This window comes from Vulpes lagopus, chromosome X (assembly GCF_018345385.1).
Source record: "Vulpes lagopus strain Blue_001 chromosome X, ASM1834538v1, whole genome shotgun sequence".
Lineage (NCBI taxonomy): Eukaryota > Metazoa > Chordata > Mammalia > Carnivora > Canidae > Vulpes > Vulpes lagopus.
In genome coordinates, this window is record NC_054848.1 from 29,165,562 (window position 1) to 29,237,650 (window position 72,089).

At 36.4% G+C, this 72,089-nt stretch overlaps 1 pseudogene; it reads right to left on the bottom strand.

Annotated features, from left to right (window-relative positions):
• Nucleotides 1-3,337: 3,337 nt before the first annotated feature.
• Nucleotides 3,338-48,562, bottom strand: LOC121482463 (annotated as a pseudogene).
• Nucleotides 48,563-72,089: the final 23,527 nt, after the last annotated feature.

Sequence of the window (72,089 nt, forward strand, 5' to 3'; positions counted from 1 at the left end):
TGTGTGTATAATGGAATATTACTCAGCCATCAGAAAGGATGAACACCCACCATTTACATCAATGTGGATGGAACTGTAGTGTATTATACTAAGTGAAATAAGTTGATTGGAGAAAGACAATTATCATATGGTTTCACTCATGTGTGGAATGTAAGAAATAGTACAGAAGACCATAGGGAAGGGAGGGAAAACTGAATAGAAAGAAATCAGAGAGGGAAACTAACTATGAGAGACTCTTAACTCTGGGAAACAAATTGAAGGTTTACTATAGGAGAGGTAGGTTGGAAAATGGGGTAACTGGGTGATTAGCCTTAAGGAGGACACATGATATGATGATATGATGAACACTGGTTGTTATATGCAACTGATAAATTATTTAAAAATACATCTGAAACTAATGATGTACTATATGTTGGCTAATTGAATTTAAATTTAAAAATCCAGCTATTAATCTATTATAATACTCCAGATATAGGCAAATATAATTCAGAACAAAGACAATGGCAAGGAAAAATAGAAAAAAAGGATACATAATTAAGAATTTCAAGGAAGGAATTTTTCAACTTTTAATAGCTTGCATATAGAGAAGGAACACATTAAATACATCAAAAAATGACTTCAGGATATCCAGCTTTGATTGCCTGAAAAAAAGTCACACTCTTGAGCAAAAATATACCAGTATTTATATTTGCAATTTTCTTCAGAAAGTTCTCTCTTGACTCCTAACTCTGGAAAACGAACAAGGGGTGGTAGAAAGGGAGGTGGGCGGGGGGTGGGAGTGACTGGGTGATGGGCACTGAGGGGGGCACTTGATGGGATGAGCACTGGCTGTTATTCTATATGTTGGCAAATTGAACACCAATAAAAAATAAAATTTATTAAAAAAAGAAAGTTCTCTTAAATGTAAAGGATTAGTAGGCATTAATTGAATAAGTGGCCTTACAGATTATACATTTAATTCATTTTATATTTAAAGTAATGCTCAACCCTTTATTAAAAATCAATGAATCTCTGCTCGTTTTTATTGCTTTCAGCTTTCTCTAGATGTTTACACATGCCTTGCCAACTATTTTATTCTTTGTTGTTAAAATAAGACAACCACAATTGGAAGTCTCAAAACACCAGGCAAGTAGGTTTTAAGACATTCAGGTTTTCTATATTAAGGCCATTGTTCCTAGTTTCTTTACCAAAAATAGCATCATGGTGAATAATTTCAAACCACTAATTGATGATTTTCCCTGTTTGTACAAGAATGTTTTCTACAGTAAGTGAATTCCTCTAAAAGCCCATAGGAGAAGCAATCCTGCTTTGACACTTGCATTTTACTCCATAAGATGAGTGATTTGTGAGTGAATTGAAAGAATTCTACAAAACCATTTTTTAAAACTGTTGTGTAAAAATGTCTCAATTGTGTAGATCATCACATAACTTCCAACAGTTATTGGATACTAGGGAAATGGGAGATAAAGCTATTTTATTATTATTTCAGTCTCTTTTAAGTTAAAAACATGGTTGGTTACTTCGCAATTAATAATTAGTTTTTGACAAAAAAAATCTCATCCTTAAAAATTACAAGAAATTCCAAATTTATCTAAAAATTTCTGCTTTTTATTTAAACTTTTTATAGATTTTGATTTTTCAAAAAATGAAATTTTCTCTCTTGAAGTGATCATTTTTAAGCTGTAACCACTAAACAGTGTTTTATGTAATGCCTTCCTTATACAAATAAGGTTATCAGAAATTGATTAGATGGAAATTTCCCGGGCCATGTAAAAAAAAGTTATTAATACTCATCTTAAAGAAGCAAGGACTATTCAATAAAATGAGAATAGCAAGAACCCTGAAAGGACAGGAGTAACCACACATGAACTATACAGTTATGTAATTGAAATATGCAGACTTAAAAAAAACAAATAGAATTCCATTTAAACAATGCATTTTTATATTATACTATTTGCTTTCAAAATCTATATATTTTCTCTTTAATCCATAAGATACTCTGGTGACTATTCATTATTCTCCAGTAGAGAAATATTGTTTTCAGAGGATCATGTCCTTTTTTTGGATTCTTTGCTTTTGACATTTGATTTTTTTATGGTTTGAGAATATGGCCTATAAAAATTTGTTTCGGAGAATATATTCATTTTTTGTTTGCAGCCAAGCTTGAAATTGATATTTTTAAGCTTTATACAAATGAATTAATATATACTCTCTTATATAGGGAAAAACTTAGCTTCTAACAGAGGATAATCCCTCCCCCTCACTCTCTCTACTCATGAAATTATTGTATTGCTTAAATCCCAAGCAACCATACTTTACTTTTTTGGCTTAAACAAACATATTAAAACATTTTACTAGGATGTTTCTGGAATTTGGGTATTGTCTAGGAGTTTTTGCTTTATATATTTTATTGCTATTTTTGTTTGGTACATAAAAATTGTGGCAGTTTTATATTCTCTGTTGATTATTAATTGTGTTATTATAAAAACCTGTATAAGCTTTATATTTCTATTGTAACAAATTACTACAACTCAGTGGCTTAAAATGATGCACATTTATTATCTTACAGTTCTGTAGATTATAAATTCCACATGGGTTTCATTGGATTTAAATCAACTGCATTCCTTCCTGAAGGCTTTAAGGGAAAATCAGTGTCTTTGGCACTTTCAGATTCCAGTGGCCACCCACATTACTTGATTCGTGGCCCCCTTCCTTTATCTTCAAAGTCAGTAATGTTATAACTCTGATCCTTTTTGTAGTCACTTCTCCCTCTGACCACATAGAGAACAGGTTCTCTGCTCTTAAGGATTTATGTGATTAGGTTGGGTCATCCCAGATAATCCAAAATAATCTCCCCTTTTCCAGATCCTTAACTCAGTTGTGTTTTCAAGGTCTCTCTTTTAGTTTAAGTTAACATATTCACAAATTACAGGGACTGGAGCATCCACATCTTGGGGGTGATGGAATACTGTCTCTTTTGTCATAATTAATGATTTTAGCTCTGATATTGAATGCTGCCTTTTATGATATAAATATTGCCTCTTATGATTGATTTTTATTCATATTTGTCTGGTGAATTGTTTCTCATTCTTTTCTCAACATATCTGTGTTATCTTTCAAAAGTGATGTTTGAGGGTTAATATTTGCCCAAATATTTATCACTTTAATTTCTGGCATGTAGGAAGAATTAGTCTATTCTAATTTATTATGATGACTGATATAATTGATTTTCTTTCTTTCATCTTATTTTAGATAAACTAATATTTTTTAAATTTTATTAGTAAAACAGAAAGGCAGTCAACTCTTTAAGTGTCCTGACTAGTATCAATTTAGTTTGTTAGGACAAATAGCTTTGGAGGCTGCCTGTATTTCCATGATGAAGTAGCTTCTTCAAGGATTGCATGTAGCAATTTACACTGCCTCCAGGTCCTATAAGCTGTAACTTTGGGTCACTGGAATAGCTGGGAAGCTGTACTTTTGACCCCAGGCTCTAAAGGAGAAATAGGAATTGTTACAAACAATGAACTTTAAGACCTATTCTCTTTTGTAGAAAACTTTCCACAAGGGAACTGAGTGGGAAAAATTAGAGAGAGAGACAAACCATGAGGTCCTCCTAGCTCTGGGAAACAAACAAATGGTTGCAGAAAGGAAGGTGAGTGGAGGGATGGGGTAACTGTGTGACAGGCAATGAGGAGGGCACTTGATGGGATGAGCACTGGGTGTTATACTGTAGGTTAGCAAATTGGATTTAAATTAAAAAAAAAAATTAAAAAAAAAACCCTCTGTAAATACATCTAAAATTTCCAACAAGTATTACCATGAAGCACATTTTAGTTAAAATGTTCCAACCAAGAAGCTGAGTGGAAGAACAGATGAAGAAGAACACATATTCAAAAAAATTTTTTTAATTAAAAAATGAGAAAAATAACATGTATTCAAATTACCATATCCTCAAATTTCCTTTCTGCATCCAGTCTTTGGCCAACCAAAATCAGGTTTCCGTTCCTTTTTTTTTTTTTGCTAAATACAAGGGGTACTTTGCTGTACTTAAATTATTTTGCTTTTTTTTAAAATGATTATTTCTATACTTTTTTTTTCAGAACAATAAACACAGGCAGCCCTGGTGGCGCTACAGTTTAGCGCCGTCTGCAGCCCAGGGTGTGATCCTGGAGACCCTGGATCGAGTCCCACGTCAGGCTCCCTGCATGGCGCCTGCTTCTCCCTCTGCCTGTGTCTCTGCCTCTCTCTCTTTGTGTCTCTATGAATGGATAAATAAAATCTTTCTTTTAAAAGAACAATAAACACTTATATGACATGACCAAAGATAGGAGGAAGATTTATTTGCCTTTCCAAGCTTTGATTTTCGACAGAACTCTAGCATTTTGCCCAGCAGCACCTAGCCATCTGCTTGGCCACACTGGACTAGTCTTAAAGTGATGCATGCAAGAAGCCTGTGCTGATAGAACTCCTCCTCCAGAAGGCTGCTGATTTTGGTGTTCTTTTTCCTTTCATCATATTTCTTCTGAATTTTCTTTGGTCATTTTTTTTTAAAATCTCTTCCTCCTCCGGAGTCAACTTGGCCTCCTTCTTGAGGCCCAAGAATAGTGCATAATGAGACTGCTACCACTGTTGGTAGGGTGTGCTGTCAGTCACAATACAGTTCTTCACAAGGGTCTTAGTGCAGACCAGTTCATTGTTGGATACACTGTAACCAATGCCAATAATCCTTATTTTGCACATAAAACATTCAGAGCCCCAGAAGTTCCCCATGTCTAGCTCCAAGGCATAGTACTTCTTATTGACTCCCCAAATACGGACAGTATGTGTGCGGTGGGGGCCAATCTTTGTGTTGGCAGCAAGTCACTACAACCTATATTTCCACTTCTTGTGGTAGTTTTTATCTCACTCCTGGTCTTGCAGTGTGTGCACCACTTGTCCTGAGAGATGCCCACCCCTATTGGCTCTGGCTGCAAGAGTTATTTCTACCTTCTTGAAGGTCCTTTTTCATTTTCTTCCAGAACATCATATTTTTCTCTTTATATCTGTTTTTTGTCACTTAGGTATATTCTTCATTTTTTTTTAGTTTTATTGGATAAGTTTGACAAAAATGTTAATATACTTAAAGCGCACAATATGGTGTTTTGAAGTAAATATACATTGTGTAATAATTACCATAATCAATTAATATATCCATCACCTCACATAGTTCCATTTTATGTGTGTGAGGAGAGCACTTAAGATCTATTCTCCTAGCAAATTTCAATTATACAGTACATTATTAGTTATAATTACAATGCATTCTTTTGTAGTTCATCTCCATGGCTATTCTTTAGATATTAACATTTCTTAGACTTATTACTAGATCTATTTCTTACTCTATAACTTCTCTCACCTTTTTAAAACTAGATTTATCCTGACTTGGTAATTATCTCAATGTAGAGACTGAGGAAAGATAGGAATGTAAAATGACACTTATGGTTCTTTATTGGACAGTTTAATGAATTGCTATTAGAATGACAAGAGAAGAAATAGGTTTTGTAAGAAAATAGTTGTTAGTTTTGGTCCTCATGAGTTTGAGATGCCTATTATTCAGTTAGAGATATTCAGTAGCGAGCTGAGTCCTAATAGTAAAATATATATATATATATATAGCAATTGTACTTATGAGGCAACTGAAAACATGAGACTAGATGAGGATATTGTAGAATAGTCTATAGAATAGGAAAATGGAGATAAAAAGCAAAAGTCAGTGTAAGAGCTAAATAGCAGCATTTAAGAGTTTAAGAGTTAAGCAGAAGCAAGACTCATAAAATAAGTATGAGCAGTTAGAGAAATGGGAGAAAACTCAGGAGACTGTGATCTAAAGAAATCAAAGGAAATATATGCTTGATGTAGAGTTGGTTGCTTACCTAGTGGCCATTCCCTCATTCAACATGATTTTATAGAAGCTAAATTGTGTTAAGTCAGCAAATATGCCCAGGGAAGGGAGGAGATGTATACAGCCACAGAGGATGAATCATGATTGATCTCAATAATGTGTGCCATTCTCATAGTCCTTTGCTGGTGATTATTTTATAGATTTATTTGTGACAAAATGCTAGTCAATGAGAAGTCAGGGGAAAATTTCTGGAGGGTTCTAAAAAGAATTACAGTTTTCTGATTGTATATAGAGGTCTTTATTATTTAAGCCACTAATAGTAGTATTTGCTATTAATTTTAGATAAACATTTCATATTTGGTAAATACCTTGATTACTAAAAATTAGGTGGTATAAATAACAGTCCCTAAACTGTGGAGTATAGATAAAGGAAAGCAAGTGGTGACCCAGTCGTATCAGGATGAGAAACCTGTTACTCTTTTTATATGGAGTAAAACATGTGGTCAAATTTTCTCCTGTTATATCCTGTGATTCAACCTACATGCCAGATGATGACATATAATAAGAAGTCAGAGGAAATTTCAGGGTATTGTCATGTGTTGTCTCTTTCTTGAAACATCCATAAGAGAGAGGGGTGCTTTGGTTAAATGTGGATAGTCTGATAGAACTAAAAAATTAAGAACAAATGAAACCAAAGCTAGAAGAAGGAAATAAATAATAAAGATTAGAAAATAGATAAATCAAATAGAGAGCAGAAAAACAATAGAGAAAATCAATAAAAATCAAATTGGAGAACTTGGATGAAATAGACAAATTCTTAGAAACAGAAACCTACCATTAATAAAATACAAAGAAATGGAAAATCAGAATAGACTTATAACTAGTAGGGAGGTTAAATCAGTAATCAGAAATTTACCAGTAACAAAAAGCCTTGGATCTGACAGATTCACTGGCAAATTCTACCAAACATTTAAAGAAGAATTAATAATAATATTTTGCAAGTCTTTCAAAAAACTTGAAGAGAACATGTGCTAACTCATTCTATAAAGCCAGCATTCCCGTGATACCAAAGCCAGGCAAAAATACTAGAAGAAAAGTAAATTATAAACCAATATTGTTTATGAACATTGATGCAAAAACCCTCCAAAAGTACTAGCAAACAGAACTCAGCAGCATATTAAAAGGATTATACACCAGAACTAAGTGGGACTTATTCCTAAAATGCAAGGATGGTTCAACATACAAAAATTAATCAATGGAATATGCCACATCAACAGAATGAAGGGAAAAAAAAAACATCTCAACTGGTACATAAAAAGCATTTGATCCAATTCAGTATTCTTTTATGATAAAAACATGAAATAAAGTAGGAATATAAGGAAACTAATCAACATAATAAAAGCCCTATATAAACACTCGATAGCAAACATCATACTCAAAGGCTGAAAGATTTTCCAATAAAATCCAGAACAAGGCAAGGATGCCTGCTCTCTTTTCAACATAGTACTGGAAGTTCCAGACAGAGTAATTAGGCCAGAAAAAGAAAGAAAAAGCATCCAAAATGGAAGCGAAGTAAAATTATCTCTGTTTGTAGATGATATAACCTTATATATAGAAAACCCAAAAAGTCTTCAAAAAATTGTTAGAACTAACAAATGAATTCAGCAAAGCAGTAGGGTACCAATTCAACACAATAGAATGTATGAACCTTAAAAACATTATGCTAAATGAAAGAATGAAGACCAAAATCAAGATATATAATTTGCTTTCATTATAGAAAATTTCCAGTGTAGGTAACTCTATAGACAAAAAAAGCAGATTAGTGACTGTCAGGGGCCAGGGATTGGGGAGCGGGATAAAGACTGACTATTTTAAGGGTATGGAAATTCCCTTTCAGGTGATGCACTGAATTGTAGTTTAAAATTGTTCCATGTTATGTGAATTTCAACTAGACTTTTTAAAAATTAAAAAGTGAAGGAGAATTAAAGGCTTCCTCACACAAACAAAAACAGAAATTTTGTCCAGTAGACCTGCCTTGTAACAAAGGTTAAAATATATTCTTCGAAGAGAAGGAATAAGACATAGGTGAAAAACTAAAAACCACGTGAAAAAGGAAACCACAGGGATGCCTGGGTGGCTCAGCAGTTAAGCGTCTTCCTTCAGCTCAGGTCGTGATCCTGGAGTCCCAGGATCAAGTTCCACATCGAGCTCCCTGCATGGAACCTGCTTCTCCCTCTGCCTATGTCTCTGCCATTCTCGCTCTCTCTCTCTCTCTTTCTCTCTCTGTGTGTGTGTGTGTGTGTGTGTGTCTCATGAATAAATAAATAAAGTCTTTTTCTTAAAAAAAGAGAAACACATTAGAGAAGGACTCATGAGAATAAATTAAAGTTTTATTTTTTCTTGCCTTTATTTGATTTAACAGAATTAACTCTTCATAATCACTATCTCAACAATGTATTGAATAATTATAGCTTGTGGATAATTTAAATTAATGACAGCAATGTTTTAAGAGATAAGAGGGACAAATTGGAAATACCCTGCTATAAAGTACCTGCATTAGCCATTAAGCGGTGGAGTGTCATATGAAAGTGAACTTAAATTATTCATAAATGTACATGTATTATAAATTCTAGAGCAACCACAAAAAAATCTTCAAAAGAACTGTAATTGACAAGCTTATAGAAGAGAAAAAATGGAATTATATAAAACACTCAAAACAAAAGAAACAAAAAAGTGGACAAAAATAAGGAAAATAGTAAATATTTACAAATATGGTACAAATTAATTCAACTAAATCAATAATCATTTTAGACAGTGATATTCTACATATGCCAAAAAAAGAGACTTAAAGAATGGATTAAAAAGACAAGACCCAACTACATGTTGTCTACAAGAAATCCACTTTAAATGTAAGATATAACTATATTAAAAGTGAAGGATGGAGAAAGATACATAATGCTAACACTAACCAAAAAAAAAAAAAAACTTGCATAGCTATAAAAATGTCAAATAAAGCATACTTTAGAACAAGGGAAATTATCAGGAATAAAAAGAGATATTTTATCATGATAAACTGGTCATTTCCCCAAAATGATATAACATAACAATCTTAATGTGCATGTGCTTAATGGGAGAATGTCAAAATGAGTAAGGCAAAACTGATAGAACTGCAAGGAAAAATAGATGAATCTGCTATTATAGTTGGAGACTTCAACACCTCTCTATCAGTAATTGACAGACCAGCAGGCAGAAAATCAGTGAGGTTACAGTTGAACAGAGCAGCACCATCAATCAACTGTATCTAATTGACATTTATAAAACACTTCATCCAACAACAGGAAAATACACATTTTTCTCAAGCTCACATTGAACGTTCAACAAAATAGACCACCTTCTGGTTATAAAACACACTTTAAGAAACTTTTTAAATAGAAAAATCATACTCTCAGACCACAATGGAATTAAGCTACAAAATAACAGAAAGGTAGCTGGAAAAGTCCCAAAATAATTGGAGAGTAAACAACACACTTCTAAGTAGCAAATGGGTCAAAGAAGTCCTAAGAGAAATTTAAAATTATTTTGAACTAAATGAAGGTGAAATAGCTACTCATCGAAATGTGTGTGATTGATAAACAGTGTGTTTAAGGTGAAATTTATAATATCAAATGCATATATTATTAAAGAACAAGTATCTAAAATTAACGGTCCAAGCTTTCTCCTTAAGAAACTAGAGGAAGAAGAGACATATAAATATAAAGCAAAGAGTAAATATAGCAAAAATAAATGAAATTGATAACAGGAAATCAATAGAAAATTAGTAAAACCAAAAATTTGTGCTTTGAGGAGATTCAGTGATAAAAATTCCAGCCAGGCTAATCCAGAGTAAAAAAACAAAAAGACACAAATTCCTAATTTCAGAAAAAAAGGAAGATATTACTACTGATCCCAAATTATTAAAAGGAAATAGAATATTCTGAACAACTCTAGTCCCACAAATTTGATAATCTAGATAAAATGGACAAATTATTTGAAAAAGATAGCTACCACAATTCAAACAAGCAGAAATATCTACTCCGAATAAGCCTATATCTATGAAAGAAATTGACTTAATAATTAATTACCTTCCAAAACAAAGTACCAGGCCCAGATGGTTTCACCATAAATTCCACCATAATTTAAGAAATCATACCAATTCTTCACAATCTCTCCCAGCTAATGGAAGCAGAGGGAATACTTTCTAACTAATTCTACAAGGCCAGCATTTCTCTAATACCAAAACTTCGTAAAAACATTACAAGAAGGGAAAAGAGCAGACCAATATCTGCAGTGAACATAGATGCAGGAACCCTCAACACAATATTAGCAAATTGACTTCAACAATGTATAAAATAAATAATACAGGATGATCAAGTAGGATTTATTCCAGTTATAAAAGGCTAACTCAATATTCAAAAATCAATTAATATAATTAATCCATCACATCAGCAAATAGCTTATCCTACTGAAGAGAGGAAATCAATACTAATCCTTTCCAGTAAGTTATGATACATACTGTGGACCAACAATAACTGTGAGTCCCTTCCCCTTCCACTTCAAATGAAGCTGCTTTATTCCTTCTCCATCATTGTATAATGAGTAAGTTGGGGGTGGGAAATTTATCTTTTTTATTTTATTTAAGATTTTATTTATTTAAGAGAGAGTGTGAACAGGGGGGAGGGACAGGGGATAGGGAGAAGCAGACTCCCCACTGAGCAGAGAGCCCAAGGTTTCATCTCTATCCCAGGACCCTGAGATCATGACCTGAAAGAAAGGCAGAAGCCTAACTGACTGAGCTACCCAGGCACCCTGAAATTTATCTTCTTTAGGTAAAGAAGCCACATCTGAACTTAACAATTAAATGCAAAAACCAAACATCATTTGTTTCAAGCTAGATTTGGTAACTAGATGAGCCTGTGGGCATTTCTCACTTTGAAAGGGTATACATGCATTGAAAAAGAAAAGAAAAAAATTAACGTGTATATACTGGGGGAAAGCACATGTATATTTAAATAGTATAGGATTTATGACATAAATCCATTTATACTTTTTGTGTCAATAACATCTGTATGACGTGTAGTATTACTCCCGTTCTTATTCCTGATATCGGAAGTCCGTGCCTCTTTTGTTGTTTCTTGGTCAGTTGTGACAAGCTGTTATAAATTGTATTAGAAATTTCCAAAAACCAACTCTTAGCTTTGCTAATTTCATGTATTTTATATTGTTTTCTATTTTATTAATTTTTGCTCATGTCTCTAATTTTGCTTTCGTCCTCTTTCATCCTCTTCTATGAAGATGTTGTGCCTAATTTTTAAAGCACTGGAGGTTTTGTTATTATTTTTAAGTTTTTTTATTAATTCAGTTAAGTATAGATAATATACTCAGTATGATGTCACTCCTATAAAATTTATTGGAAACTGTTTCATAACTGAGCATATAATGAATTTTAGAAAATTTATAAGTGTTATAATCTCAGAAAAACATGCTTTGCTAAGATGTTTTTCTTACAGGTGCTCTGGCAAATTAAATAAAATTTGATAATTGTCCCCTGAGTTTTTTTATCCTTACTGATTTTTTGCCTAACAGGTATTGAGAGACATCTGCTAACATCCCCCATTCTGATTCTGAAGTTTGTCTTTTTAATTTTGTCATTTTCTTTCTCTCTGTTTTTAAAATATGTAATTAAAATCATAAAAATTCTGAATAGTTATATGTTCTTAGTTGATTGACCATTTTATCATTATGATATCTTTCTTTATACTTAATAACAATTCTTAACTTTAAGACAATTTTATTTGAAATTTTTGTAGCTCTACAAGTTTATTGTTGAATATTTTCATCACATACTTTTATTATTTTATTTAAAACTTGTTTCTTGGAATACCTGGGTGGCTCAGTGGTTAAGTGCTTGCTTTCAGCCCAGGGCATGATCCTGGAATCCCGGGATCAAGTCCCACATCAGGCTCCCTGCATGGAGGCTGCTTCTCTCTCTGCCTGTGTCTATGCCTCTGTGTGTGTGTGGTTCTCATGAATAAACAAATAAAATCTTTAAGAAAATAAAATAAAACTTATTTCTTACTTACATTTAATGGTTGTCTCTTTTGAGCAACACACAGCTAGGATTTTTTCCAGTTTGATAATCGTTCAAGTTAGAGGAGTAAGACTTTAATTTTTTTGATATAATTATAGATTTACTTGTGTTCACTGTTTCTTCCATTATTTCCATTCTGTTATTTTTTTTCTATCAGGTAAATTTTGGTTTTTTTTTTTTGTTTTCATCTTTTCTATATTTTCTTTTTTTCTTACTTTTTTCTTTTCTTCCATTCCTTCTTTTCCTTCCTTCCTTCCTTCCTTCCTTCATTTCTTTTCTTTTCTTTTCTTTTCTTTTCTTTTCTTTTCTTTCTTTTTTTTCCTTCTCTTTTCTTTTTTTCCTTCCTTCCTTCTTTCCTTAAAGCACTTCTAGTTCTTTTTTTTTTTATTTTTATTTTTTTTTATTTTTTATTTTTTTTAATTTTTATTTATTTATGATAGTCACAGAGAGAGAGAGAGAGGCAGAGACACAGGCAGAGGGAGAAGCAGGCTCCATGCACCGGGAGCCTGACGTGGGACTCGATCCCGGGTCTCCAGGATCGCGCCCTGGGCCAAAGGCAGGCGCCAAACCGCTGCGCCACCCAGGGGTCCCAGCACTTCTAGTTCTAAACTTTCCATTTGATTCCTTTTTAGATTTGAATTTTTCTGAAATATCCCTAGTTTTAAGAGAGTTTGTGATTGCCTCCTATGTCATTTTTGTAATAGCTATTTTAAATCTTTGTCAGATTATTCCAAATCTGTGTCATTTTGGCATTTGCTTCTGTTCCCTGTGCATTGATATTGAACTCACTTATGTATCCTAGATATTTTGAACATATTATGAAACACTGAGTCTTATTTAAATCCCAAGAATAACACTGATATTTTTGTTTTAGAACCTAGCCAACCTTTTTTTTCAATCTCATCTTTCCTTCTCACATTCTGTTCAAATGACAATGGTTCCAATATGGTTCCAATGACAATACAGTTTTCAAAGTATTTACGGTACTGTTCTGATTCATCTACCATGTGCCATCAATCTGGAATCTGAGCTTTGGTCTATTAGTTTAGTGTTCAAAGTTTTTGCTGTGTTGAATAGGAACAGATCCACTGCATGAGCCATTTAAGGGTGAACCTAGAATTTCATAAACAATGTTATGAGTTCACTGTCCCAGCTCCTCCCTCTCAGTGATTCCTCCTCTTTTCCCCAAGGCTCCTCTTTTCACTCCTCTGTCCAGAAAGTTGGGCTTCGATTTCCTGACTCTACTATACACTTATGCAGTTGTCCCTATCTGAGAGGGCCCAAGTTATAGGAAGAACGAGAAAATGGGGAACAAATTTTGTCCTCATACTCTTGGAACCACAAATCCACTGAATAGAAATGAAGGTTCCCCTTAATCAGAGTTTTGGCTCCTGCTGCCACAACCACCATAGAATTACTTGGGGATTGGAGAGAGAAAGAAGAGAGAAAATAAAATATTTATTTATGAGGAATTTTTCCCCTCTCTCTGAACTTTAGGAGTTTCCCTTCATTCTCCTTTAGCTAGAATTAGAAGGCTTCTCAGGTCTCTTTTTTCTGCATTTTGGTGCCACTTGGATTCATTAATTTCAGACTGGGAGATACTGGTAAAGAGAAAACGGTAAATTCACCACCAGTTTGGGGGCATTTCAGATTCCAGTCATTTTCCCTAACCTGACTGTTAATATTTACTTTTTAGAAAGCTCAAATACCTGCCTTATGCATTCTATCCAGGTTTCATAGCTGTATACAGTGAGAGAAATGCAATGGAATGAGTTTACTCCATCTTAAGGCAAAATTGAAAGTTCTAAGGCTCTCTTTTACTTCAAGCATTCTATGAATCTCCCTCTGTTTTTGCCATCTTCTTTGCTTTCCATTTTCTGGGTAAGTTTGGGGGACCAGATGGAACGAGGATCCCTACTCTTCCACCACCTTGCCTCTTCCCGCCCCCCTCCATTTTCTTCTTCATAAATTTTGTTTTACTATTTCTCCAGTCTTTGAAAGAATGAGAGCTAAGATAGGCTAGTGATGAAACTGGACATGGAATGCAAATTTAGGAAATGATGGAGACTTCCAATATGAAGATTAATAAGGAATGGGAAACAAACTATATTATGCAGTGCCTTATAGAAGCCCAAACAGAAGGGGAAGGGACAGAGTAAAATTTTTTAAATTTCAAAACACCAGATTAAGGCAGAACTTTTGTTCTAACTGAAATTTTTATTAGTGTTTTGGTCTACCTACATAGCTAATTAAAAGTTACCAGCAAGTAAGAATTCACATAGTGAAAATCTGAGCCTCATACAACAAGCCAAAGTACAATCTTATGGATGCTCACAGCTATAAAGAGAATAGTATTTTAAAGCAATATGAAAGTATATATTCTCTGAAGAGATACATTTCAGACATTATGATGAAATAAAGGTTTTGCTTGGAACAGTAAGAGACAGGAGTGAGTAATAATCTTTAAAAAGTTCCAATAATTGTAAAATGTTTAGTTATATGTTAATTTTCCCGTCTGATATTTTGCAGTAAATATAAAAATAATATTATTTACAAAATATTTTAAGGCATTTTATTTTCATCATAAAATCAATAAATGGAGGAAATGTTAAGTTGAATTGTATTCTAAAAATGCACATAAAAATAAAAAGCCAGCAATGCTTAGCCCCATAGGACTTTGCATTTAAATAGAAATTGTTATAAAAAAGCATTATAATAGCAGTTTAAAAGCATTGGGTGTGAAGGCAGGCTTGAAAGAACACCATTAGTAATATAGCAATAATACTGCATATGTCTGAAAGCATATTAAAATGATAATGAAAATGAGGCCCATTTTTTATGAAGTGTTTACATTTAAACATCCTGGTCATCACTAGAAAACAATAAAATTAATTTTATACTTTTCCCATTTTTCTCTTTTAAATTTGAAGATTTCACAGTGGTATTTTCAAATACCTTTGGCAAATTTCCCTGCAGCTTCCTCTTGAAATCTTGAAATAAAAACCTTGAAAACCTTGAGTTTTTTCTGTGTGTGTGTATAATAAATATATCGGTAAAAGTATCTGGCATATTAATGTTAATTGAGGAGTAATGATTTGGAGCTACTCTGGTCCTATTTGTAAAATAGACTGACATGATTTTAGAAAGTGGAATATATGTCAAAAAAACGGGTTAGTGTGGTCAGTGATTTTCTGTCATATATATTGTTCAGCTATTTTTATTGTCTAGACCATATGCTAACACCTGGGACATATCAAATTAAGAAGTAATTAGTAATTTAAAAATTCTGATGATCACAATGTGATGATTTAATAATTGATAATAAAGCCTCATAGTTAGCTTCTAGATTTATATAAGTTCACTGCCTTCATTAAAATAATAAAGCAAATTCTATGAAGTTTTTTAATTATTAATTTTCTGTAAAAAATAAATGAATAAAATAAAAATATTAATTTTCTGTAAAAAATAATAGAGGTTTCTGTTAATTATAATGCTTTCAATAACTATCAACTTCAAGAGGGAGGAATAGTATTAGTATTGCCCTGATCAACTCTGAAGTCACATATAAACCTATAAAACATAAATGTCAGATGAATATTAAAGAGGGAATCATATTCCTCTCTATAACCAGATTCTACATTACTTCCTGAAAATGTATTTCTCACATTGGGAAATATGTGAAACTTTAAGGAAGATTTATTTACATGTAGTTTTTCTCTTGACTGAGAAATATACTTCTTATTTTGACGATAATTCACTGTGATTGGAATCCTGCCAATAAAGAAGGCAAAGGCAAAATAGCAGGTACAATACTTATATTTTGAAAAGTACAAAGAAATGAGTAATGGGAAAAATCCTTTTGAAATAAAGACTTGAAGGATGAACAAATGGTTGGTTATACAGAATAATAGTGTGTACACCAAATTCTAGCTTTGTAATAAATCATTTTAGAGTAAATGAAGCTGGAATGGAGTTAGTAGCCTATCTTGATGAGAAAAATATTCCTCTAAAGAAGCTGAATTTTATGGGCAACTTTCAGGATATTTTCACAATCGTCCACTAATTTATTGATGCTTAATTTGCATGCCAAATGTGTGGCATTTTGAAAGAAATATGAAAGACTACTATGTTCAATCTAATTCAACAAGTATTCATGAATCCACTTATGTATTCAAGGCACTATAAAGAATACAAAAGAGATAATGAAAACTGCCCCAGCCCTCAAGCAACTTTTAAACTACCAGGGATGACACATGGTACCATTAAATAAGTAATTAACTGCTGAAACAACTGGTACAGAGATTGGGTACTATAGAATTTCAGACTAGAGAGAAATAGAAAAAAATCTTGAATAATCAGGAAGTCTTCATGAAAGCAATGGCATTTTTGCTGTCATTGATAATAGATTTTTAAAAATTTATATCCAACCAACATGTTTTAGTACCATCTATGTGTGAGATTCTGTACTATATGGTGCAGAACATATAAAAATGATTGAACCCTGTTCTCAAAGATTTTATAATCCAGGAGAATAATGAGTTCACAATTTATAACTGTGATATAAAGCAAAATATCATATTTTGCAAATGAAACAAAATATAGAATAAAAGTATGACAAAGTTCAGAGAAGGGAGTTATCACAAGTAAATAAAAAAGATTTAGAAAAATGACATGGCGTTTAAAACATGGCATTTCAAATGGTGTTCAAAGGAAAGGCTAAGATTTTCTGAAAGAGAAAAGTAGCTCCACCAGTAAGAAACAATAGGAACCAAAGCTCTGGAGGCAGGAAGAGCACAGGTTCTATTTGACGTCAGGTAAATAGTGGTAAATAAATGTAGAAAATGGAATGATTTGTCATACTGAGCATTGACCTAAAAGTCAAGAGCACCATTGTTACTTCTCTGGGTAGTGAAGAATCACTGAAGTTTTAAACAAGGAATAACTTGATTATTCCTTTAGAATATTGATTTAGAAAAATTAGTGGAGCACAAAGTTTTAAAGGTGAAATGAAAAGAAGTTACTGTAGCCAGGTACATCTATGTGCCAGATAGATATGAGAAAATTTATCTTTGGAAAAACTGAATGGATACAGGAAAAGACCCATCAATGGTCAACCACTTTCATCATCATAAAGCACTCTGCTCAATAAGGCCCACTCAAATGTTTAAGGCTTACAATTGGCTTTTTAAGTCCTCATTGTTTTAAAGCTTCCAAGATTTTTAAGAAAGCTTTAACAAATGAGACCAAGACAAAAAAAATCTAGAAAAGAAAATTAAAAAATGAAGAGACAATATAGATTGAACAGTGGCTTTCAACCGGGTATAATTTTCTCCCAAGGGATATTCTGCAATGTACGCTAATAGTTTGATTATCACAATTAGTGAGGTGCTGCAGGAATCTATTAGATGGTGCTAAAACCCTTTAGGCCAGAGATGGTGCTAAACATCTTACAATTCACAAAATATCCCCCCAGGACAACTAATTATCTTGCCCCAAATGTCTAGAGGGCTAAGATTAAGAAACTCTGAAACAGAAGAAGAAAATAAAACAATAATAAGAAGTACAAAGTTCCTCGAATATAGGAGAACTTAAAGAAAGCATCTATGAAATAACAGAAGGCTACTAAAGGTGACAATATAAAAAGTGATCTTCATGTAACTCTGAGTTGAAGAAATGATGATTTAAAAAAAATAGAGACTTCTAGTTTCTGTTCTGGCATCTAAGGAGTTTGGAAGCCATCACTCCAATCCTCACAACAAGAAAAAAGCTGAACAATCTGAAAATGAACACCTCTTCTTAGACTCATCAGAGAATCAAGGCCACAGAGCAAACTACAGAATCCATTGAAGAGACACAAAGCTGCATACAAAGAATCATAACTTAAGAGAGCAGAAGTTCAGGAGCAGAAACAAATATGGGAACTAGTACCAAGTAGGCAAACATATGCTACTATGATGAATTGCTGGAGACCCAATGTAGACACAGTTGAAGGTTAAAAACTCCAATATTGGTCCCCATACTTTGGTGAGTTTTACTTCAAGGATCTCCTGGGTTTTTACAGTGAAGATCAGAAGAAAATCTTCTTAAGCTTCCAGTAAGTGGAGGAGAAAAAAATAGTCTTTTGAAATTCACCCCAAACTTCTTTGTTCTTAACAAGGTTCACCTTCCAGAGTATCAATTTTACTAGAGTCTAACTACCTAAGTCCAGCTCCATCAAGCCTTCTTTGTGGGGGAAGGATTACATCAACTTCAGCCCCTTCTAAATTTCCATTTCAGGTAAAGGAGTGGTAGTACCTGAGAAACACTTGTGAGGGTCACATACCAGAACAAAGGGTCACTAATAGTCTAAGACCCAATCATAGGACTATAAGAACACTTCTCCTCCCACATTTTACCACAACATCAGTAGGGGTCCTGTATAACAATAATAATAGGAGAATACAATAGAAAGAATAGCATGTCTCAGACTGATTTAAGAAAAAAAAGAGTAAGTTTCTAGGGAAACTCTAAGACAACAGGGAAGGCAAAAACAATAACACCAGAGGAAACTAATTTCTGACACCCACAGGTACAGCCTAATGTCTAGCCAGATAAATCTAAAACCTAACACTAAAGGACTATTTTCTTCAATTCCTTTTATTCAATACATCATATGTGGCATTCAAGAAAAATTAAAAGTCACAGTAAAAGACAAAAACACGGTTGGAAAAGATCATGCAAGCATCAAACCAGGTTCAGATATGGCAGGGATTTGGGGATGATCACGCTATGAATGTGTATTCTGTTTTTTTATGAACTGTTCTATAGTGCTGTATTTTTGAAAAGGTTATTATTGATTGAATTTCTTTGAAAAAAATCAACGTCTTCAGATTATTTCTCCCTTGTGATTTTTTTTATGATTAGACAAAATCTAGGTTACCAGATTTATGGTTACAGAATGGTTCATAATATTTTTTAATCATTTAATGTCCTTTAGATTAGTAGTGATGGCTTCTCTTAGATTTCTGATATTAGCAATTTATGTCTTGTTTTTTTTTCTTAGTTAATCTGGGTAGAGTTTTATCAATTTTATCAATATTTTCAAAGAATAAGCTTATGGTTTGGTTGACTTACTGTATACAGCCTGATGTTTTGATATATGTATACCTTATGAAATTATTACCACAATCAAGATAATTAACATATCCATTACTTCACATAGTTGTGTGTGTGTGTGCATATGGTGAGAGTTTTTAAGATCTATACTACTAGCACATTTAAAGTACTGATTTCTTATTTTCAATTTCATTGATTTCTGCTCTAAATCTTATTTTAAAAATTATTTTTCTTACTTGTGGTAAATTTATTGTTACTTCTAGTTTCCTAAGGTGGCAGCTTAGAACATTCATTTTATAACTTTCTTCAATTCTAATGTTTGCATTCAAGTCTATAAAATTCCTCTAAGCACTGTTTTCATTGTACCTCACAAAATTTGATAAGTTGTGCATTTACTTTCCTATAGTTCAAAGTATTTTAAAATTTTCTTGAGGATTCTTTTTTGATCCACATGTAATTTTAAAATATGTTTGTTGGAAGGGGGCGGGGCAAGATGGCGGAGGAGTAGGGTCCTCACCTCACCGGGCCCCACCAATTTACCTAGGTAACTTTCAACCCTGAACACCTGCGAATTCGACCTGAGATTTAAAGAGAGAGCAGCTGGAATGCTACAGAGAGAACAGTTTGTGCATCTAACAAGGTAGGAAGGCGGAAGAAAAAAAGAATCTAGTGGGGGAGGGCCTCCACAAGGGGCCAGGCAGGAGAGGACAGGAGAGCCCAGCCCTGGAGAAGCAGGAACTTTAACAATCTGCCCTGGATTCTTCCTAAGGGGAGAGGTGCTCAGCAAGGAAACTGGGCAGAACTGCAGGAGGGACAGTGGAGCCTCCAGGTTCCCGGGGTCACTAACAGAGGAAGTGTGCCTCGGATAGAGCGCCCCACACACCGCCGGCCGAGCTCGGTAAAGGGCTGGAGCGCATGCCCGGCGGGGCCTTGAGGAGAAGCCGGACCGTCAGGCGGCAGCTCCAGGCGGAGGGGGCTGGGCCTGCTGCCTTGGGGAGCCAGGGGCTGGGAGTGCGATTCCAGCAGCGCAGGCCCTGGATCCCAGGGCACCGGGGAACACAGCCCAGGATCCTGCACTCCACCCAGGACAGGCGGAAGCGGGGAGGGACCAGGACAGCGAGGACTCTCCTGCTTCCAGGTGACCCTGAGCTGTGCAGGTCAGCACCCCCGTCCCGGAGCATCCAGGCCAGTGCGGAACTGCGCACTGCGCAGGAGTTACTGCAGGAGCTTGTGGGACCCAGGAAATTGAACAAAATCCCCTACCCATGGAGAAACAGAGCAGGACTGACTCAATTTTGGGCTGCACCTTGCGCTGACCTGCTTATTACTTAGGGCACTACCACGCCCTAATCAAAGACCAGGACACACCCTAATCGGAAATCCGGCTCAGCGGACCAGCATGACTGTGCAACTTTCTGCTATCCCATTGGCCCATCCCATAGGGCCACTGGCCCCTATAAAGTTGCTAAGCCTCTTAGTCTCGGGGTCCAAGTCCCTGCTCCGCTGCGTCGGGTATACTTGGTTCCAGGCTCCAGCTTGTAAATAAACCCTCGTGTGATTGCATCGGTGTCGGCTCCTTGGCGGTTTCTCAGATTCGCGATCTTGGGCACAACAAGCTGACTCCAGGGCTGGAGAGCTGGCGGCCACCAGTGGGGTTGTTCCTCCTTCTGTTACCCTGTGCCTGGGAGAGGCGGGGCCACCAGGGAACAGGGGCCTCACAGGATAAACAGCTCCCACTGAGCGGAGCACCTGGAGCACCTCCCCCAGGTGCACACAGCTGAGAATCAGCACAGCAAGCCCCTCTCCCAGAAGACCAGCAGGAAGGACAGGGGAAGAGCAAGTTCTTGACCAAGCAGCTCTGGAAAGTTCCAGGGCAAGTCAAGGGATTTACAGTATATAGAACTAGAGCCTACCCCTCCTATTTCCCCCCTTTTTCCAGTACAACTCATTTTTATATTGGACTAAATATTTCCAATATTTTTCCTCTTTTCCAACCTTAACTACATTTTACCACCTCTTCATTTTTAGGTATCTTCCTTTTTGACTCTCATATTTCTACAATTACAGATCTTAAGTATATTTCCCACTTCGAGAATCCCTTCAACATACTCAACATAATTTTGGGAGGTATATGACTTATGTTCTTTTGTTTTCTGTTTTTTCTTTTCTCTGCCTCATTTTGTTCTACAATGGCAGAAGTTAATACCTTCTAAAACATGACCAGGATGCACTCAAAACCAAGTGGTATCCTGCTGGTTCTTTCCATGAGATTATATTCTCTCTTCATTCCCATTCTGCCCCCTCCTTTTATCTCATTTATCTTTTGGTGGTCAATGTTGGGGCCTTCTACACATATTTCTGGTTTATATAAATTTGGGACTGAGCATCTTCTAACATACAGAACTTAATATTCTCAGAAACAAGAGGATCACCCTCTAGGACCCCTCAGGTAGACTACATTCTTCCTCCACTAAAACTTCGTCACCACCACCACCTTCCAGTCACACCCCCCCTTTTTTTCTTCTCTCTTTCTCTTTTTTTCCTCTTTTGCTTTTTTCTCTTCATTTTTCTTTTTTCTTTTTTTCTTTTTTTCTTCTTTCGGATTCCTGGCCTTTTATTTTTTACTACTTCATTTTAAAGTTTTTTTTTTTTAATATTTATTTATTTATTTATGATAGACATAGAGAGAGAGAGAGAGAGGCAGAGACACAGGCAGAGGAACAAGCAGGCTCCATGCACCGGGAGCCCGACGTGGGACTCGATCCCGGGTCTCCAGGATCGCGCCCTGGGCCAAAGGCAGGCGCCAAACCGCTGCGCCACCCAGGGATCCCCTTCATTTTAAAATTTGTTTTTCACTTTAGTGGTCCTTCTGTTTTGTTTTGTTCTGAACTTTGTTTTCATTTTCTGGTCTCTGACCTCGGCAGAATCATCTAGGGTGAAATTTAGTTAGGTCGTGGTTGATATTCTTTTTTTTTTCTTTTTTTTATAATTTTTATTTATTTATGATAGTCACAGAGAGATAGAGAGAGAGGCAGAGACACAGGCAGAGGGAGAAGCAGGCACCATGCACTGGGAGCCCGTCGTGGGATTCGATCCCGGGTCTCCAGGATCGCGCCCTGGGCCAAAGGCAGGCACCAAACCGCTGCACCACCCAGGGATCCCGTGGTTGATATTCTTTTTTTATTTATTTATTTATTTATTTATTTATTTATTTATTTATTTATGATAGTCACACAGAAAGAGAGAGAGGCAGAGACACAGGCAGAGGGAGAAGCAGGCTCCATGCACCGGGAACCCGATGTGGGATTCGATCCCGGGTCTCCAGGATCGCGCCCTGGGCCAAAGGCAGATGCTAAACCGCTGCACCACCCAGGGATCCCGTGGTTGATATTCTTGACGCAGCCTACTCATACAGCCACTCTGAATTGAGCAAAATGACTAGAAGGAAAAAGTCACCACAAAAGAAAGAATCAGAAACAGCAGTGTCTGTCATAGAGTTGCAGATTATGAGGTACAATTTGATGTCAGAAAGCCAATTCAAAAGCACAATTATAAAGCTACTGATGGCTCTAGAAAAAAAAATGTAAAGATTCAAGAGACTTCATGAGTGCAGAATTTAGATCTAATCAGGCCAAAATTAAAAATCAATTAAATGAGATGCAATCCAAACTGAAGGTCCAAATGATGAGGGTTAATGAGGTAGAAGAAAGAGAGAGTGACATAGAAGACAAGTTGATGGCAAGGAAGGAAACTGATGAAAAAAGAGAAAAACAATTAAAAGACCAGGAGGAAAGGTTAAGGGAAATAACTGGTAGCCTCAGAAGGAAGAATCTATATATAATTGGAGTCCAGAAAATGCCAAGAGGGCCAGAGGGCCAGAAAGCATATGTGAACAAATCATAGCTGAGAACTTCCATAAATTGGGGGAGGGAAACAGGCATTCAGATCCAGGAGATAGAGAGGTTCCCCCCCGCCAAAATCAATAAAAACCATTCAACACCTAGACATTTAATAGTGAAACTTGCAAATTCCAAAGATAAAGAGAAGATCCTTAAAGCAGCAAGAGACAAGAAATCCCTAACCTTTATGGGGAGAAGTACTGGGTTAACAGAAGGCCTCTCTACAGAGACCTGGTAGGCCAGAAAGAGCTGGCAGGACATATACAGGGTCCTAAATGAGAAGGACATGCATCCAAGAATACTCTATCCAGCAAGGCTCTCATTCAGAATAGACGGAGAGATAAAGAGCTTCCAAAATAGGAAGAAACTGAAAGAATATGTGACCACAAACCAGCTCTGCAAAAATATAAAGGGGGACCCTATAACAGAAAGAGGAAGTACCAAGAAATAATCCACAAAAACAGGGACTGGATAGGTATGACGATGACCCTAAATTCATATCTTTCAATAGTTACTCTGACCGTGCATGGGCTAAATGATCCCATGAAAAGATGCAGGTTTTTGTACTGGATAAAAAAGCTTGACCCATCTATTTGCCGTCTATAAGAGACTCATTTTAGACCTAAGGACACCTACAGCCTTAAAATGAAAGGGTGGAGAATCATTTACCATTTAAATGGTCCTCAAAAGAATGCAGAGGTAGCAATCCTCATATCAGATAAAGTTTCTCCCAAAGACTGTAGTAAGAGATGAAGAGAGACATTATATCATACTTAGAGGGTCTATCCAACAAGAGGAGCTAACAATCATGAATGTTTATGCCCCGAATGTGGGAGCTGCCAAGTATATCAATTAATTAATAACCAAAGTAAAGACATACTTAGATAATACTACATTTACACTGGGAGACTTCAACACGGTGATTTCTGAAAATGACAGACCTTCTAAGCACAACATCTCCAAAGAAAGAAGAGCTTCAAATGATACACTGTACCAGATGAATTTCACAGATATATACAGAAATTTCCATCTAAATGCAATGGAATACAAATTTTTCTCAAGTGTACAAGGAACTTTCTCCAGAATAGACCACATACTGGGTAACAAATCAGGTCTTAACCAATACCAAAAGATTGGAATTGTCCCCTGCATATTTTCAGACTACAATGCTTTGAAACTTGAACTCACTCAGAAGAAGAAATTTGGAAGAAACTCAAACATGTGGAGGTTAAAGAGCATCTTGCCTAAAGATGAAAAGGTCAACCAGGAAATTAGAGAAGAATTAGAAAGATTCATGGAAACTATTGAAAATGAAGATACAACCATTCAAAATCTTTGGGATACAGCAAAAGCAGTCTTAAGAGGGAAATACATCATAATACAAGCATCCCTCAAAAATTTGGAAAAAAACCCACAAATACACAAACTAGATTCACATCTAAAGGAACTGGAGAAAGAATGGCAAATAAAATGTACACCAAGCAGAAGAAGAGAGATAATAAAGATTCGAGCAGAACTCAATGAAATACAGACCAGAAGAACTGTAGAACAGATCAACAAAATCAGGAGTTGGTTCTTTGAAACAATTAATAAGAAGGATAATTCCCTAGGCATCCTTATTAAAAATAAAAAAGACTCAAATTAATAAAATTATGAATGAAAAAGGAGAGATCACAACAAATACCAAGGAAATACAAAGGATTTGAAAAACATATGAGCAGCTATAAGCCAATAATTTATGCAATCTAGAACAAATGGATGCATTTCTGGAAAACCATAAATTACCAAAACTGGAACAGGAAGAAATAGAAAACCTGAAGAGGCCAATAACCAGGGAGGAAATTGAAGCATTTATGAAAAACCTCCGAAGACCCAAAAGTCCAGGACCAGATGGTTCCCCAGGGGAATTCTATCAAACTTTTTTTTTCTTAAAGATTTTATTTATTTATTCATGAGACAGAGAGAGAGAGAGAGAGAGAGGCAGAGACACAGGCAGAGGGAGAAGCAGGCTCTGTGCAGGGAGCCTGATATGGGACTCGATTCCAGGTCTTCAGGATCACGCTGTTGAACATTTAAAGAAGAAATAATACCTATTCTACTAACATTGTTCCAAAGGATAGAAAGGGACTGAATACTTCCAAACTCATTTTATGAGGCCAGTATCACCTTAATTCCAAAACCAGACAAAGACCCCTCTGAAAAGGAAATTATAGACCAATATGCCTGATGAACACAGATGCAAAAATTCTCAACAAGATACTAGCCAATAGGATCCAACAGTACATTAAGAAGATTATTCACCAAGACCAAGTGGGATCTATCCTCAGGATGCAAGGTTGGTTCATTACTTGTAAAAAAACATGATAGATCACATCAACAAGAGAAAAAACAAGAACCATGTGATCCTCTCAATAGATGCAGAGAAAGCATTTGATAAAATAGAGCATCCAAAAAAAAAATACAGCATCCATTCCTGATCAAATCTCTTCAGAGTGTAGACAGAGGGAACATTTCTCAGCATCTTAAAAGCTATCTATGAAAAGCACACAGCAAATATATTCTCAACTGGAAAACATTGACAGCCTTTCCCCTAAGATGAGGAACATGACAGTGTTGTGCACTCTCCCCACTGCTATTCAACATAGTACTAGAAGTCCTAGCCTCAGCAATCAGACAACAAAAAGAAATAAAAGGCATTCAAATTGGCAAAGAAGTCAAACTCTACCTCTTCATAGATGACACAATACTGTATAGAGAAAACCCAAATGACTCCACCCTAAGATTGCTAGAACTCATACAGTCATTCCGCAATGTGGTGCGATACAAAAATCAATGCCCAGAAATCAGTGGCATTTCTATACACTAACAATGGGACTGAAGAAAGAGAAATTAATGAGTCAATCCCATTTACAATTGCACCAAAAGCATAAGATACCTAGAAATAAACCTAACCAAAGAGGTAAAGGATGTATACCCTAAAAACTACAGAACACTTCTGAAAGAAATTGAGGAAGACACAAAGAGATGGAAAAACATACCATGCTCGTGGATTGGAAGAATTAATATTGTAAAAATGTCTATGCTACCCAGGGAAATTTACACGTTCAGTGCAATCCGTATCAAAATACCATGGAATTTTTTCAGAGAGTTGGAACAAATAATCTTAAGATTTGTGTGGAATCAGAAGAGACCCCTAATAACCAGGGCAATATTGAAAAAGGAAACCAGAGTCGGGGACATTACAATGCCGGGTTTCAAGTTGTACTACAAAGCTGTGATCATCAAGACAGTGTGGTACTGGCACAAAAACAGACACATAGATCAATGGAACAGACTAGAGAACCCAGAAATGGGCCCTCAACTCTATTGTCAAGCAGTATTCTACAAAGCAGGAAAGACTATAAACTGGAAAAAGGACTGTCTCTTCAATAAATGCTGCTGGGAGCATTGGACATCCACATGCAGAAGAATGAAACTAGACCATTCTCTTACACCATACACGAAGATAAACTCAAAATGGATGAAAGACCTAAATGTGAACCAAGAATCCATCAAAATCCTAGAGGAGAACACAGGCAACACCCTTTTTGAACATGGCCACAGCAACTTCTTGCAAGACGTCTATGAAGAAAGGGAAACAAAAGCAAAAACAAAACAAAACAAAAAAACAAAAACAAAACAAAACAAAAAAACCAAACCAAACAAAACAAAAAAACACTCTTTTTGCACAGCAAAAGAAACAGTCAACAAAGCTAAAAGATAACCACAGAATGGGAGAAGATATTTGCAAATGACCTATCAGATAAAGGGCTAGTATCCAAGATCTATAAAGAACTTATTAAACTCAACAGCAAAGAAACAAACAATCCAATCATGAAATGGGCAAAAGACATGAACAGATATTTTACCAGAAGAAATACACATGGCCAACAAGCACATGAGAAAATGTTCCGCATCACTTCCCATCAGGGAAATACAAATCAAAACCACAATAATATCCCACCTCACACCAGTGAGAATGGCAAAAATTAACAAGACAGGAAACAACAAATGTTGGAGAGGATGTGATGAAAGGGGAACCCTCTTGCACTGTTGGTGGGAATGCGAACTGTTGCAGCCACTCTGGAAAACTGTGTGGAGGTTCCTCAAAGAGTGAAAAATAGATCTGCCCTACGACCCAGCAATTGCATTGATGGGGATTTACCCCAAAGATACAGATGCAGTGAAATGTCGGGAAACCTGCACCCCAGTGTTTATAGCAGCAATGTCCACAATAGCCAAACTGTGGAAGGAGCCTCGGTGTCCATCAAAAGATGAATGGATAAAGAAGTTGTGGTCTATGTATACAATGGAATATTACTCAGCCATTAGAAATGACAAATACCCACCATTTGCCTCGACATGGCTGGAACTGGAGGGTATTATGCTGAGTAAAGTAAGTCAATTGGATAAGGTTAATCATTATATGGTTTCACCATATGGGCAATATAAAAATAGTGAAAGGGATTATAGGGGAAAGGAGAGAAAATGAATTGGAAAAATCAGATAGGGTGAAAAAACATGAGAGACTGCTAACTCTGGGAAGTGAACAAGGGGTAGTGGAAGCGGAGGCAGGGGGATCAGGTGACTGGGTGTCAGGTACTATGGCAGCACTTGGCAGGATGAGCACTGGGTGTTATACTATATGTTGGCAAATCAAACTCCAATCAAAAAAATCCAATAAATAAAAATAAAAGTATGTTGTTTACAGGAAAAAATAAACAAACCAAAAACAAGACTCTTAACTATAGAGAAGAAACAGAGAGTTATCAGAGGCTGGTAGGTGTGAGGATGGAAGAAATAAAATGGGGATTGTACTAATCATGATGGGCAATGAGTCATGTAAAAAATTGCCAAATCAATATATTGTACACTTGAAACTAATGTGACACTTTATGTTAATCATACTAGAGTCAAAATAAATGTGTTGTTTAATCTTCAAGTTTATTGGGGTTTCTGGCTATCATTCTGTTATTGGTTTCTAGTTTAATTTCATTGTGTTATGATAGCATATTTTGCATGATATATATTCTTTTAAATTAGTTAAATTGTGATTATGATCCAGAATGCAGTCTATCTTGGTGATTGTTGTTGATGAGCTTCAGAAGAATGTGTATTCTTGTAATGTTTTATGAAATATTCTGTACATGTAGATTAGATCCACTTGGTGAAACTGTTCAGTTTATATTACTGATTTTCTGCTAACTGAATTTGTCAATTACTGATAGGAATATGTTAAAGTCTCCAACTATAAGAGTAGATTCATCTTTTTCCCTTGCAGTTCTATCAGATCTTGCACCACATATTTTGATGCTCTTTTGTTAGTTGTATGCACTTGAAAGATTATTATGTCTTCTTGGGAAAGTGGTAATTTTATCATTATGCAATACTCCTTTTTTCTCACTGATAATTTTCCTTCCTCAGAAGTCTGCTTTGTCTAAGATTAATATAGCTTCTTCATGTTCTTTTTGATTACTGTTAGCATGATATATCTTTCTCGAATCTTTGACATCTTTTTTTCTGTCTTGCTTTTTCACTTACCATAAAGTCCTACAAGTTCATTTGTATTTTCACAGATAACAGGATTTCCTTCTGTTTTAAGGCCGAATGATATGGCATTGTTTGTGTGGGTGCATATGTATGTGCGCAGTCACATTTTTAAAAATTTCTTTATCTATGCAGCCATGATGGACACTTAGGTTGTTTTCACATCTCTGCTATGGTGAATACTTCTGCAATGACCATGGTAGTGAAGATGATCTTTTCAAATTCCAGGTTTTATTTCCACTGGCTAGATACCCAGAAGAATTGCTGGATCATATGATAGTTCTATTTTTAATTTTTTGAGCACATTCCACAGTTCTCCCATAATGTCTATAGCAAATTACATTCCACCAACATTGTGTAAGTGTTTCCTTTTCTCCACATCTTTGCTAACACTTGTTATCTCTTCTCTTTTTTATAAAAGTTATCATAAGAATTTCCTTGATAATTAGTGATGTTTAGCATCTTTTCATGCACCCATTAGCAATTTCTATGTCTTTAGGGAAAATGTCTATTTGGGCATTTTGTTCATTTTTAATTGGGTTATTTATTTATGTTTGCTACTGAGTTGAATAAATTCCTTGAATGTTTTCAATATTAACCCCTTTTAAGATATATAATTTGCAAATATTTTTTCCATTACATAAGTTACCTTTCCACTTTGTCGATTGTTTTCTTTCCTGTGCAGAAGCTTTTTAGTTTGATGTAGCCCCACTTATTTGCTTCTATTGCCTGGGCTTTTGGTGTCGTATTTAAATAAATCATTGCCAAGACTGATGTTAAGTAATTCTTTATTTTCTTCTATGATTTATCTTTCCAGGTCTTACATTTAAGTTCTTAATCTATTTACAGTTAACTTTTGAGAATGATGGTAAATAGGGAGCCAGTTTCATCCTTTTGCATGGGTATCAATTCACCTGCACTGTCTTTTGATTAAATAATTTAATCTATTTACATTTAAAATAATTATTTATAGAAAAGAATTTACTAATTCCATCTGATTGTTTTATAGCTGGACTGTAGTTTTTTTACTCCTTTCTTCATCTCTTGTTGGCTTACTTTGTGAATTAAATTTTTTTTTACAGTGCTATGCTGTGGTTCCCATGTCTTTTTTTCTAGTTTTATTGAGATACATTTGACATACCTCACTGTATAAGATGTATAGCATAATTGTTTCACTTAAAAATATTGCAAAATGATTACTGCAATAAGTTTAGTTAGCATCCATCACCTCATACAGATATATATATTTAAAAAAAGCTGATTTACCTTGTCCTTATCTTTGGTGGATCAGCTGTAGGTTTTTGTTTTCTTGCTATTATGAGGATTATATAAAACATCTTATAAGAGTATATTTTAAGCTGCTAAAACTTCTCTTTTACTCCTCACCCCATATTATTCTTTTGATGTTAAAATTTACATATTTTATATTGTTTATCCATTAACAAGCTATTGTACCTATAGTTGTCTTTTAATACTTTTGTCTCTAACCTTTATACTAAAGTGACTAACATATCATCATATTATAGTATTATATTATTCTAAGTTGATTATACACTTATCTTTATCCAAAGTATTTCATACTTTCATATGTTTTCATGTTCCTGATTAGTATTCTTTCATTTTAATTTGTAGAACTCCTTCAACATTTCTTGTAAGATATATATACTGGTGATGAACTCCCTCAATTTTGTTTTGTGGGAAGGTCTTTATTTCTTCTTCATTTTTGAATAACCTCTTTACTAGGGCAAGATTTTTTGGCTAGCTGTTGTTTATTTTTCTTTCAGCACTTTGAATATATCTTCCCATTCTTTTGGCCTGAAAGGTTTCTGCTGAGAAATCTGCTCATAGCCTTATGGAAGGTTTCTCAGATGTGAGGAATTTTTTTCTTTTGTCACTTTTAAAATTCTTTCCATTCTATTTTAGACAGTTTTATTGTAACATGTCTTGAACAAAATCGTTTTGCATTAAAATCTGGTGAGAAATTTGAAGCTTCATAAACTTGAATATCTAAACCTCTTCCCAAATTTGGGAAGTTCTTAGCATTTGTTTCTTTAAATAAAGAAATTATTGCCCCTTTCTTCCTCTCTCCTTCTAGAATTCTAATAACACATAAGTTATTTCATTCGATTGATTCTCATATTTTAGGTATACTTTATTCAGGCTTTTTTATTCTTTGTTCTCCTCTGACTGGATAATTTTAAATGACCTATTTCATGCACACAGATTCTTACTTCTGTTTGATCAAGTCTGTTGTCAATGCTCTCTATCGCATTTTTCATTTCATTCACTGAAATCCTCAGTTCCAGATTTTCTAGTTTGGCTTTTTTAATCATCTCTCTCTTGTTTTTTTTTTCTTGTGCTGTTTTCCTGATTTCAATATATTGTCTTTCTGTGTTTTCTTGTAGTTCACTGAGCTTCCTTAAAACAACTATTTTGAATTCTTTTTTTGGGCAAATAGGTCCTGCAAAGCCAGGCCAATATTTTACAACCTCCTGTTTGTTTTCTCTAGGGTGGTGATAAATGTTCAGTTTTGGAAGGTTTGTTTAAACCATTATCCATTTCTGCTAAACAGTTAATCATCTCAGAATATTAAATGAGAAAATTATTAGAATTATAAATATTAGAGTAAGGAGGCCCTGAAGATCCTGAAGGTAGTTTAAATTTTTTACAGATTACTAAAACTGAGCTCTAAAGTGGTTAAATTATTTTAGGCCATAGAGCTAATAATGGCAGAATTGTGACTAGAATTAAGATCCCCGGACTACTTATTTGCAAGACTATCATGTTCACTAGGTACTTGTTTATTTTCTCTTTACTAAAGGAAAATCATCAGAGAAAACCAAGAACAAAAGAAAATGGCTATGTGACTTATAATGGTGTAATTTAAAAATCATGAATATCTGTACATGAATGATGTTTTCTAGGACAGTTGTGAAAATTAAGTTAAATGCATTGCTTAATAAGGTATAATTCATACAGCTCTTCCTATTATATCACAATTCAAAGGGTATAAGTATCACCCTTAATATAAAAACATTCAATATATATTAATCTAGATGTCAATAGGAAACTGATGTCACATTCAAATGGGGAAACAGTGGAGAGTTTAAGGAACAGACTTGAACAAGGGAAATTATGGGACACTGGAAACTGAAAAGCCATGATGAAGAATGCTGGTAGTAGAAACACTGGAAAAAAATAAAACATACCTGCCCCAGAAATGAAGAGGAAAAGGAAACGAGTGCTTGCCAGAAAGAGCCGTGGTTGAGTCGTAGCTACACATACAGGATTTCAAACAAAACAGCTGTTATTTTCTTCAGAGGGACATAGCCATTGACAGCTCAAAAGAGTGGGAGCCAGATAAATAAATACCATAAAATAATTTTCTTAATGTTCTCCAATTTTCTGCCAGGCCATTAACGGACTGAAACTACCTGGAACCCAAAGGTCAAAGGAGGCCACTGTTATTTCTTATAAGGGTAGAATGAGTAAGAAGAGATTAGATCTGAAACAACACAGATGATCTATCAGACCATAGTTCAAGCTCAAGCAGTGAAAAAGAAGAAATAGACATGGAGGAGAGAAGAACAAGGACAAACTGCAAATTACTGCAAATGCTTCATCCATCTATCACCATATTTAACCATAATGATCTTCAGAGAGTGATATCCTTCTTAATTTTTGTACAAGTTCATCTTTTGGACAACTCCAACTTGAAGCCATAGAGAAACAGATTTCATGCATTGTAGTTCTAAGTCCAACCAACTTGAAAATAGAATAATCTGGTGCAGATATGTTGAATTTGAAATTCTTTCTAGATATCTAAACCACTAATAATTCAAATCTGAAGCTCAAGGAAAAGTTCTTTCTGGACACTTTGGAATTATAAGCATATATATATTAAAATCATGAGAACAGTGAATTTACCAAAGTAGTCAGTACACAAAGATGCTTAATCAACTAAACCACCCAGGCACCTCTCTAGAGTGTCATTTAAAAAAGTTTCAGTTTTATGCTAAAATTTTCCAACATATCACTGTTAGTAATTTTAGTCTTTGTATAATATCTCCATCATTAGACTATATTGTAGATTAGCTACAATTGCCATTTTTTTCCTTCTTAATTTTTCCTTAGATTGTATCTTTTCCTATGTCTTATATTTTCTAAAGATTATAGGATGGTATATATAAAAAAGTGTCCTGAAACTTTGAAGCTCTATTTAATATTATTCACCTCCTAAAGGATTTGCCTTTGATTTTCTTAGGCAGTTATGCTGATGGAATATTGCTTCTATCAAATGGGAATGACCTTATGATTGGAAGCCGGGCTTTAGTCCTTATTGAGGTTGGTCATTTATGGTTCTTTCTTACTCTTACAGCAGAACCTTTTGGAATATCAACAGAAAGTTTAGGATGCTTAGTTAGGTTCCTCTACTGGGAAGACTGAACTCCCACTTTTCCTCAACCCCACAAAAGTTTTGAAAGATTTTCTTTGATTCTCAGTTCACTAGCTTTCACTTTCTTCTCACTCTGTGCCAACTGAATTGGAAAATACCACAAGGAAAAATACAATACTGAATTTAGGTTTTATATTCTAATATGGAGAATGAAAACTTCAAAGTCGAAAATTTATATGGAGGGGTGAGAGAATGCTTTGGAAATCACAACAGAAAAGGAAGAGAACATTTAGGCTTCTTTCAGGTTTAATTCAAGGAGGATATGGGAAAAACAGTCATTACTTGTAAAAACTAAAACAGAAGTAGTGTCAAAAGGGAAAAGCCGGATTTTAGTTTTAAAAAAAAGCAATTGAAGGAAACTACACTGAAATATATGAGGCTACAGGAGATTTTAAGTTACATACTAAAGCATGACCAGTTTTAGAGAAGATATAATTGCACATAGTAAAAAATAATAAAATGTAGAAGAGCTGTATTATGTTTTTTAGGGTTTTTTGTTGTTGTGATGGTGGTTTCTTGTTTTATTTTTGCTGTGTGGTTTCACATATAACGTCCTATGTCATATGGTCAGTTCTATCTTGATAGGAAGTTAAATTTGAAAACATTCCAAAACTTAACATATTTGCTCCTCACCAAATATTTTATATTTTGATGTCACATTTTACATCCTTTTTCATTTTATGTATCCTTTAATTATTATGATTTTAGCTAATTTTATTACTTTTGTCTTATAACCTTCATACCGGCTTTATAAGTAATTAATCCACTTACCCATACTAAATATTTCCCTTTACCAATGTGATTTTTACTTTGGTATGTTTTTATGTTATTAATTAGTGTCATTTCTTTTCAGCTTAAAGTCCCTTTAACATTTCTTTTAAAGCTAGTTCAATGGTGAGAACTTCTTCAGCTTGCTTGTCTGGAAAACTATCTCTCCTTCAATTTTGAATAATAATCTTCCTGAGTAGAATATTCTTGGTTGAAAGTTTCTTCCTTCTAGCCCTTTGAATATGTCATGCCATTCTTATCTGGCCTGCAAAGTTTCTGCTGAAAAATCTGCTGATAGCATTATGGAGGTTCCCTTGTATAGGACAAGTTGTTTTTCTCTTGCTTCTTCTAAGATTCTCTTTAACTTTTGACATTTTACTGATAATGTGAATTTATGTGGATCCCTATGGGTTCATCTTGTTTGAAACTCTCTGGGCTTCCTAGACCTGGCTGTCTGTCTCATTCCCCCAAGTAAGGGAAATTCTTAGCCATTATTTCTTCAAATAAGTTTTCTGTCTCATTTCTTCTTTCTTCTCCTTCTGGGACCTGTATGCTGTGAATGTTATTTTGCTTGATGTTGACCCATAGTTCTCTTAAGTTAGCTTCTGTTTTTAAAATTCTTTTCACTTCTCTGGTTAGGTAAGTTCCATTACCCTGTCTTTCAGGTTTCTGATCCTTTCTTCTACTTTATGTTGTCTGCTATTGAACCCCTATAGTGTATTTTTTTCAGTTCATTTATTGTATTCTTCAGCTGTGTGACTTCAGTTTGGTACTTACTTATGTTTTCTGTCTTTGTGAAATTATTACTGTGTTTACCCATTCTTATTTCAAGTTCAGTGAGTATCTTTATGACCATTACTTTGAACTCTATCAGGTAAAATATTATCTCCTTTTCATTAAGATCTTTTTCTGAGGTTTTATCCAATTCCTTCACCTAGAATATACTGCACAGTTTCCTCATATTGCTTGATTCTGTGTATGTTTTTATTTATTATGTGAAGTAGCTTGTCTAATAGTCTTAAAGAAGTGGCCTTGCGTAGGTGATGAACTTTATTGTTCTTGATTATTCTTGATATGCTCTCATTGTTGAAAGTGCCAAGACCTGTCAGTGATCCAAGGGGAGGAATGTCACTTAGCACCTAGTTTCAGGCTGATGGAAGCCAGACCTACATGTAGCAACATATTTTTAAAAATGCAAATATACACAGTCCTGTGGGGCCACAATTATAATCCCTGCTGGCCTCCACACCAAGAGATCTGGAGTTTCTCCTGGGTGAAGTTGCAAGCTCCTTTCTGAGAGGTATTGTTGAGCTGTAGTGACATCAAGGAAGTATGCAAGGGTGGTGTCTCCCTGCTTTCATTGCCTGAAAGGACCTCTTTAGCTTTTAGATGTTTGAAAAATCTGAAGCTTGTCACTTAGGCTGAAGCTCTGAAGCAAGTTAATAGGCCTTCTTCTCAGGAAGACTGAGATATGTTTCGGCTGTCTGCAGTGCCCTGGGGTGGTGGCCTGCCAAGAACTGTCTATTCAATTGTTACAGTCCTGTGGAGCTTTGGAACACCAGCTCTCCTGGCCAAATGGGCCATGCAATCAAGGGGTGTACTCTGTGTGAAATGCACACACTCATCAGCTTTAGCAAGCCAGCTGGAGAGTGTAGGGGGTGGGGTGTACTCACTGGCTTGAGAAAGGCAGCAGGAAAATGCCTTGACTGCACAGGCCTGCCAGCATCACGACTGCAGTGGGAGAGTGCTTTGTCTGTGTGTGCCTGCTGACTTTAGCAAAGGAAAAGGAAAATGTTGTGACCACTCAAGCTCATCAGCGCCAGTCAAGGAATTTGGGAGAATGCTGCAACTGTCTGTCCTTGCTGGCTTTAGCAAGGGAGCAGGAGAATGCCATATCCATTTGCACTTGCCAACCATCTTGGACCACTCCATTTCCTTGAATCATTCTAAGTATTGTCTAAGTCTAAGGCATAATAAAAGATCATAAAATAATTATGGTAGTGCTTTCTGAATTTTGTCATATGTAAATGAGCTATACTACTCATAGAGCTCTATTAAAGTTTTAGGAAATAAGTAAATGACACCCTTAGGCAATTTCTTACACATCAACACTCAATGAATGTCTTTTATAATTTTTTTTTGCTCAAAAAATGTATCAAACTGAAAAATAGTGCCTTTGTCCTCACATTTTAAAATACTTTAAAAACAGAATGTATATAATTATATTTGTAAACATCAGTGATTTTTTTGTGAATAACAAAATGTAATATGTCCTTTATTCCCCAGAAATGGTGTGACTAAATTACTGCTATACCCTGAAATACAAAGTACCTAAACATGACAAAATATAGTAATGTGATCACTATCTATCCTGGTGAACAAAATTAAAATCTTGAGGATATCCTCAACTCATTCACTTTATTTATTTTAATTAATCAGCTGATTCCATGCTACCTTTCCAGATTTATCTTCCTCCCCTAGTCCACATTCTCCCTGTCCCCTAATTCCTTATACACTTTGTTGGAGCCATGGCATTTGGATTTTTGTTCTTTCTATACCTTAGCATAAGATCTCCCTGTAATCTAGACTACACATATTCCCCCACTCTATTTGCTGAACTAACTGTATCTATCTATCAATTTATCATCTATCTATCATCTATCTATCTATCTATCTATCTATCTATCTATCTATCATGTATCTATCTACCTAATAATCACATCTTCCTCTTTTCCCCATATCCAAATTTTGCTAAATGAACTTTTATTGAAAATGTACCACGTAACAATGACCTTGCTAATGCTTATTTTTCAAAACTATCATGCAGAGCTCTCTTCGTTTACTGGATATGAACCTTGGGGAACAGAGACTTAGAGTTTAAAGCACTTGGCCAGGGATCCCTGGGTGGTGCAGCGGTTTAGCGCCTGCCTTTGGCCCAGGGCGTGATCCTGGAGATCCGGGATCAAATCCCATGTCGGGCTCCCGGTGCATGGAACCTGCTTCTCCCTCTGCCTGTGTCTCTCTCTGCCTCTCTCTCTCTCTGTGTGACTATGATAAATAAATAAAAATTAAAAAAAAAAAAAGCACTTGGCCAAAGTTACGCAAAAGCAGGGTAAGGATTCTAAAAACTATACTATTAACAGGTACATAACAATTAACCCTGAACTACATGGGGTTTAGAGGAGGGTGACCCCCTGTGCAGCCAAAAATCTATATATAACTTTTCATTCCTCAAAAATTTTACTAATAGCTTAATGTTGACGTGAAGCCTCACTGATAATGTAAATAGTAAATTAACACATATTTTGTATGTTATAATATATACTATATTCTTACAATAAATTAAGCTAGGGAAAAGAAAATGTTATTAAGAAAATTGAAAGATAGAATACATTACAGTTCTATACTACACAAAATCTGCATATAACTGAACCTGTACAGTTCAAATCCATATTGTTCAAGGGTTAACTGTATATAACTACTGTCCATCTGTTTCTTCTTTCTGCTGTAGTTTTTATTTAGTACAGTGTGATCTGTCTTTCTCACTACATTATAAGCACCTTGTAAATGTTTTGAATTGTTGTTTTATCAAGTCTTTCTTTGAGTAGTATGGTAGAAAAATATATTTTATATTGGGGATCTGAACTTATACCTAAATATGCTACATATTTGTTGCATGTACTTCAAGAAGTCAAGTCACTCAATATCCTTAAACCTTAGTTTTAAAAAGTCTGTCAATCCACAAAAACAAGGACTGAATAGATATCATGATGACCATAAACTCATATCTTTCTATAGTAACTCTGAACGTAAACGGGCTTAATGACCCCATCAAAAGGCACAGGGTTTCAGACTGGATAAAAAAGCAGGACCCATCTATTTTCTGTCTACAAGAGACTCATTTTAGACAGAAAGACACCTACAGCCTGAAAATAAAAGGTTGGAGAACCTTTTACCATTCAAATGGTCCTCAAAAGAAAGCGGGGGTAGCCATCCTTATATCAGATAAACTAAAATTTACCCCGAAGTCTGTAGTGAGAGATGAAGAGGGACACTGTATCATACTCAAAGGATCTATCCAACAAGAAGGACTTAACAATCCTCAATATATATATATATATGCCCCGAATGTGGGAGCTGCCAAATATATCACTCAATTAATGACCAAAGTGAAGAAATACTTAGATAATAATACACTTATACTTGGTGACTTCAATCTAGCTCTTTCTATACTCGATAGGTCTTCTAAGCACAACATCTCCAAAAAACGAGAGCTTTAAATGATACACTGGACCAGATGGATTTCACAGATATCTATAGAACTTTACATCCAAACTCAACTGAATACACATTCTTCTCAAGTGCACATGGAACTTTCTCCAGAATAGACCACATACTGGGTCACAAATCGGGTCTGAACCGATACCAAAAGATTGGGATCGTCCCCTGCATATTCTCAGACCATAATGCCTTGAAATTAGAACTAAATCACAAGAAGTTTGGAAGAACCTCAAACACGTGGAGGTTAAGGACCATCCTGCTAAAAGATGAAAGGGTCAACCAGGAAATTAAGGAAGAATTTAAAAGATTCATGAAAACTAATGAAAATGAAGATACAACCGTTCAAAATCTTTGGGATGCAGGAAAAGCAGTCCTAAGGGGGAAATACATCGCAATACAAGCATCCATTCAAAAACTGGAAAGAACTCAAATACAAAAGCTAACCTTACCCCTTAAGGAGCTAGAGAAAAAACAGCAGATCGATCCTACACCCAGCAGAAGAAGAGAGTTAATTAAGATTCGAGCAGAACTCAACGAAATCAAGACCAGAAGAACTGTGGAACAGATCAACAAAACCAGGAGTTGGTTCTTTGAAAGAATTAATAAGATACATAAACCATTAGCCAGCCTTATTAAAAAGAAGAGAGAGAAGACTCAAATTAATAAAATCATGAATGAGAAAGGAGAGATCACTACCAACACCAAGGAAATACAAACGATTTTAAAAACATATTATGAACAGCTATACGCCAATAAATTAGGCAATCTAGAAGAAATGGATGCATTCCTAGAAAGCCACAAACTACCAAAACTGGAGCAGGAAGAACTAGAAAATCTGCACAGACCAATAACCAGGGAGGAAATTGAAGAAGTCATCAAAAACCTCCCAAGACACAAAAGACCAGGGCCAGATGGCTTCCCAGGGGAATTCTGTGAAACATTTATTTTTATTTTTATTTTTATTTTTGTAGTTTTATAATTCTGTGAAACATTTAAAGAAGAAACCATACCTATTCTACTAAAGCTGTTTGGAAAGATAGAAAGAGATGGAGTACTTCCAAATCCGTTCTATGAGGCCAGCATCACCTTATCCAAAACCAGACAAAGACCCCACCAAAAAGGAGAATTATAGACCAATATCCCTGGTGAACATGGATGCAAAAATTCTCCACAAGATACTAGCCAATAGGATCCAACAGTACATTAAGAAAATTATTCACCATGACCAAGTAGGATTTATCCCCGGGACACAAGGCTGGTTCAACACTCGTAAAACAATCGATGTGCTTCATCATATCAGCAAGAGAAAAACCAAGAACCATATGATCTCAATAGATGCAGAGAAAGCATTTGACAAAATACAGCATCCATTCCTGATCAAAACCCTTCAGAGTGTAGGGATAGAGGGAACATTCCTCGACATCTTAAAAGCCATCTACAAAAAGCCCACAGCAAATATCATTCTCAATGGGGAAACACTGGGACCCTTTCCCCTAAGATCAGGAACAAGACAGGGATGTCCACTCTCACCACTGCTATTCAACATAGTACTGGAAGTCCTAGCCTCAGCAATCAGACAACCAAAAGAAATAAAAGGCATTCAAATTGGCAAAGAAGAAGTCAAACTCTTCCTCTTCGTCGATGACATGCTATTCTACATAGAAAACCCAAAATCCTCCACCCCAAGATTGCTAGAACTCATATAGCAATTTGGCAGCGTGGCAGGATACAAAATCAATGCCCAGAAATCAGTGGCATTTCTATACACTAACAATGAGACTGAAGAAAGAGAAATTAAGGAGTCAATCCCATTGACAATTGCACCCAAAAGCATAAGATAACTAGGAATAAACCTAACCAAAGAGTTAAAGGATCTATACCCTAAAAACTATAGAACGCTTCTGAAAGAAATTGAGGAAGACACAAAGAGATGGAAAAATATTCCATGCTCGTGGATTGGCAGAATTAATATTGTGAAAATGTCAATGTTACCCAGGGCAATGTACGTGTTTAATGCAATCCCTATCAAAAATACCATGGACTTTCTTCAGAGAGTTAGAACAAATTATTTTAAGATTTGTGTGGAATCAGAAAAGACCCCGAATAGCCAGGGGAATTTTAAAAAAGAAAACCATACCTGGGGGCATCACAATGCCAGATTTCAGGTGGTACTACAAAGCTGTGGTCATCAAGACAGTGTGGTTCTGACACAAAAACAGACACATAGATCAATGGAACAGAATAGAGAACCCAGAAGTGGACCCTGAACTTTATGGTCAACTAATATTCGATAAAGGAGGAAAAACTATTCACTGGAAGAAAGACAGTCTCTTCAATAGATGGTGCTGGGAAAATTGGACATCCACATGCAGAAGAATGAAACTAGACCACTCTCTTTCACCATACACAAAGATAAACTCAAAATGGATGAAAGATCTAAATGTGAGACAAGACTCCATCAAAATCAGAGAGGAGAACACAGGCAACACCCTTTTTGAACTCAGCCACAGTAATTTCTTGCAATATTCATCCACGAATGCAAAAGAAACAAAAGCAAAAATGAACTATTGGGACTTCATCAAGATAAGAAGCTTTTGCACAGCCAAGGATACAGTCAACAAAACTAAAAGACAACCTACAGAATGGGAGAAGATATTTGCAAATGACATATCAGATAAAGGGCTAGTTTCCAAGATCTATAAAGAACTTTAAACTCAACAGCAAAGAAACAAACAATCCAATCATGAAATGGGCAAAAGACATGAACAGAAATCTCACAGAGGAAGACATACACATGGCCAACAAGCACATGAGAAAATGCTCTGCATCACTTGCCATCAGGGAAATACAAATCAAAACCACAATGAGATCCCACCTCACACCAGTGAGAATGGGGAAAATTAACAAGGCAGGAAACTACAAATGTTGGAAAGGATACGGAGAAAAGGGAACCCTCTTACACTGTTGGTGGGAATGTGAACTGGTGCAGCCACTCTGGTAAACTGTGTGGAGGTTCCTCAAAGAGTTAAAAATAGACCTGCCCTACGACCCAGCAATTGCACTGTTGAGGATTTACCCAAACATCCATATGCAATGAAATGCCGGGACACCTGCACCCCAATGTTTATAGCAGCAATGTCCACAATAGCCAAACTGTGGAAGGAGCCTCGGTGTCCATTGAAAGATGAATGGATAAAGAAGATGTGGTCTATGTATACAATGGAATATTACTCAGCCATTAGAAACGACAAATACCCACCATTTGCTCAACGTGCATGGAACTGGAGGGTATTATGCTGAGTGAAGTAAGTCAATCGGAGAAGGACAAACATTGTATGTTCCCATTCATTTGGGGAATATAAATAATAGTGAAAGGGAATATAATGGAAGGGAGAAGAAATGTGTGGGAAATATCAGAAAGGGAGACTGAACATAAAGACTCCTAATTCTGGGAAACGAACTAGGGGTAGTGGAAGGGGAGGAGGGCAGGGGTTGGGGGTGACCGGGTGATGGGCACTGAGGGGGGCACTTGACAGGATGAGCCCTGGGTGTTATTCTGTATGTTGGTTAATTGAACACCAATAAAAATAAATTTATTATTAAAAAAAAACCAAAAAAAAAGAACAAATGTAGATTCAGTCTTACAAAGAGGAATGTGAAGCGTAGAGAAAATGTGGTAAATAAATAGATTCACACCCATATATCCAAAGCCCACAGTATTAAAAACTTTATTGACTATTTATGAGTAGGAAAAGCTAAATGGAGTAAGATAAAGTCAGTTCATGAAAAGAAACTCAGAAACTCATTTGGGAGGTAGAAGATACAGAAAAAAGTTCAGAGAAGGATGTGCAAAGAACCATTGCTTAAAATTAGAGAAGATACATCGAAATAAACCACATAGTAGTTCTCTTTTGTCACTCATGATGTCTGGTGCCAGAAAGATAGGCATCAGGATTGTCTTTACTTGTCTTTATACTGGTATTTTGGTATTTAGTGGAGACATTTATTCTCAAACTTCCAGATGCAGTATGAAGAGGAGCAGGTAAGTGATTGACAGCTATATTTAGCATTGTCTTCTTCGGGTTCCTTCAACTACAGAATCTTTGATAAGGATTTGAGCATGAGTGGATTATTTGGAATGTGATCTCAGAAGTATGGTGATGGAATGAGGAAGCAAAACCAAGAAGGGAGGAAGGGCTCTAAATTGTGCATCTATCAGCAGTTCAAAAACTGTGGGAGAATAAACTGTGGAGTTTGTCCACTAAGGCATATTCAACTCTCATCCCTCATTGGCTGAAGATTACCTCCAGGGGCACTCACTCTCCTCCAGGCCGTTTCTGGAGTCCTACACACAGAGAATCGAAACAGCAATGCGTAGATGTACATGGGAACCTGAGGAAACCACAACAGCTTCTGCTATAACCATGTAATATTCTTTATTTTCACACAGAGAATAAAAAAAAAGCTTATGCTTTGGAGGTCATCTATACTCTGGGACTTGTTCATATCATGTTGTTATTTTTTTTTAAATCACTCTTAGACATTTCTGTCAGGTAGCATGATTCCATTACATCCCAAAGGAATGTGGTATCTATGCAGGAAGAAATACTTGTTTTTGTTTTTCACTACGTTTATCACCCCACACTTACGACATTTCCGAGCTCATAGTGATTACCCAGTCAATATTTGTGAGTGGATTAATGAATGCAGTTGTATCAAACAACAAAAGGGTAAGCTAATCTATCTTAAATATTTAGATTGAATGTGTTGCTTCATAACACAGATGCAGTCTTCAAGATTGACAATTAGTTGTGATACTTTTCCTCAGAGATTCTGGCTTTATTCTCTACTATTGAACGGTTGGTTTCATTCACAGATTAGGAGCAAAATTGCTTACTGAAACCCAGTCCTCATCTCTAAGAGTGACCAGAGAAAAAGAAAAGGGAGAGCTAGCTGCTTTTGGAAAAAAATTAGAAAGGTGATATAAAATCTTTCCCAAAACTCCCCAGCAAAACTGTCTTTTGTGTCTCAATGTTGTAAATCGCATTACAGGCCCATTTCTGAAGCTAACATTGGCCAAGAAAATGAGATTACTCTCTAACCTATCATCCTGGCATTGTGACACCTCTTGTGGCAGATGAGATGCATGTTACCCTCTTGATACCTCAACAGAATTGGAGCTTTTTTAGGAACAGAGAGGGGTAATGTATGCTGTATAGGCAGCCGTTTATTGGATAAGCAACTAATGACATTTATTTCTAAATATTGTTGCTACCAAATCCTGACATGATGAAAATCCCCACAAAATAAAACTCTGATACCTATTATTCTTTATTTGTAGCCCTCATTCTAAGTTCCAGGAAAGAAGTTTCAGTAATTTTCCATCATTTTGTGATGTAGCACATGTACGTTTGAGTGTATGCTGAAGATAGGCTTTTTCCTTTTTGGCCATATGGAAAAGTGAAAATGGACTGAAAATTACTATCTTTCCCTTGACAAGTTAATTAAGCCTCATAATCAGTCACAGTCATTTGAACAGCATGGTTGCTGGAATGAGAATTAGTAGGATACCTCGATGGACAAATGAGGCACATTTTGTAGAAGGAAATCTCCGACGAATACATAAGTGTTGTGAAAATATGAAAGGAAAACTATGTCTTAAAAGAGAAAAGGCAATTTAGTTATTAGACAATGGGGTTGCTGTTAAGGAAATTTATTCAAAAATCCAAGGAATGGAAGTGTGCACTTCATACATTAATCTTATTTAATCCAGTATATTATTTTTAATTATTTTATATCTATTTTGCCACTTGACTATAAATTTATTGAGTATAAATATTGTTTATCTCTTCCCTTAGTTTTAAGTACATTGTCTATTACACAAATGCTTGTTGCATTAAGTTAAACAAAATAATTTACTTCCATAAACTACACACTAAATTACATTACATATTCCACATTGTTTTTAATTTTTCATCAGGAAGTTTAACCACTGACAATGATTAACATAAATATGTTCCTGGTAATTCTCACTTTTTACCATCATAAGACTGACACACCAAAATATTTTCTTGGTAGTGAAATTGTGGAGGATAGAAATATTTGGTATTTCCCCAGCTAAGATTATGTTCTACACATATTTGAATGTAAGGTCACTCATAATCTGTATTTATTTCGTATATAAAAGTTATAATATTATTGATAGCAGTCACCAATTTCCTAAATATTTCCAGACATTCCACAAACCAAAACTAAGTATACTGTTTGCAGATCTGATTCCTTCCATTTTTTCCTATACAAATATAAATTTTACTAGGTTGCAGTATCTTTAATAAACAGTTGTTTTCTCTTTTATGAAATAAACATTTTGTTATAGAGATGTCAATATTGTTACATAGTTTTATAACAGTCATTTTCAATGCCTGCATAAGGTGTAAATATAAATGTATTCCTGTGGTATGATTTACATAACCATTTTTCTGCTGTTGTATATTGAAGGTTCCCCCCTCCATTTTTTGTTATCATTACCAACACTCCAGTGAACATGTTTTACTTCTGATTTTCACTAGTACAAAATCTGTGATATGAATTTACTCTGTGGGGATCCATGGATACACATTTTTTTTAGAATGACCTTATTTTTTTCTGATTCAGCCTCTGAGGAGTGGCTAAACTTCTTAGACACATGATCTTGGGCAAGAATTACTCATAATATCTTTTAGCTTCAATTTTCTCATGTATTGGAGAAAGGAATGACAGAATTTGAGCTTTCTTGTGATAGGATTATTTAGCTGAAAAAATTGAGTCAAAGTGAAGTGAAAAAATAAAAGAGATTTTAAGAAAATCAAAGTAGCAAAAACAGTCTCACCTGTAACTCAAACCAGAATGTGAAAAAGTCTTCCCGACCAGAGTCCCTTCATCTCACCATCGCTTGTTCATTTTCTTTATGGTTTTTCCTTTCCTTTTTCTATTTGTATGTGTGTCTTTTTGTCGTTGTCCCCCTCTCTCTGAATCCTGCCTTTCTTTTCTTTTTTGGACCAGCCCATCATGGTGAAATGTAGATAAGGTCACTCTTAGCCCTTGAGGTTACATGACCTTTAATGCCTAATGCTCACATATAACTTAAAAGATTCTGTCTACAAATTAACAGAGGACAGAAACTATGTGCCCTGGGTTGGATCAGATGTCTTTTCAACCACAACCAGAGGAAGTTGTTACATGATATTTAAACATTTCAGATTCCCACTCCTGTTAGTGTGCTAAAGCTGGAAATTATCTGAAAAAGCTATCCGGGCTTGCAAGTGTCCCCAAATATGTATAGCTTTAGAAAGCACTTCATATCTGGTAAAGTGTTAAGGGCATTTTTTTATTCATTAGTGTTATTCATGAATATTATCCTTATTATGCATTTTATCCATCAGTAATCATTTGCTATCCTTCATTTGCTAGACATAGTGCTTATATTGTGAAAACAAAGAATGACAAAACAGAGTCCCTTACCTCTTCAACTGGTTAACTTGAGAGCTTGTTAGAAATGTAAAATGTACTAAATAAGAAACAACATTTTGTCAGGTTCTCTAATAAGTGCTATAGGTAGTAGGCCTACATTAGGCATAATTGCTCTGAAAGTAAAGACACATGAGGTTTTTAATTCCTAGATCTATCTCCAACCCAATTCATGCAGTTCTGTCTATTTCTTCTTTTTTTTTTTAAGATTTTATTTATTTATTCATGAGAGACACACACAGAGAGAGACAGAGACACAGGCAGAGGGAGAAGCAGGCTCCATGCAGGGAGCCCGACATGGGACTGGATCCCAGGTCTCCAAGGTCACGGCCTGGGCTGAAGGCAGGTGCTAAACCGCTGAGTGACCCTGGCTACCCTCTATGTCTATTTCTAATCAATACTGAACTGTTTGCTCTAAGTGTTGCTAGGTCACGGAATAATTTTCTCCTATGTAATTGATCAGTACTTAAAGTATAGGCTTCTGTACTGATTAGGTAAAATTCATCAATTGTATTTTGTATATATCTTCCAATTGATATTTCTCATTCTTAGAAGTCTTGTTCTGGTAAAAGTCTTCGCAGTACAATAATGTCTAGACATCTAGTTCTCCTATGTAACTACTTTAACAGTCTTACAAGTGATATAAAAGTTCCATGTTTTCAGATGCAGGGAAAATATATTTCAAACTAAGTGTTTCCTAGAAATCTTTTTCTCATAATTTAACTATCATTTTCTTTAGAGCATTTTTATGATTTTTTTGGTATAAATAAAGATATATATCTATGTTTTCCTGTATGCTTGCTACACATAACAGTTTCACTGTTTCCTACATGTATGTTATACATATGTAATTTAATGTGAACTTTAAAGAAAAGATGGGAGATTTATAGAACTTGATATTTCTCTATTTTTATTATTAGGTTCAGAGTAGAGTTCAGTGATTCATCAGTTGCATATAGCACCCAGTGTTGGGCAGCAGCCCAGGTGACTCAGCTGTTTAGCGCTGCCTTTAGCCCAGGGCCTGATCCTGGAGACCTGGGATCCAGTCCCATGTCGGGCTCCCTGCATGAAGCCTGCTTCTCCCTCTGCCTGTCTCTGCCTCTCTCTCTCTCTCTCTCTCTTATGAATGAATAAATAAAATCTTTAAAAAATAACCCCCAGTGTTCATTCCATCAAGTGCCCTCCTTAAAGCCCATCACTCAGTGCCCATCCTCTCACCCACCTCCCCTCGAGCAACACTCAGTTTGTTCCCTAGAGTTAAGAGATTCTTATGGTTTGTCTCCTTCTCTGATCTTGTGTTATTTTATTTTTCCTTCCCTTCCCCTATGTTCATCTGTTTTGTTTCTTAAATTCCACGTATGAGTGAGATCATATGATAGTTGTCTTTCTCCGACTGACTTATTTCCCTTAGCGTAATACCCTCCAGTTCCATCCATGTCATTGCAAATGGCAAGATTTCATAGAACTTGGTATTTATTATGCTTCAGTTTTGTTATTCTTCATTGTGTGTTTCCTCTCATGGCTACTTGATGTCACCAAATATATTTCTTGAGGATTTCTATGTAATAAAAGGGTTGGACTAGTATATTTAGTTGCTTTCAACTCTGAAATTTATTTATTTATTTATTCATTCCTTTTTTTTTCATTAACATTTATTGAGCACCACTGGTAAAGCATAATGCTGTTGGTTCTGGGAACACAGAAAGTAGGTGTTGCTTGGAAGCAACTGCAGATTTCATGGCAAAGTGATTATGTTGGGATGGCATTGACAGGAACAGCAAGCAAACAGTAAGGATATTCCTTCTTTCCTCCTCCCATCTGCTAGCCTTCTCAGCCCTTGCTGACAAAGCTAAGTTCTTTTTACCCAGTCTTTTCTCTAGCATCATGCAAGACATTATTAAAGAGTTTATTTGTCTTTGCAATATGCCATATAAATATCTGTGCAGTCCTGCCCTTTGTCTGTGAAGCATTAGCTTACATGCCACACCACATGTTTGAACTTCCATGCAACAGGAATATTAACTTATTTATGCTTCTGCTAACAAGATGTCAATTCTTTGTACAAAGACATTCACATCCTCTTTCCTAATAGAGGAGATACTAAGTCACAACAGATAATGTATCTATCCTTGGGCAGTGGCAAATTTGCTGCCAGTTCAATCACAATCTTATCTGAATGATCTGTAACCTAAAAAATAAATGTTAAAGTTAACTACCTCCAAAATCTTCATGTAAAACAGTTGTTAAAAGGATAAGGAATGAAAAAATTTTATATATATATAATATATATATATAATATATATATAACAATCAAGAAAGGAAATATGTATATCTAATGCACTTGTCATTTTTATAAGTGGCCAAAAGGCCAGAGTTGATAATTATAATTCCCTTCTTGAATACCATTCCATATCATCATTGTTCTCAACAAGCATTTTAATTAGTCTGGATTCTTAACCTGGCAGGATGATCCAAAATTTCATAACTAAAAGATCTGAATACTCATTTGTTCTGCAGGATTGTGTTGTTATTGCTGCTGTGACTTTCTGTTAATATTTATTATTGCACAAGAAAGTAGTGGATATATAGTACCCTGGATTGTAAGCATAACATATCTTTCCCCATCATATACCCCATTTTTTCTTGGTAATCTGCAGCAACCGCCTCAGCTGGTACGTAACCCCCTTATTTGCTTGTTGGCTGAGAGGCATGTCCTAAATGTTCAGTAACTTTACCATAAAGTTTCCTGCTAATTCCTGTTCATCAGGTCCAATCAGCGTGATGTTATCAATATAGAGGACTACTTTGATTTTTTGAGGCATATCATTATGAATATATGTTTCAACCATCCTATGGCACAAGTAATTATATTGACATAATTCTGAAACTGCAGTGAAAATGAACTTCTGCTGCTGCTCCTTACAGATTGGTGTAGAGATAGAAGCACTTGCCAGACCAATAGTCATGTACCCTTGCCAGGGCTATGTTCATTTGTTCTAGTAAGGATGCCACAGCTATAATAACAGCTGTAATTTTAAAAAATCTATATTAATAATAATTCACAGTCAATATCTGAGATAGGCACAGACCAAGTAAGTGAGTTAAACTGAATGTGCATTTTTCAAGTCTTTGATGATGGGACTAATCTCAGTAGTTTCTTCTGGGAATCCGAATTGCTTTGGGTTTATTTTCCTGGTAGGAAAAAGAAGTCAGGAGGCCTGAATTCAGCCCTTCCTAGTCTGTCACCTCTGGTTCATGGTGACAGTTACATATTCAAGAACTGGCAAAAAGTAGCCACAAGCTGAATTTTTGTTCTACTGGCACTATAGGAGACTGACTTGGGCCAATTCTTCTTTTTAATCACTTGACTTCCATATTCGCACTTTGCCTAATAGACCAGAGTGACATTTTTTGTGCGTGTGTCCAGAAATTATTGCCAATTCAGGTCAATATCTAATAATCCATGAAACATATGGATATTTCCTATTTCCCACTATAAAATAACCTTTGCAAATGGCTATAGATCATTTTAGGGAAGGCTTGAAGAGTCACAATCAAGGAGGCCTGGCCTCTTCATCAGTCAAAGAGATTTAGGCCTGTGAACTTAAGTCCAGAAACTGACTGGCTTTCCATTTTGGCAACTTAAGTCAGGTTTCTGGCTACAAGATGTAGATATTTCTCTGTTTTGGAGATGAAGTAATATGTTCACAGACTGCCATCTATAAAATTTATATGATTAATAAGCTACTGTCAAAGATTCCATAGGTCAAATATTGTGATTAAAGGTTTGTTCCTGCTGCCTGGTTTGTTAAATGCTCCAACATTGTTTCTGATGGTTAAACATTTGGTCTTTCTCACCCTAGAATACCATCATCCCCACTGAAATAGGGAGACTCATTCAATAGTGGCATTTTCTACTCTCTGCATTATACAGAAGAAAGCTAGTATAGAACGTTTCCAAGAAGTTAATGCTCTCATCTAAAGGTATCTTGTAATGTCTTAGTGAAGGGTGTGCCTTCTGGACCCTCTCAAAGGTTATAGTGTTTGGGGTAGATTTATAGGATGCAGATGATATATCCACTACAATGTCTCTATCTGTATAACCTCTTGTATTTCTTCTACACTATGCTGTGAAAGTTCTAGTATCTCAGCTTTATTCATTCTTGGTAAGCCATTGCTAATCGAAGTTTCACTTAACCAATCAAGCAATTTCTTAAAGCCACTTGCAGTTCACCTTAATATTTTTAATCTTCATTTTTTGGCACTTATTTCCATATCAATAAATTCTGCCTGGTTCAATAATTTAAAATATCATACTTGGCTTAGACCAAAGCTTCCCTTAGAATCTATTTCTGTAAGTATTTTCCACACATTTCTGAAATTTTTTGGAGTACAAATTATTTCTTCCTGGGACTGACTTAGCACTTATTCTCCAGAATAAGCCAAAGTCTAACCCTATTTATAGTTCTAGAATTAATAAAGAGTGGTTGTGTTGGAGCTTGCTCAGAATATGCTTCTGCCTGCAAGACAGTTGCCTCAGTTGATGTTATTATATTGCTTTAACATAAGTGAAACCTCATCTTTTCATACACAGAAGGAGGGTCTGCTTCATATAGCAAGGCAACATCAGAGAGACTTGGAAGTTTGCCTCATATCTTTTTCATTTTATTTCTCCAGAGGTCCACATTCTAATTCTTAAAGTCTTACTCATTTTCAATTGATACTATCAATTTCGCATTATAAGCTTTACAATCTGTAAATTAAATTCTCATTATAATTATACATATAATGCAGTTAGTTAATTTTGGGTCCTATTTTAAAAGACATATGGTATTACAAGAAGTAAGAGATTGTTTATAAGACTGCCATATAATCTCTCTGTTCGTCTGACTGTAACTTGACATTAATCAGAAGTAGCTTTTCTACTCCTCAATTCTTGTGGTCATTAATGCTAACATAATGCTCAAGTTCATCTATGCTGTCCAGTGGTAGCTACCCTTCACATGTGTCTGCTTAAATGTAAATTTAATTTTAGTGAAATGAAATAAAATAAATAATTCACTCCTTCATTGTCACTAGCCACATTTGAAATGCTGAAAAACCACAAGTGGCTACTGGCTACTCTAATGTACAGTGCAAATAGAACATTTCAGTCAGTGCAGGAGTTACATTAGATAATGCTACCCTAGAAACCTAAGTAAATATATGTACTAGATACACAGTCACAAAATATTCCTAACATTAAATTAATTTTTTAATTTTTAATTTAAATTCAATTGCCAACATATAGTATAACACCCAGTGTTCATCCTAACTAACATTACATTTAATAACCCAAAACTGGAAATGCCTCACTCTTTGACTGTAGAATGGATAAACACATTGGATAAACACAGTGAAATTGGAATATATTTATTGGTGAAAATGAACTATAGATATACATCACTTGTTGAATCTTAGCAACAGATTATTGAAAGAAAAAGATGCAAAATAACACATACTTTTATTTTATTACCATAAAAATAAAATATCAGTTAGTGGTGCATCACTGGTTGCAAAATGATAATGATAATAAGGAAATAATTACTAAAGTATCAGGATAAGTTGAGGAAGTTGTTTGCATTAGAACGGGATAAGTGAGGACTTTCTGTCTGATGGGTGATACTGTTTTTGACTTGAATGGTGGTTTTATAATTGTTTATTTAATAACTATTTGTTAAAATATCTTATGAAATATGTATGCCATATTTTCAAATAGTATATGCTGAAATAAAACTTAAAAGAAAAATTATTTCAAGTAAAGAAATAATGGGCCCCACTCACACTCCTGGAAAGAAAGCAAGCTTTACTATTAAACAGTTATCCATTTGTTAGAATCTCAGTACTTGTAGACCTACATAATTCTCATTGCAGAGAAACCGAAGAGGATTACCAAGAACACAGAATCTTAGCTGATATTCTCACTATTTGACTTGCTTTAATATTACTGACAATATGTGTATATCATAAAGTAATTTTAGGAACCTGATTAACTTAAAAAATTTCAGGAAAACCAATTAGGAGTAAAACATCCCAATGCCTGCTAATGTTGGAAGTTCTGCATGGTTCCTTCACAATTCATTTCAGATAAATTGATGAAAAAACTTAAGATATATTTGTGCACATTTTTCTTCTTACTATGGAATTGAAATTTATGATCGTATGATAATATCATCATTGGATCTTGCAACTTAACCCACAATCTGTGGCAGGTGTTAACTGTATGTAATCATTATTAGAAATTGTAACTCTTCATTTTAAGTGGATATTGTTTTTTTTAATTAATTTTTATTGGTGTTCAATTTACCAACATACAGAAAAACACCCAGTGCTCATCCCGTCAAGTGTCCACCTCAGTGCCCGTCACCCATTCCCCTCCAACACCCGCCCTCCTCCCCTTCCACCACCCCTAGTTCGTTTCCCCGAGTTAGGAGTCTTTATGTTCTGTCTCCCTTCCTGATATTTCCCAACATTTCTTTTCCCTTCCTTTATATTCCCTTTCACTATTATTCATATTCCCCAAATGAATGAGACCATACACTGTTTGTCCTTCTCCGATTGACTTACTGCACTCAGCATAATACCCTCCAGTTCCATCCACGTTGAAGCAAATGGTGGGTATTTGTCGTTTCTAATGGCTGAGGAATATTCCATTGTATACATAGACCACATCTTCTTTATCCATTCATCTTTCGATGGACACCGAGGCTCCTTCGACAGTTTGGCTATTGTGGCCATTGCTGATAGAAACATCGGGGTGCAGGTGTCCCGACATTTCATTGCATCTGAATCTTTGGGGTAAATCCCCAACAGTGCAATTGCTGGGTCGTAGGGCAGGTCTATTTTTAACTCTTTGAGGAACCTCCACACAGTTTTCCAGAGTGACTGCACCAGTTCACATTCCCACCAACAGTGTAAGAGGGTTCCCTTTTCTCTGCATCCTCTCCAACATTTGTTGTTTCCTGCCTTGTTAATTTTCCCCATTCTCACTGGTGTGAGGTGGTATCTCATTGTTTTGAAGGTAGTTTAAATTTTATTTTTTTAAGATTTTATTTATTTATTCATGATAGACACAGAGAGAGGCAGAGACATAGGCAGAAAGAGAAGCAGGCTCCCTGCAGGGAGCCCGATGTGGGACTGGATCCTGGCTCTCCAGGATCAGGCCCCAGGCTGAAGGCTGTACTAAACTGCTGAGCCACCTGGGGTGCCCTACTTTAGTGAAATCTTAATTTCCTTTCTCTGGGGTACTCAATTTGACTCATACAGAAACTATCCACTTAAGAGATTTCTATATTATGCTTTCCTCTATGACATTAATTCTATAATATGCCCCATAACCTCCCCAAAGATATACCCCCTTTCCAGCGTTAATCAGCAGTGAATCCTACCAAAGGAACATCTGGTCAACCCTGGAAGTCTGATTTTATAGTGGAGCTGTTCTCGGGGCCCCGCGGGGCGCTGCCCCCCTTTAGGGAGCTCCTCCGCGGGGTGTGGTGCGCTCTCCCCGGGGCGCAGGTGCCTGTTACTGTCCCAGGGAGCCCGAGGGCATCCCCGCCCTCCTGGGTCCTGCTCTAACTCCCTGCAGGCGCCTTTCCACGGGGAAGGTTGGTGCAGCTCCTGCTCCTCCGGGACGGGGCTCTCCTGTCCTGGGGACGCTCGCCCCGGCCTCAGCCCGGCTCCTCAGGGCCCCTCCCCCTCGGAGGCCTTTTGTGTCTTTATTTCTTTTTCCCCGTCTTCCTACCTTGATAGAAGCGCGAACTCTTCTCACTGTAGCATTCCAGCTGTTCTCTCTTTAAATCTCAGACCGAATTCGTAGGTTTTCAGGATGATTTGAAAGTTATCTAGGTAATTTGGTGGGGACAGGTGACCTGGGGACCCTACTCTTCAGCCATCTTGCCCCTCCTCCTAAAAGTTCTCCTGTTGAAGTCATAGAGGAGAATGAAGAACATGTTGGATAAAAGAGGAAAGAGAATCTTTATTATATACTGATGGAAAATTTAGCAGAATTGTGCCCTTTAGTTATGAGGAAAGCAGAAGTTTAAGTGCTGAAGTTGGCTACTAAGCTGAGATTTCCTAGCAAAGTTTTTAAAAATATTTTTTAAAAAAATATTGTATTGATTTATTTGTCAGAGAGAGCATGCATATGGGGGGGGAGGGTAAAGGGAGAAGCAGCATCCCCACTGAGCAGGGAGCCCAATGCAGGACTCAATCCCAGGAGTCTAGGATCATGACCTGAGCCGAAGGCAGATGCTTAACCAGATGAAGCACCCAGGCGCCCTTCTAGCAATGTTTTGAAGGTACTATTATCTCCTTGCTGCTACTAGTAAAATGGAAGAGGATAAAGATAAATTGAGAGAAGAGCTATTAGACAAAAAGGAACCAAAACTTTATGATTTGGGAAATTCTTAGCTTGTCCTGATTGCAAAAGATGCTAAAATTTAGAGTCACTGTTACAAAAGAGAGCTCTAGTGAAAAAAACTGCATGTGGCTGGAGAGTTTCTGCTAATACCTTTGAAAGACCAAAATGACAGAGTATTGAGTTGTGTTTGAAGATATTAAATTTGTGGCACATACAGTCCCTTAGCCATCTTAGTAGAAGCCAAAAATAGAGATGGAAATATTGAAGAAAAATCTATGGAGGAGTCTCTTGTCAAAAGGAATGAATTCTTGTGACATATGTGGGTAACCCATAAGGTTCTTGAGAATTTTATACTAGCAGAAACACTGCCAGCTAGGATTAAAAGTGTGACAGAGCCAAAATAAAAGATGGTCATTGTACTCACAAAATTCTACAGATAGTAAACAGACTGATAAAAACTACCCAGCTGCAAACACAAGTCACCCTTTATGAAAAAGGAAGAATGACTCAGAGAGAGGAGCCATAAGGTCAGATTGCAGAGCCAAAAATCAAAGACGATTATTCCCAGGCCTTGAAACCAAATGGAATTTGCCCTGCTAGATTTTCAATGCGCTGAGACTGGTGACTCCTTTAATACTTTTCATTTTCTCCCTTTTTAAATGTGTGTGTCTATAGTTATTATTCTATACCTCCCCAAAAGGGTATTTTGTGAGCAGATAACTTGATTTTTAAGTTCACAGGATTACATATGGAGAATTGTGCCTCAGGATGGATTATATCCAGAGCCTTACCCATACCTGATTTAAATAGGTTAAATTATTAGATTTGAGGCTTTTGAGGTGACAAGATTTATTTATTTTTTATTTTATTTTATTTATGATAGTCATAGAGAGAGAGAGAGAGAGAGGCAGAGACACAGGCGGAGGGAGAAGCAGGCTCCATGCACCAGGAGCCTGATGTGGGATTCGATCCCGGGTCTCCAGGATCGCGCCCTGGGCCAAAGGCAGGCGCCAAACCGCTGCGCCACCCAGGGATCCCAGGTGACAAGATTTAGATGAGATTCTGGACTTTTCATCAATGCTGCAATATGTTGATATTTGGGAGCATGTTGGGATAAGGCAAATATATTCTGCATGTAGGACAGACATGGATCTTTAAGGGCCAGAAAACACACTGTGGTAGGCAGAATAATGGCCTCCTAAAGATGCCTGCATCCTAATTACATTACATGGCAAAAAGTAATTAAATTTGCAGATAGAATTAAGGTTGCTAAACAGCTGATTTCAAAATAGGGAAATACCTGGCTTATCTTTTTTTATCTTTAAATGTGGAGGAGGGAGGCAGAAGTTTGTCAGATGAGAAACACTTGACTGGCCATTGCTGGCTTTTAAAATGGAAGAGGGCATGGGCCAAGCAATAATAGGAGATTCTGGGATCTGAAAAAGGAAAGAACATTGATTTTCACCTAGAGCTTCCTGAAAGGAATGCAGCTCTGCAGCATCCTGATTTAAGCGCGGTAAGAAACATTTAAGACTTGTGACCTCCAGAACTGTAAGGCAATAAATTTCTATTGTTTTAAGCCATGAAGTTTGTGGTGGCTAGTTAGAACATACAGTGGTGAGATACTGAATACTTTCCTCCTAAAATCTACAATAAAACAAGGATGCAGTCTACCCTTGCTGCTTGTATTAACATTGCAGGAAAATTAGGTAAGTAAAAAGGCATCTAGATTAGAAAAGAATAAGTGAAACTATGATCTTGTACATACAAAAATCTAAGGAATCCACTCAAAAACTTTTGGAACTGATACACTAGTTCAGTAGGGTTGAAGAATATAAGAGCAATATATAAAAGCTAATATATTTCTAAACACTAAGAATGAACAGTGAAAAGCAAAATTAAGAGAATAATTCCATTTAAAGGAGCATTAGAAAGAATAAAATACTTAGGAATAAATTTAATAAAGAAAGTGTAGAATTTGTCTTCTAAAAACTACAAAAAATTGTGAAAGATATAAAAAAGACCCAAATAAATAGGAAGACATCCTATGTTAATTAATCAGATGACTTAACATGTTAAAACAGTGGTACTCTTTCAAGTTGATCCATGGATTGAACATGATCCCAATTGAAATCCCAAAAGGCTTTTTTGTAGAAATGGGCAAACTTACCATAAAATTAATAAGAAAATTCAAGGGATTCAGAGTGGCCAAAGAAGATTAAAGTTGGAAGAATCACACTGCTATATTTTAACTTAAATGCAAAGCTACCATAATCAAGATAGTGTGGTACTGTCATAAAGATGGACCTATAGATCAAAGGAATTGAATTAAGATTGAAGAATAAACACTCATACTTAGTCAATTGACTTTCAACAAGAGTGCCAAGACAATTTAATGAAACAGAGAGCAACCATTTCAACAAATATTGCTGCAATGATTGGCTATATACGTCAAAGAATGAAGTTGAACTGCTCGCTCACATCATACACAAAAGTTAATTCAAAATGGGTTATAGGTCTATATGTAGGAGTTGAAGCTGTATAAATCTTAGAAGAAATTAGAGAAATAAATCTTGATCCTAGGTTAGGTAGAGCTCTCTCAGTTATGACACCAAAACCACAAAGAAATGGATAAAAGAAAGAAATGGATACATTGGATTTCATGAAGCTTAAAGACTTCTCTGGTTCAAAAGATACCACCAGTAAAGTGAAAAGACAGGACATTCTGGGTGGCTCAGTTGGTTAAGCATCTACCTTCAGCTCAGGTCATGATCCCAGGGTTCTGGGATAGAGTCCCACATTGAGCTTCTTGCTCAGTGGGGAGCCTGCTTCTCCCTCTGCCTGCCACTCCCCCTGCTTGTGCTCTCTCTCTCTCTCTCTCTCTCTGACAAATAAAATCTTAAAAAAAAATAAAGTGAAAAGACAACTCACTTGGGAAAAAATATCTGCAAATCATTTTCTGATAATGAACTTATATCTATAATATTTAAAGAACTGTTACAACCCAATAATAAAAAAGCAACCCACTTTAAAAAGTCAACTAAAGACTTGAATAGACATTTCTACAGAGAAGGTATACAAATGTCCAATTAGCACATGAAGAGATGCTGAATATCATTAGTCATTAGGGCAATGCAAATCAAATACACAATGAGATACCACTTATCTAAAAGATAGTTTACAGGGACTTTTGGGAGATGATTAAGTCATGAGGGTTGAACCCTCAGGATAAGATTACTGCCCTGTAAAGAGCAACATAAGAGGAATCTTGGTCTCTTTCTCTCCACTATATGAAGATAGAGCAAGAATGTGTCTCTCTACAAACCAGGAAGAGGGCTCTCACCAGTAACTGAATCAGTCAACACCTTGATCTTCAACTTCCCAGCTCTCAGATCTATGAGAAATGGATGTTTGTTATTTAAAAAACTACCCAGTCTATGGCATTTTTTATAGAAGCCCAAACTGAAAAAGGCGTTAAGTAAAAAATAAGGAAATCTGAGTGAAGTATAGACTTTGGTTTGAAAAATATCAATATTGATTCATTAACTGTAACAAATGTACCATATCAATATAACATGTTAGTAGTGGGGGAAATTAGATGTGATCTATTTGGGAACTTTGTACTGTTTTCTCAAATTTCCTGTAAATTTAAAACTTCTAAAAATTTTAAAGTCCATTTAATATTTTAAAATTGGGAAGAGACAATTGAAAGGGGACTTTAAGTAAGCTCAATCTTCATCTCTCAATGAACCAGTCAACAAAAACTTCTCAAAGGTGATAAATAAAGAAGAATACATTTTAGAATATTACAAGCACTACTCAAATATCTAAAAAAGAAATAATCAAAAGTAGTTTCTCTAAAGAATATGACTGGAATTAGGTCTAGGAGTACCTTCCTGTAATGTCTGAAATTGGATTTTTTTTTTGTATTATGTAATCACAAATCACAAAATTCGGAATTAGTAACAAAGCCCAAAAATAATCCTGCCATTTTTTTCTTTTATAGCTCAATTTCTTTTTTAAAAAATATTTTATTGATTTATTCATGAGCGACAGAGAGAGAGAGAGAGGCAGAGACACAGGCTGAGGGAGAAGCAGGCTCCATGCAGGGAGCCCGACGTGGGACTCCATCTGGGGTCTCCAGGATCACGCCCTGGGCTGAAGGCGGCGCTAAACCGTTGAGCCACCCAGCCTGCCCTCAATTCCTAATTCTTATTTTATTGAGTGCCTTTTTCATTTCCTTATCATTATTTTTTATCTAAATTTTTGAGTCAGGGTATCAATTTTTGAATTCCAAAATATTCATTCATATAAATTACTAAGGTTATGCACTTCCTTCTGAGAAGAGATTTAGGTGGATTTCATTGATCCTGATAATTAGTATTCTCATTATTACCGTTTGCTTGATATTCTGCAATTTTGGTTTATTTTTTCCTATGACTCATGAGTAACCTACTACGAAGTTTTATAATTCCTTGGTGGAAAGACCTCTTTTCATCTGATTTTGTTATTATTTCCTAGTTATATATTTTGTACAAATATTTTTTGTATTAATTCCAATTTTGGATTTTTTTCCAGTTTCATTTGTGACCTAGCATATGGTTTATTTTTATAGATATTCCTTGGGACCTTAAGCAAAATGTATTTTCTTTCATCAAGTAAGAAATGTAATATATGGCTATAATATGTACATTATTATAAAGATATTTATATCTTTTATATCTTTATTTTTGTTCACTTGATTTTTTCTAGTCTAAATGCATTAAAATATTATTTTTCTTATTAATTTTTTTATTAAGATATAATTGACATCTCATACCAAATTAGTTTCAGGTGTACAACACAATGGTTCAATATAAGCATGTATTGGGGAGTGGGAGATACAGGCTTCCAGCTATGGAATGAATAAATCATGGGGATATTATGTACAGCATAAGGAATATAGTCAATAATACATGCAATAGCATGTATGGTGGCAGATGGTAGCTACACTTGTGAGCATAGCATAGCATTTATAGCATGTATAAAGATGATGAATCACAGTGTTGTGCACTTGACACTAATGTAACATTGTGTCAAATATACTCAAATTTAAAAATTAAAAATATATATGCATATATTATAATATTATCATTACCCTAAGTCTTTTTAACATCCATCACTGTAGATAGTCACAATTTTTCATTAAAATCTATTATTGTTATGCAACTCAATTCTGGGACTCCAGGATCATGACCTGAGCCAAAGGCAGATGGTCAAACACTGAGCCACTCAGGTGCCCCTGTCTCTCTTCTTCATGACTATAGTCAGGGACTTAACATAATTGCCTGTTTGCTACTTTTCCAACTTTTGAGGCTAACTTATTTCAGGTAAGGCTCTATTTTCCCACCCTATGTTTCCTAGAAGTCTTAACAGCCTTAGCTGTAATTGACTCATTCTTATAGATGTATACTTTGCTGACATCTTGGGATAACTTCTAATTCCCGTGCTTTCCAATTCTTCAGTCTCTGCTTTTTTTTTTTAAGACTTATTTATTTTAGTGGGGGAAGGGAGAAAGGGAGAGGGAGAGAGTCTAAGTAGACTCCCTGCTGGATGTGGAGTCCAATGCAGGGCTCAATCCCACACCCCCAAGATGATTACCTGAGCCAAAACTAAGAGTTAGATGCTAAGCCAACTGTGCCACCCAGGCGCCCCTTTAATTTCTGCTTTAACCAGAAATTATAGCTTATTTGAACTGGGTCCTTCTTTCTGTTTTTGTTTTTAAAATTCTTTATTTAAATTCAATGTACTTAACATATACTGTATTATTAGTTTCAGAGGTAGAATTTAGTGATTCATCAGTTGCATATAACAGCCAGTGCTCATTACATCAAGTGCCCTCTGTAATGTCGAGCACCCAGGTACCCCATTCCTCCACCCACCACTTCTAGCAACCATCAGTTTGTTTCCTAGAATTCAGCATGTCTTATGATTTACCTCCCTATTTTCATCCTATTTTATTTTTCCTTCCTTTCTCCTATGTTCATCAGCTTTGTTTCTTAAATTCCACATATGAGTGAAATCATATGGTATTTGTCTTTCTCTGACGTATTTCACTTAGCATAATACCCTGTAGTTCCATCTACATTGTTGCAAATGGCAAGATTTCATTATTTTTGATGGCTGAGTAATATTCCATTGTGTATCTATACCACATATTCTTTATCCATTCATCTGTTGATGGACATCTTGGCTCTTTCAATAGATTGACTATTGTGGACATTGCTGCTATAAACATTGGGGTGCATAATCCCTCTAGAATCACTCTATTTGTATCCTTTGTATAAACATCTAGTAGTGCAATTAATGGGTAATAGTGTAGATCTATTTTTAACTTTTTGAGGAAACTCCAGACTGTTTTCCAGAGTATCAGTACTAGTTTATATTCCATCAACAGCATAATAGGTGAACTGGGTCCTTTTGTAGGCAGATTCCTTTCAGAGGTGAGGCTGTTTCTTTTAGGAAAACAAAATAGTCAGGAGATTTGAGATGTTTTTGTCTGAGACTCCTTCAGAACTCCTTGAGGTCCATTAAACCTCCATTTATTTACTGATACACTTATATTCAGGGAATGATTACCACAATAGGTCAAATTAACACCTCTATCACTCCATATAATTATCATTTCTTTATTGTGGTGAGAACACTTAATATATATTTTCTCAGCAACTTCTAAGTGTATAATGCAGTATTGTTAAGTATAATCACAGTGCTCTGCTTTAGATTCTCAGAATGTATTAATCTTCTAAAAGGAATTTTATACTCTTTGACCAACATCTCTCCATCTCCCCCAACACCAGGCCCTAGTAACCAACATTCAACTCTATTTCTAGAAGGTTAACTTTTTAAGATTCCATGTATAAGTGATATCATGCAATATTTTTCTTTCCTTCTCTGGCTTATTTCCTTAATGTCTTCGAGGTCCATCTATGTTTTTGTAAATGGCAGGATTTCTTTCTTTCTCATGGCTAAATAATATTCCATTGTACATATATATCTCACATCTTCTTTATCTATTCATCCATTGATGGACATTTAGTTTGTTTCAGTATCTTGGCTATTGTGAATCATGCTGCAGTAAACACATGAGTGCAGATACCTCTTTGCTCTCTTGTTTTCACTTCCTTTGGATATATACTCAGAAGTGGGATTGCTGGCTCATATGGTAGTTCTATTTTTAATTTTTTGAGGAACCTCCATATTGTTTTTCATAGTGGCTATACCAACTTACAATTCCATTAATAGTATTCAAGGGTTCTTTTTGCTCTACAGCCTCAAAACATTTGTTATCTGTCTTCTTGATGATAGCCATTCTAATAATTATGAGGTAATATGTCATTGTGATTTTGATTTGCATTTCCCTGATTCTTATTAATGTTGAGCATCTTTTCATATACCTGTTGGTCATTTGAGTGTCTTTTTTTAGAAAAAAAAAAATCTCGGAAGAAGGAGGGGCAAGATGGCGGAAGAGTAGGGTCCCCTAAGTCACCTGTCCCCACCAAATTATCTAGATAACTTTCAAATCATACTGAAAACCTACAAATTCGGCCTGAAATTTAAAGAGAGAACAGCTGGAATACTACAGTGAGAAGAGTTCGCGCTTCTATCAAGGTAGGAACTCGGAAAAAATAAATAAATAAAAAGCATCCAAGGGGGAGGGGCCCCGTGAGGAGCCGGGCTAAGGCCCCGCGGCGAGGGCCCCCAGGGCAGGAAAGCCCAGGCCTGGAGAAACAGGAGCTTCACCAATATTCCTGGATGGAAAGGCGCTCCCAGGGAATTGGAGCAGGATCCCAGGAGGGGCGGGGATGCCTAGAACTCATACAGCAATTTGGCAGTGTGGAAGGATACAAAACTGATGCCCAGAAATCAGTGGCATTTCTATACACTAACGATGAGACTAAAGAAAGAGAAATTAAGGAGTTAATCCCATTGACAATTGCACCCAAAAGCATAAGAGACCTAGGAATAAACTTAACCAAAGAGGTAAAGGATCTCTACCCTATAAACTACAGAACACTTCTGAAAGAAATTGAGGAATATACAAAGAGATGGAAAAATATTCGATGCTCATGGATTGGAAGAATTAACGTTATGAAAATGTCAATGCTACCCAGGGCAATATACACATTTAATGCAATCCCTATCAAAATACCATGGACTTTCTTCAGAGATTGGAACAAATCATCTTAAGTTTTGTGTGGAATCAGAAAAGACCCCGAATATCCAGGGGATTATTAAAAAAGAAAACCATACCTGGGGGCATCACAATGCCAGATTTCAGGTTGCACTACAAAGCTGTGGTCATCAAGAGAGTGTGGTACTGGCACAAAAACAAACACATAGATCAATGGAACAGAATAGAGAATCCAGAAATGGACCCTCAACTTTATGGTCAACTAATATTCGACAAAGCAGGAAAGACTATCCACTGGAAAAAAGTCTCTTCAATAAATGGTGCTGCGAAAATTGGACATCCACATGCAGAAGAATGAAACTGGACCATTCTCTTACACCATACACAAAGATAAACTCAAAATGGATGAAAGATCTAAATGTGAGCCAAGATTCCATCAAAATCCTAGAGGAGAGCACAGGCAACAGCCTTTTTGAACTTGGCCACAGTAACTTCTTGCAAGATATAGCCATAAAGGCAAGAGAAACAAAAGCAAAAATGAACTATTGGGACTTCACCAAGATAAGAAGCTTTTGCACAGCAAAAGAAACTGTCAACAAAACTAAAAGACAACCTACAGAATGGGAGAAGATATTTGCAAATGACAAATCAGATAAAGGGCTAGTTTCCAAGATCTATAAAGAACTTATTAAACTCAACAGCAAAGAAACAAACAATCCAATCATGAAATGGGCAAAAGACATGAAGAGAAATCTCACAGAGGAAGACATACACATGGCCAACAGGCACATGAGAAAATGCTCCGCATCACTGGCCATCAGGGAAATACAAATCAAAACCACAATGAGATCCCACCTCACACCAGGGAGAATGGGGAAAATTAACAAGACAGGAAACCAACAACTGTTGGAGAGGATGTGGAGAAAGGGGAACCTACTTGCACTGTTTGTGGGAATGTGAATAGGTGCAGCCACTCTGGAAAACTGTGTGGAGGTTCCTCAAAGAGTTAAAAATAGATCTGCCCAAGACCCAGCAATTGCACTGCTGGGGATTTACCCCAAAGATACAGATGCAGTGAAACGCCGGGACACCTGCACCCCGATGTTTCTAACAGCAATGGCCACAATAGCCAAACTGTGGAAGGAGCCTCGGTGTCCATCAAAAGATGAATGGATAAAGAAGATGTGGTCTATGTATACAATGGAATATTACTCAGCCATTAGAAATGATGAATACCCACCATTTGCTTTGAGGTGGATGGAACTGGAGGGTATTATGCTGAATGAAATAAGTCAATCGGAGAAGGACAAACATTATATGGTCTCATTCATTTGGGGAATATAAAAAATAGTGAAAGGGAATAAAGGGAAAGGAGAAAAAATGAGTGGGAAATATCAGAAAGGGAGACAGACCATGAGAGACTCCTAACTATGGGAAATGAACAAGGGGTGGTGGAAGGGGAGGTGGGCGGGGCGTGGGGGTGACTGGGTGATGGGCACTGCGTGGGGCACTTGACGGGATGAGCCCTGGGTGTTATTCTATATGTTGGCAAATTGAACTCCAATAAAAAGAATTTTAAAAGAAGAAAAAATCTCTATTATTTCCTATGTCCATTTTTAAATTATATTTTTTTATTATTAAGTTGTATGGGTTTTTAAAATCTATTTGGATATTAACCCTTTATCTCACACATAGTTTGAAAAAAATTCTCTAATTACAAAATGTGTTGCCTTTTCATTTAAATTGTTTCTTTTGTTATGTAGATGCTTTTGATCTGGCTCTGTGAAAAATACTGTTCATATTTTGGTAGGGATTGCATTAAATGTATAGATTGCTTTGAGCAGTATAGCTGTTTTAACAGTTTTTTTCTTCCAATCCATGAGTATCAATGTCTTTCCATTGCTTTGTGTCCCCTTCAATTTCTTTCATTAGTTTTTTTTAATATGTAGAGTATTTGTCTGTTACCTCTTCGATTAGGTTTATTCCTGGGTATCTTATTGGTTCTGGTGTAATTATAAATGGGATTGATTCCTTAGTTTCTCTTTCTGTGTGTCATTATTGGTGTGTAGAAAGGCAACAGTTTTCTGTATGTTTTACTTTGTATCCTGAGACTTTACCTAATTTTTTTATCTATCAGTTCTAACAATTTTTTGTGGAACCTTTTGACATACATATATATATATAAATTTATATAAATTTTATTTATGTATACATATTAATTTTTATTTATATAAAAATTTATATATATATATATATACACCATGTCATTTGCAAATAGTGAAAGTTTGACTTTTTTCTTGCTGATTTGAATGTCATTTATTTATTTTTGTTTATCTGTTTGCTATGGCTAGCATTTCCATTACTATGTTGACTTAAAGTGGTGAGAGTGGACAGCCTTGTCTTGTGTCTAACCTTAGGGGTAAGACTCTCCAATTTTTCTCCTTTAGGATGATGTGAGCTTTGCATTTTTCATATATGACCTTTATTATGTTGAAGTATGTTAACTCTAACCCTACTTTGTTGAGGCTTTTTATCATGAAAGGATGTTGTAGTTTGTCAAATGATTTTTTTTTCTGCATCTACTGACATGGTCATATGGTTCTTATCATTTCTCTTACTGTTGTGATGTATCACATTGATTAATTTGCAATACTAAAGTACTATTGCAGTCCAGGAATAAATCCCACTTTATCATTGTGAATTATTTTTTAAATGTATTGTTGGATTTGGTTTACTAGCATTTTGTTGAGAATTTCTGTATCTGTGTTCATCAGAGGTATTGGCCTATAAAGTTGTGTGTGTGTGTGTGTGTGTGTGTGTGTATGTTTATCTGTTTTTTTGTATCAGGGTAATGCTGGCCTCATAGAACGTATTTGGAAGTTCTCCTTCCTTTTCTATTTTATTGGAATAGTTTGAGAAAATAGGTATTAACTCTTGATTAAATGCTTGGTAAAATTTGCCTGTAAAGCCAGCCTTCTGCTCCTGGGCTTTTGTTTTTTGATTACTGTTTCTATCTTTCTTTTCTTTCTTTCTTTTTCTTTCTTTTTTTTTTTTTTTTTGCTAATTGTCAATCTGTTTAAATTTTCTATTTCACCTTGTTTCAGTTTGGTAATTCATAAGGTTCTAGGCATTTATCCATTTTTTCTAGGTTGTCCAACTTTTTGTCATATAGTTTCTCATAATATTCTCATAATTTTTTGTATTTTTGTGGTATTGTTCTTTCTCCTCTCTCATTTGTGATTTTACTTAAGTTCTTTCTCTATTCCTTTTTATAAATGTGGTGAGCAATTTATTGATTTTATTGATTTTTTTTCAAAGAACCAGCTCCTGATTTCATTAATCCATTCTATTGTTTTTTGTTTGTTTGTTTGTTTGTTTAGTTTCTATTTCGTTTACTTCTCCTCTAATATTTATTATTTTCTTCCTTCTGCTGGCTTTAGGTTTTGTTTTGCTTTGTTTTCTAGTATCTTTAAGTGTAAGATTAGGTTCTTAATTTGAAAATTTTCTTGCTGCTCAAGTTAGGCCTGTATTTTTATAAACTTCCCTCTTTGAACTACTTTTACTGCATCCCAAATGTTTTGGACGATGTGTTTTCACTTTCATTTGTGTCCATGTTTTTAAAAATTTCTTCTTTGATTTTCTGTGTGACCCATTCATTCTTTAGTAGCATTTTAATTAATATCCATGTTTTTGTAGTCTTTCCTGATTTTTTTTTTTTGTGGTTGACTTTTAGCTTCATAGCATTGTGTTCAGAAAAGATGCATGATATTACTTCAATCTTCTTGAATTTGTTGAGGCTGTTTTTGTAAGCTAATATGTGACCTATTCTGGAGAATGTTCTGCATGCACTTGAAAATAATGTGTATTCTGCTGTTATGGGATGGAATGCTCTGGATGTATTTGTTAAATCCATTTGGTCTGGTGTGTCATTTAAAGCCATCCTTTCCCTGTTGATTTCTGTTTAGAAGATCTCTCCATTGATGCAAGTGGGGTGTTAAGGTCCCCTATTATTATTGTATCATTTTCAGTTAGTTCCTCTATGTTTGTTATTAACTGTTTTATGTATTTAGGTGCTCCTATATTGGTTACATAAATATTTATAATGGTTATATCTTTTTGTTGGATTGTCCACTTTATTATGATTATAGTGTCTTTTTAAAAAAATATTTTATTTATTTATTATTCATGAGAGACAGAGAGAGAGAGAGAGGCAGAGACACAGGCCGAAGGTGAAGCAGGCTCCATGCAGGGAGCCCGACGTGGGACTGGATCCTGAGTCTCCAGGATCACGCCCCGGGCGGAAAGCGGCGCTAAACCGCCGAGCCACCCGGGCTGCCCTATAGTGTTTTTCTTTGTCTCTTGTTACAGTGTTTGGTTTAAAGTCTAGTTTGTGGGGATCCCTGGGAGGCTCAGCGGTTCAGCACCTTGCCTTCCGCCCAGGGCGTGATCCTAGAGTCCCAGGATCGAGTCCCGTGTCGGGCTCCTGGCATGGAGCCTGCTTCTCCCTCTGCCTGTGTCTCTGCCTCTCTCTCTCTCTCTCTCTCTCTCTCTCTCTCTCTCTCTGTGTGTGTCTATCATGAATAAATGAATAAAAATCTTTAAAAAATAAAGTCTAGTTTGTCCAAAATAATTATTGATACTCTGGCTTTCTCCTCCTCCTCCTCCTCCTCCTCTTCTTCTTCTTCTTCTTCTTCTTCTTCTTCTTCTTCTTCGACTTCTTTTTTCTTCTTTTCTTATCTATCTATCTATCTATCTATATCTATCTAATCTATTTATTTACTTGAGGAGGAGGAGGAGAGAGAGAGAGATAGAGAGAGCATGAATAGGGGATAGAAGCCCAGGGAGAGGGAAAAGCAGAGTCCCTGCTAAGCAAGGAACCCAATGCAGGGCTCAATCTCAGATCCCAGGACCATGACCTGAGCTGAAGGTAGATGCTCAACCTACTGAGCCTTCCAGGCACCCCGGCTTTCTCTTTAAATCCATTGTCATGATATATGTTTCTCCATCATATCACTTTCAACCTGCAGGTGTGTTTAGGTCTAAAATGAGTCTCTTGTAGGCAGCATATAGATGAGTCTTATTTTTTATCCATTCTGTTACCCTATGTCTGTTGGTTAGTGCATTTAGTCCATTACATTCAAAGTAATTATTGTTGGATATGTGTTTATTGCCATTTTATTACTTGTTTTGTGGTTGTTTCTAAAGATTTTCTCTGATCTTTTCTTGTCTTTCTTTCATGTTTTGCTGATTTTCTTTAGTGATATATTTGGATTTATTTCTCTTTATTCTTTGCATGTTTATTCGTGGTTTCTGAAATATGGTTACCATTAAGTTTATATACAGCCTTTTCTGCATATAGCAGTCTATTTAATATAGACTAAGTTAATGGTCATTTATGTTTGAACCCATCCTTTTCTCATCTTCTCCCCACATTTTAGGTATATTTTATTATATCTTATATACTTTTTTGGGAGTTCCATGACTGATGTTTTTACAGAAATATTCGTTATTACTGCTTTTCTGTTTACTATCCTTATACTGTTACTTTTGGTCTCTCCTTTCCACTCAGAGTCCCCTTTAAAATTTCTTGCAGAGCTGGTTTAGTTATTATGAACTTCTTTAGTTAGTTGGTTTTTTTGTTGATTTTGGCTGGGAAACTCTATCTCTCCTTCTATTCTGAATGATAGCCTCACTGGATACAGGATTCCTGGCTGCAGATTTTTCCCACTAAGCACTTTGAATATATCATGACACTCCCTTCTGGTTTGCCAAGTTTGTATTGAAAAACCTTTGTTTTTTTGCTAGTCTTATGTGTTTTCCCTTGTGTGTTACTTTCTTCTTTTGTCTTGCTTCTTTTAAGATTTTTTTATCACTATATTTTTGCAAGGTTAAGTACAATATGTCTTGGTGTTGGTCTGCTTTTTCTTTTTTATTTTGATGGGAGTTCTCTGTGCCTCCTGAATCTGGATGTATGTTTCATTCCCCAGATTAGGGAAGTTTTCAGCTATTATTTCCTTAAATAAGTTTTCTGTCACCTTTTCTCTTCTTCTTCTGGGACTCCTATAATACAAATGTTAATACCTTTTTGATGGAGTGAGTGATATCCCTAGGTCTTTTCTCAGTTTGAATCATTCTTTTTTTCTCTCCTTTGTTAGGCTTCATTACTCTCCATTACTCTGTGTTCTGGGATACTAATTGGTTCCTCTCCTTCTTTCATACTGCTATTTATTCCATGAAGTATGTTTTGTTTCTCATTTTGTTTATTGAGCCCTTTATCTATATGTTGTTCCTTATCTCTGTGTTAAGAGTCTCACTCTTGTCTTCCCCGCTTTCCTCAAGCCCAGTGAGTATTCTTATGATCATTGTTTTAGATTCTCTATCAGGCATGTTATTTTTTTTTTTTTTTTTTTGCTTAGATGTCTGGAAACGTCTTGTATTCTACTTTCATCTGAAGTAAATTTTTCTGTCTCCTCATTTTGTGTGTCTCTCTGTGTTAAGAAAGTCAGCTGTGTCTTTTGGTCAGGAGAGTAGTTACTTTATGAAGAAGAGGTCCTGGAATGCCCTGCAATACAACGTCCCCTGCTTATCAGAACCTGGCACTTCAGGAGAGTTCCCTGTGTATGCTGTTTATGCTCTGCTGTTGTGTCTGAGTCACTTTTCATTTCAGTACAGTTATCTGCAGTGACTCTCTGCCTGTTGGAGGGATATGCTTGCCCTTTGTGGTGTTAGTGGGACCCAGTCAGGCTAGCTTTGTGGGTCGTGTGACCACTGGGGAACTGGGAGCAGGTTGGCAAGGTTAGTAAAATTTGCTTTGGGACACTAGTCTTATGTTAGATCCCCTGAAATGCTGCAGCAACTGAAGGCATGAGGCTTGACACCATGCATAATGATATTTTGGTGAGGCTGGACTGTGCTGGGTTCGGCATACAAAGGTGGCCCAGGGCAATAGGTAGGAGCTATTGCTGAAGCAGCTGTGCACCCAGTGGCTGAATGGGGCACATGCACAATTTTAAGAAGATTTTCCCTGAGCCCTCGCCCAAAGCAACAGGTGTCTGTGCAGTCCTGCCTCTGGCAGGTAGCTCTGTGTTTCTGCTGGGAGATGGGGGAGGAAAATGGGGCCTGCTCGCTCCCTTGTTTCCTAAGTCGTCCCTCAACATGCTCTGAAATCAGTATGAAGAAATCTGTCACCTGTTTGCCCAAGCATTGTACAAACTGCCTTTTTTTATCTTGTCTCTCTGCACAGATTGCTGTCTCTTTAAGAGCAGTGACCTAGCTTTCACTCACCCACAGGTTTGCCCAGTGCTGAGTCAGCTGACTTTAGAAACTCCAGGCCCCAAGTCCCACTGGTTTTAAAAACTCATGGAATTCAGCACATCTAGTTTTAAAGCCAAACTTTATAGGGATTAGTCTTCCATATGTGTGCTTCCTGGTGTGAGGGCCTGTTTCTCTGCCCTCTCCATGCACACAGCTCCCTCCCTCCTGGGGGAGCCTCCCTCTGCCTTTCTGACCTTCCTAACCTTCCAGATGCAGCTTCTTCTCTATATTTAGTTGTGGAATTTGTTCTGCCAGTCTTTGGATCGATTTCTGGGTTACTGACTTGGATGTGAATGCTATCTAGTTGTAAACATGGAATGGAGTGAGCTCAGGGTCCTTCTACTCTACCATCTTCCCAAGCTCCTAGAAATTTTCAATGTTATTGATGGAAAGTTTAACATTTCCACTGATCAGTTTTGAATTCTATGTATAATCTGCATTGGAATATATCATTTCTCTGGTCCTTTTTTATGAAATATGTATGTACAGAACTTATCGTGTTCTGGAGTACTTATTGGTTAACTTTATCCATTTATAATATCTATTCTAGCACCAGCATTTCAGTTACATATTTCTTGTGAATTTTCAAGCCAACTTCAAAAATTCAATCAGTCAAGTTGACTAAATTGCTTCTCCAAGTGAATATTAACTGACCTCTGACTGGTAATGTGTTGTTATTTGAGTTGGCATAAAGAGGAAATAGACTTTGGCAAGAGTTTCAATGATGAGTAAGATTTGTTTATGTAGAGTGGAAAAGGGTCATTTCAGGAGGAAAGTGAAAATGAGCAGTGGTATCTTTTGGGGATCCTTCAGGCACCAAGCATCTTGAAAGATTATAATGGGAGTAAGCCTGGAAAGTGAGGATAAGGCCAGATAAGGAGGGCTTCTGAACATCAGGTGAAGGGTTTTCAGCTGTTTTTAGGTGTTTCAGGAAGATTATTATTTTTTTTTTAAATTTTTTTTTTTTTTATGATAGTCACAGAGAGAGAGAGAGAGAGAGAGAGAGAGAGGCAGAGACACAGGCAGAGGGAGAAGCAGGCTCCATGCACCGGGAGCCCGATGTGGGATTCGATCCCGGGTCTCCAGGATCGCGCCCTGGGCCAAAGACAGGCGCCAAACCGCTGCGCCACCCAGGGATCCCATCAGGAAGATTATTTTTTAATCATTGTATAAGATGAAGTGTCTTGGAGGAGCCTGGAGTCAGGAAAACCAATTGGGAGGTTGTATTAATTTAGCTGATATGTTATGTACCCTAATTGGATAGAGGCAGAGAAAATGGAACAGTAAATTCAGGAGATATTAAAAGGAAAACTGAAAGATGGTGGAAGTGTAGGGTCCCCAAGTCACTGTCCCCACCAACTTACCTAGATAATTTTCAAATCATCCTGAAAACCTGTGAATTCGGCATGAGATTTAAAGAGAGAACAGCTGGAATGCTACAGAGAGAAGAGTTCATGCTTCTATCAAGGTAGGAAGACAGAAAAAAAATAAATAAATAAAGCATCCAGTGGGAGAGGGGTCCCCACGAGGAGCTGGACCAAGGGGGGCGCAGGAGCCTCCAGGACAGGAAAGCCCAGCCCGGAAAAGCAAGAACTTTACCAATCTTCCCCAACGGAAAGGTGCTTGCAGGGAACTCCAGCAGAACCGCAGGAGGGGCAGTGATGCCCTCAGGCTACAAGGGGCACTAACAGAGGAGGTGGGCCTGGGGGAGAGTGCCATACACGTGGGCCGAGCTCCCTAAAGGGCTTCAACGCCCCTGGGAGTAGCTCAGGCGGTGGCTCAGGTGAGGCTCTGCGCGGAGGGGACTACGCTGCCCGAGAGCACGATTCTAGCGGCACAGACCCAGGAGTCCAAGGTGCTAGGGGACACAGCCCAGGATCCGGGGCTCCCTTTGGGACAGGCAGAGGCCGGGAGGCACAGGACAGCAAGGAGGCTCCTGGCGCCGGGCGGCCCTGAGGTGTGCAGATCAGCGCCCCCCTCCGGGAGCATCCAGGCCCCTGCAGACTGGGAGCTGCGATAGTTACTGCGGGAGCTGACTCCAGGGCTGGAGAGCTGGACGCCACCTAGGTTGTTGTTCCTCCTGGTGTCACCTTGTGCCTGGGACTAAGCGGGGCCACCAGGGAGCAGGGGCCTCACTGGATAAACAGCTCCCACTGAGCCCTGCACCTGGCAGGGGGCGGGGCAGCTCCCCATGTGCACATACCTAAGAATCAGCACAGCAGGCCCCTCCCCCAGAAGACCAGCTGGAAGGACAGGGGAAGAGCAAGTTCTAGACCAAGCAGTGCTGGAAAGCTCCAGGGGAAGTTGAGGGACTTACAGTATATAGAATCAGAGGATACCCCTTCTTGTTTTTGTTTGTTTGTTTGTTTTCCCCTTTTCCCCCCTTTTTCCTTCCTTTTTCCAGTACAACTTGTTTTTAGCCATTCTGCACTGAGCAAAATGACTAGAAGGAAAAACTCACCTCAAAAGAAAGAATCAGAAACAGTCCTCTCTCCCACAGAGTTACAGAATTTGGATTACAATTTGATGTCAGAAAGCCAATTCAGAAGCACAATTATAAAGCTACTGGTGACTCTGGAAAAAAACACACAGGAATCAAGAGACTTCA